The sequence below is a fragment of the Brachypodium distachyon genome, chromosome 3, assembly GCF_000005505.3.
Source record: "Brachypodium distachyon strain Bd21 chromosome 3, Brachypodium_distachyon_v3.0, whole genome shotgun sequence".
Lineage (NCBI taxonomy): Eukaryota > Viridiplantae > Streptophyta > Magnoliopsida > Poales > Poaceae > Brachypodium > Brachypodium distachyon.
Genome location: NC_016133.3, coordinates 9,917,670 through 9,973,119, shown reverse-complemented (window position 1 = coordinate 9,973,119; position 55,450 = coordinate 9,917,670). Strand labels below are relative to the sequence as shown.

General features: G+C 45.0%; 8 protein-coding genes across 10 annotated transcripts; 3 read left to right on the top strand and 5 right to left on the bottom strand.

Moving 5' to 3' along the window:
• The first annotated feature begins 3,670 nt into the window (after positions 1-3,670).
• Positions 3,671-7,822, top strand: LOC100843881. Its single transcript, XM_003571206.4, has 5 exons — positions 3,671-4,909; positions 5,346-5,615; positions 6,248-6,433; positions 6,969-7,064; positions 7,258-7,822. The coding sequence occupies exons 1-5, from the start codon at positions 4,346-4,348 to the stop codon at positions 7,558-7,560; spliced, it is 1,419 nt and encodes a 472-aa protein (XP_003571254.1). The 5' UTR covers positions 3,671-4,345; the 3' UTR covers positions 7,561-7,822.
• Positions 7,823-9,459: 1,637 nt separating this feature from the next.
• LOC100843269 (putative F-box protein At2g33200) lies at positions 9,460-11,393 on the bottom strand. Its single transcript, XM_003571204.4, has one exon. It carries the CDS (start codon positions 10,986-10,988, stop codon positions 9,585-9,587), a length of 1,404 nt encoding a protein of 467 aa, XP_003571252.1. The 5' UTR covers positions 10,989-11,393; the 3' UTR covers positions 9,460-9,584.
• Positions 11,394-16,610: 5,217 nt separating this feature from the next.
• On the bottom strand, positions 16,611-17,009 carry LOC104584000 (axoneme-associated protein mst101(1)-like). The gene has a single exon (XM_010238074.1). It carries the CDS (start codon positions 17,007-17,009, stop codon positions 16,611-16,613), a length of 399 nt encoding a protein of 132 aa, XP_010236376.1.
• Positions 17,010-17,485: 476 nt separating this feature from the next.
• LOC104583999 (clumping factor A-like) lies at positions 17,486-18,153 on the bottom strand. Its single transcript, XM_010238073.1, has 2 exons — positions 17,962-18,153; positions 17,486-17,839 (listed from the first exon to the last, which is right to left on the bottom strand). Exons 1-2 carry the CDS (start codon positions 18,151-18,153, stop codon positions 17,486-17,488), a joined length of 546 nt encoding a protein of 181 aa, XP_010236375.1.
• A 1,249-nt stretch (positions 18,154-19,402) lies between these two features.
• LOC100832874 (optic atrophy 3 protein homolog) lies at positions 19,403-26,555 on the top strand. 2 transcript variants are annotated; one of them, XM_003573152.4, is made up of 4 exons: positions 19,403-19,802; positions 21,169-21,303; positions 21,965-22,051; positions 26,104-26,555. In XM_003573152.4, exons 1-4 carry the CDS (start codon positions 19,674-19,676, stop codon positions 26,263-26,265), a joined length of 513 nt encoding a protein of 170 aa, XP_003573200.1. In that variant the 5' UTR covers positions 19,403-19,673; the 3' UTR covers positions 26,266-26,555. The 2 variants fall into 2 exon arrangements, 1 of the variants encoding a protein (XP_003573200.1); XR_731311.3 differs by having other exon boundaries at positions 19,659-20,628.
• Positions 26,556-26,738: 183 nt separating this feature from the next.
• LOC100832255 (rac-like GTP-binding protein 7) lies at positions 26,739-29,500 on the bottom strand. 2 transcript variants are annotated; one of them, XM_010235886.3, is made up of 7 exons: positions 29,292-29,500; positions 29,088-29,175; positions 28,891-29,000; positions 28,731-28,794; positions 28,570-28,637; positions 28,256-28,321; positions 26,739-27,160 (listed from the first exon to the last, which is right to left on the bottom strand). In XM_010235886.3, the coding sequence occupies exons 1-7, from the start codon at positions 29,388-29,390 to the stop codon at positions 27,056-27,058; spliced, it is 600 nt and encodes a 199-aa protein (XP_010234188.1). In that variant the 5' UTR covers positions 29,391-29,500; the 3' UTR covers positions 26,739-27,055. The 2 variants fall into 2 exon arrangements, with proteins under 2 accessions (XP_010234188.1, XP_003573198.1); XM_003573150.4 differs by having other exon boundaries at positions 28,570-28,634.
• Positions 29,501-30,337: 837 nt separating this feature from the next.
• LOC100832565 lies at positions 30,338-36,248 on the bottom strand. The gene is made up of 4 exons (XM_003573151.4): positions 35,887-36,248; positions 31,966-32,045; positions 31,831-31,889; positions 30,338-30,904 (listed from the first exon to the last, which is right to left on the bottom strand). Exons 1-4 carry the CDS (start codon positions 36,163-36,165, stop codon positions 30,600-30,602), a joined length of 723 nt encoding a protein of 240 aa, XP_003573199.1. The 5' UTR covers positions 36,166-36,248; the 3' UTR covers positions 30,338-30,599.
• Positions 36,249-43,298: 7,050 nt separating this feature from the next.
• On the top strand, positions 43,299-44,419 carry LOC106866356 (proline-rich proteoglycan 2-like). The gene is made up of 2 exons (XM_014900446.1): positions 43,299-43,646; positions 44,249-44,419. Exons 1-2 carry the CDS (start codon positions 43,299-43,301, stop codon positions 44,417-44,419), a joined length of 519 nt encoding a protein of 172 aa, XP_014755932.1.
• The last annotated feature ends 11,031 nt before the right edge of the window (positions 44,420-55,450 follow it).

Genomic DNA, 55,450 nt, shown 5'->3' with positions numbered 1-55,450 from the left:
GAGGTCTACATGCGGCAACCACCTGGATTTGTTGATCACACTCAGCCCCATCACCTGTGTCGTTTGACGAAGGCTCTTTATGGTCTAAAGCAAGCGCCTCGTGCCTGGCACGCTCGCTTGGCTTCAGCTCTTCGTGCTCATTGCTTCGTCCCCTCCACGACAGACACTTCCCTGTTCTTGTTTCAGTGGCAGCATGTGACCATGTACCTGCTTGTGTATGTGGACGACATCATCCCGGTCAGCTCTTCCTCGCCGGCTGCCGGTGCTCTTATTTCTGCCCTTGGAGCTGATTTTGCAGTCAAGGATCTGGGCCAGCTTCACTTCTTCCTGGGTATTGAGGGTTCTCATGAGTCTCGTGGCTTGGCTCTCACACAGAAGAAGTACTCCCTTGATCTCTTGCGCCGTGCTGGTATGCTCAAGTGCAAGACGTCGCCCACGCCCATGTCCTCCACTGACAAGCTCTCGGCCGCTGATGGTGCTCCTTTGTCTCCTGAGGATGCGATCGAGTACCGCAGTATTGTTGGTGGCTTGCAGTATTTGACGATCACACGTCCGGATCTATCCTTTGCAGTCAACAGGGTGTGCCAGTATCTTCATGCTCCAACCGATGTGCACTGATCCACTGTGAAATGCATCCTGCGTTATGTGCGTTTCACGGTGTCCTTTGGTCTACACCTGCGTGCCAGTTCATCTGGAGTTCTTTCTGCCTTCTCTGATGCTAGCTGGGCTGGTTGTCCAGATGACAGGCGCTCTACGGGGGGATATGGCCACTATCTCCTACAGCAGTATAGAAGCCGAGAATAAGGCTGTTGCTAATGTAACCGCCGAGCTTATATGGATTGAGTCCCTCCTTCAAGAATTGGGAGTGTCTCAACCTCATCCTTCGGTCCTTTGGTGCGACAACATTGGTGCTACGTTTCTATCGGCAAACCCGGTGTTCCATGCACGGACCAAACACATTGAGATTGACTATCACTTTGTAAGGGAACGCGTTGCACAAAAGGTACTACAAATCAAGTTCATCTCGTCGAAGGATCAACTTGCAAGACATCTTCACCAAGCCTCTATCTTTGCCCATATTTGAGGTCTGTAGGTGCAATCTCAATCTTCTTGATGCTTCAGGCGTGAGTTGAGATTGAGAGAGGGTGTTAGATTTGTATAGCATGGTATTGTGTATTTGTATAGACAGTATGCGGTTGTTGTCATGTATTGATACTTTGTGTACCCCCACTATATATATGAGAGATATGCCACCCCTAGAGGGTCGAGCAAGTTCCCCAAAATCTAAGTTTAATAAGGAACTGCTCAAGATATGTACATGGGTGAGCCCTCAGGTGCCCCTCAGGGAGTCCCCGCGTTGTGACCTTGCTGTACTCGGGCATTCACGATGATGACATCCTCTAACCCGCACCATCCATCTGAAGAGAGGTTACCCTCCTGATGTTCAAGAGATTCTGCTGGGTTGAAGTCGAATTCGACTGCTGTGTATGAATGTGAGCTTTGCCGATTATGTTGGAAATCAGAAATATACTAATGAAATAGCTACCCATGCATTATATCTTCCGTTGGAACAAACTGCTGGTGCCACTGGATGATCAGTAGCTGATCCCTTGTATGAAGTGTGACATGGAGCAAAAACTCGCCTTGCATTATTCTTGGATTTGTTGGCTGGCATATAATCATTCTGTGATTGGTTCATATTTGCTGAACTTCTGTATGTCCTTTGCGTCGAAATTTTCTGTGATTTTCCATGTTTTCTCGTTATTTGATTGTGCCTATACCTGAATGTTAATATTTCTATTTAATTATTCTAGAGCGAAACTTTTCATTTTAGGACAAGAATGAATTCATATGCAGATTTCAAGAAACTAGAAAAGGGGTTGTGCGCTGTGCAAAAAATCGTAGAGGGCATACTTGTGTGGTCAATATTTTTTTACGAAGCAAAGTACCTCTTTGTTCATTCGATATAAGGTTACATCATGCAAGAGAAGAGGTACCACGCTCAGGAAGATTTTCTAGACAAACCTGAGGAGGAGAGTATCTAGCTAATTGCGCTAATTCATGAGCCACCTCGTTAGTATCGCGGGGGCAGTGGACAAAGGAGATTCTAGGACAATCAGAAGCTAGATAAAAATAATCATAAATCGCAGCATCAAGACCCGCAGATCTACCTCCTTGATTCATGGCCTTAATCACTTCCATACCGTCTGAGTTGACGAGAAGACGATTGCATCCCGCCGTATGCGCCAGTTTCAAGCCTAGCCGGAGAGCCATAGCTTCGGCCACCGAAACTGTGGGACAACAAGTGATCCGCTGATTAACAGCTGCCACAAACTCACCCTTATGGTTTCGAAGAATAGCACCAATAGCACCATTTAGAGTTTCCGGGTCCAGCGATGCATCAACGTTTAACTTTATAATATCCAAGGGAGGTTTCACTTGTGTGGTCAATTGGTTTTACAGGTGTTCCCCAAGCATCCTATTCTCCGGTATGGGCTGATCTTCCTTCTGTTAAGTCCGTTTTCATGCAAAAGGCTATTTATACTGACAAACAGGTAATCGGAGGAATAAGCGGCTTGGTGTAATTATTTTTGTTAAATCTGAAAAACAAGAAGCAATGATAATCCTGCCAGGAAATGACAAAAGGATTTCAGGGAGAAAACACACATTTTTTTTTTGCTGGAATTCTGTGAAACATCTCTCGTGTGGCCTTAAGCCCTTTAGGCCCCGTTCGGAACCAAGGATTTCTATAGGATTTTGTAGGAAAGGAATTTCATAGGAAGAAATTCCTTTGGACTGTTTGGAACACAGGATAGGAAAGTATGCATTCCTATGAAACACTTTTACTGCAACTTGATTTTACAGGAAAAGAAACATCCGACTGGACCTCATTTTCTTGCATGCCCGAAGCAAAGCCTCTTTGGTTGCTCCAGCGCTGGCGTGCACGAGAAGTACCAAGTCCCTAGTTTGGATTTGGATCGGGATTTTTTTTTTGGCTCGATGTATTTTGTGGGTGTGGCCAGCCCATGCTATGGTGACTCAACTAATCAGATCAAAAAATCAATCCTAATTAAAAACTAGTCATGTCATCTTTCTTTGCAAAACGGGGTGTTCCAACAATTTGCCGCCCACCACGGGCCACCATGATGTCTTCAGCGACGAACCAAGTATACACACGGTTACTAAAACAAGAGAAGAAAGTCTTCATGTTATATTGGTCGTGGTCGATTAATCCCTAGATCTATAATCCATCTAGCGTCTATTGCTAGTTTTTGCTCTATACCATGTTGTCAAGTCCTATAATTTATATTTCCTGCGTTCCAAACGGCTCCTCTACTTCGAACCTATGTTTTTTCACATGCAAATGCCAATTCTATACTTTTCATATTCTTGTATTTTTCTTATCCTGCGTTCCAGACGGCTATGTTTTTTCACATGCAAATGCCAATTCTATACTTTTCATATTCTTGTATTTTTCTTATCCTGCGTTCCAGACGGCTATGTTTTTTCACATACAAATGCCAATTCTATACTTTTCATATTCTTGTATTTTTCTTATCCTGCGTTCCAGACGACTATGTCTTTTCACATGCAAATGCCAATTTTATACTTTTCATATTCTTGTATTTTTCTTATCTGCGTTCCAGACGGCGCCTTAAACCCCCCTCTCGCTCTGAAGTCTGAAGCCCATCTCTTTCCCCTTGACTCTCTCACTCGCACCTGCTGTCCTCAAATCCACCTCTTCCTCCATGGCATGGCAGACGACCACCCTCCCCTCCCCTGTCCTCACATCCTCCTCCTCCATGGCGGCCGACCACCCTCCCCTGTCCTCAAATCGTCCTCCTCCATGGTGGCCGACCACCTAACACCGTCACGGCGGCCGCAGCCGCAGCTCAGCGCAGCTCCCTCTCCGATTCGGGTGTCCTCCAGCTCCGAGGCCATCGGAGATAGCCCTGTCCTCCTCCGCCGACCAACTGGATCATTCCTCCGCCTGGCCGCCTCCTTCTCCCACTCCCGGGTCCTCGACGGACGGCTGCTGCCTCCGGCGACGCCTGACACCTCCTAATGGGCTTTTCTGTTAGACCCAAACCCACATGCCCGGCCCGGCCCAGGCTCGTGCTTCCTCCCGCAGCATTCCCTTTCATATTTTGGCTACCCGCTTCTTCTTCATCCCTCGCCCCTCTCCGTCTTCCTCCCTCGCTCCCAACCCCGTCCTCCTCGCGCGCAGGAGCTCTCAACCTTCCTCCCCACCCGCATTGCCCCTTAAAGTTCTCCTCCATCGCCTTCCTTTCCCCGATCACCTCCACCGCCCTGTGCAACCACCTATCAATCAAGAAAATCCCCAATGTCTAAAAATTCCAAGAAGCACGCGAAGAAGCGGCTCAAGAAAGCAAATGCCCAAGAACCCACCGTGGTTCTGAGGCAGGTGGTGGAACCTTCTCCGGCGCCGCCGATGAGATGGCTCGTGTGGCTTCGGCGGTGGGCGATACGCCCCTTGCTGATGCTTTTGGCGAGGCGGATGCAGCAGGCGGGCAGTGCGCTCGCGTCCGCCCTGATGCCCTGGGCCTCCTCCCTGGCGCCTCTCCATGGCGGTTCCGTGGCCCTTCCCTCCCCGACGGGGGCTCTTCATGGCGGCTGTGACGGGTCCCGGACGGTGCCTCTCCATGGCGAGGATGGCGGGTCCGTGGCCCTCTCCTCCCAAACTGCGCCTCTACATGGAGAGGATGACGGCTCCGTCTCCCTCTCCTCCCCAGCGCCTACCCATCTCCGGGCGGAGCCTTCTGCAGTTCAAGAAGGCTCGAGCGCCGAACTCCCTGGTGATGCGCCCCAAGAAGGAGCAAGCCAAGATTGGTTGCAAGACGAGAAAGACGCACGGCAAGAAGCGCAGGACGGTGCCGTCGCTCCCGAGGTACGTTACGCTGTGTTGGAGTGATATCTCTGTTGGAGTGTTGGGTGCAAATAGTTCTCAACTGGCATGTACAGGATACGCTTGAACCATGTCACTATTTCCTGGCATTGCCAGTCATGCTTAAAGACATGTAATTCTCTGTCATGCTATGTAGAGACTAAACCCCTTGTCCTCCAATTTTCCCCATCTTGTTAGTAAACTTGTGTGTGAGTTTTTCACTTTACTAGAAGAAGCATGTAATTCACAATAAATGCAGAATCTTGTGTAAGTTGTCCGTCGAGCAACAACTCGAGGCTTATGAGAGAAATCGTGCTTTTCTGGTTCTTTTAAAGCACCAATTCGAACCCATAGTTCTTTTTCAAGATGTTGATGAAAATGTACATGTGGATGTTTTGCCTTCATTTTGTATATAATCATGTGAGCGTTCCTGCTTCAGGTTGCTGGCAGCCCGGCAGAACTTGGCATAGCAGAATCAATGCTCAATGAAGATGGGGTTGACATTCCTGAAGCAAAAAATGTGATACTCCAACAGCTAGAAGGCTCAGGTGATGCGCCTACCCATCTCCAGGCGGAGCATTCTGCAGTTCAAGAAGGCTCAAGCGCCGAACTCCCTGGTGATGCGCCCCAAGAAGGAGCAAGCCAAGATTGGCTGCAAGACGAGAAGGAAGCAGGGCAAGAAGCACAGGACGCTGCTGTCGCTCCCGAGGTACGTTACGCTGTGTTGGAGTGATATCTCTGTTGGAGTGTTGGATGCAAATAATTCTTAACTGGCATGTATAGGATTGGGTGGAAGCACAAACCTGCTTTACAGACTAAGGCAGCATACATTCAGGTCATTAGTGCTCTTAGTGCAGCTGTATTGAAGGCACTAATGGCCTTATTACATGCTGCACTAAGAGCATTGATGCTCTGAATATATGATTTACTTAATGCACTAACTATAGGGAGGAAAACAGCTATGTGCATTCTGCATCTGATTGCCTAACATCAATATTTCCTGGCATTGCCAGTTATCTGTAAAGACATGTAATTCTCTGTCATGCTATGCTGAGACCAAACCCCTTATCCTCCATATTTTCCCCATCTTGTTAGTAAATTTGTCTGTTTGTCGCTTTACTATAAGAAGCATGTAATTCAGGCTGAATGTAAAATCTTGTGTAAGTTGTTCGTCGAGCAACAACGCGAGGCTTATGACTTTATGAGAGAAATCTTGCCTTTCTGGTTCTTTGAAAGCACCAATTCGAACCCATAGTTCTTTTTCAAGATGTTGATATAAAATGTACATGTGGATGTTTTGCCTTCATTTTGTATATAATCATGTGAGTGTTCCTGCTTCAGGTTGCTGGCAGCCCGACAGAACTTGGCATAGCAGAATCAATTCTCAATGAAGATGGGGTTGACATTCCTGAAGCAAAAAATGTGATACTCCAACAAGTAGTGCTCGGTGATATAAATGAAGAATATGAGGATAAGAAGGAGGAGAAGAAGGGAGATGAGAAGGAGAACGGCGAGAATGAGTCAGAGGTACACATATTGTCTTCCGTGTTTATGTTTGCGAACCATTTTGTATGTGCAACTTTTTTGTTGAAACCATGTGTAACTTTGCTGTTCATTACTTGTATTCCTCCTCAAGGTTGAACTATAGTAATCTCAGTATGTTTTCTCTTGTTTCTAGTCACTGTCATAACAGATGATTCTTTTTTGCACAATAGGACAAGGTTTTGTGCAATCAAAGGAGCAAATTTGCTAGTTGATGCTAATGGTTTGATTAATCCTTCCATATACACTGTCCTCCATATTTGTCCCATCTTGTTAGTAAATTTGCTTTTTGACATATAATTCTCGGTCATGCTATGCAGAGACCAAACCCTTTGTCCTCCATACTTGTCCCATTTTGTTAGTAAACTTGTGCGTGTTTGTCGCTTTACTAGAAGAATTGTGAAATTCAGGCCGAATACAAAATTTTGTGTAAATTATCCCTCGAGCAACAGATTAAGGCTTATGCGAGAAATCTGGTAGGAAGAATCCAACTGAAATTCAAACTTTGTTCTTGCTTCAGGTTGAACAAGTGGTGCTCAGTGACATAGATGAAGAATATGAGGATAAGGAGGAGGAGAAGGGAGATGAGAAGGAGGACAGCAAGGATGAGTCAGAGGTACACATATCATCTTCCTTGTTTATGTTTGGCGAACCATTTTGTATGTGTAACTTATTTGTTGAAACCATGTGTAACTTATGTGTTCATTTCTCGTATTCCTCCTTAAGGTTGAACTTTAGTAATCTCAGTTTCTTTTCTCTAGTTTCAAGGTCACTGTGATAACAATAGATTTTTGTTTTTTGCACAATAGGACCACGAGGCTGCCTCAACCGTCTGTTTGGACCATGATGACCATGAAAAGCTATTGCATGAAGGTTTCAGAGTTTTGATGGATGAAAGAAAAAAGATCCCATGCTTGGACTGTTATATGCGAAGCGATGGCGGAAAGAACTCAAGAGTTCCTTATTTTAAGGTCTGGAAGATCGAGCAACATCATTCTACATTCCATTCAAAAGATAGCATCCAGTGTAAAAGAAAAGGCTGCCATGTAAGGGCGAGTACTAAGGGTGACATTGGTAAGCATCGGTTGTATTGTCATCCAGAGAGCAACTAGATGTTTGGATGTTTGGTCCTGGTTTATTTTCATGAGGGTGGAGAGTGATATTTGAGGTTTGAAGTTGGCCCATTCTAGATACTAGTTTGCTATGTACAATTTCACAATGACTGCCTTGGCTGAGTGATTGCTTGTATGAGGTATTTTTGCTGTGTAGGTTGTACTTTGACTGTATGCAACGTTTCCTTATTGGATATCAATCAAACTGTGTATGTACACTTTTAGCCGAGCTGCTCGGCAAACTTATATTTCCTCCGTTCTATATCAAGTGACTCAAATTTGTTCAAAATGGATGTGTCTATGTTTAACACGCGTCTAGATACATGGGACGGAGGGAGTAGTTGCTATAGTTGTCTATTTCAATTCTTTTTTCAACGGAAAATGACAGCATACGCTCCGTGTTACTCTCATGGGCGAGTAGATTCAAATTACATACGTACATGTAATATATTTTTTTTGTGAAGTACGTACATGCAATTAGCAGTGGAAAAAAAACTACGTTTATAATAATAAAAATGAGAACATCACTGCTGAGATTTATTCGAAAGCACTCCGGGAGTATAAAACACATCTTTTGATAGGGGAACTTGAGGAAACGTCACCGGACCAGTTGCATTCTCCTTGTTGACGGCCAGTACCATGAACCCTAAACGTAGTCACGTGCCACTTACCGGAATTACTTTGGCCGCCAGCCCTTCAAAACTTTCAGCACTGATCAAGCACCCATTACGATCATTAAAATAGGAGGCATTGTATTTATGAATCCACAGAAATATTCTAAAATCTGGCAGCACTTCCTACAGCGGTACTGGTGCACAACATATTAAGCTGTTTAACTAAGAATCCGACGAAGGTGTATATGGCAAATAGAACTCATAGTAAAGAGAGTAATTAGTTTGCCAAGAAATATTGTCGTTCAGTGCAACATGAAAATTATCCTCCAATTGGATGTCATAAGAAGGGCGCCCTTGTAGGATGTACAGCAGCCAACACTGTCGCAACACAAGCTACAAAAGAATTAGGCAAGGCACATAAACACGGGGTGATAGGATCATGAGAGCACGTAAATTTTAAAATTAACAATGATGTATTTAAGCTATAATGTAACTGACGGGAGCGAAACATTAAGGAAAAAAAAACATTTTGCAACATATGACCCTTTGGAGCACTAGCGGTACATGCTCTTACTGATGACAACTGCAATTAGCACACTTGAGCCTTGGTTGTACTTCACTTTTGTTGACTCACAAAGGCACGCCAGATAACTTCTTGGACAATTCTTTTTATTTTTTTAGCCTCAGCAACGCCAAAGGAAAGAACCAACAGTTAGGAATGACCATTACATGCATTACATTGCAACAAAATTCACCTTGCCGCAAGGAGCAACTTCAGTAGATTTCAGGGATTGAGAGGTTAAGGTTTAACTCAGATTTTTTCTTTAAGATCAGGGTTTCAAATAGATTTTCATCAAAGATACAAGTGGGAAACTAAGAACTGTCAAAAAGCCTTCCGTCAGTATGCCCAAAGTGCTGCTTCCCATCAAAACTAAACAATACACCAGTGTCATCTTTTATGTTTGGAAACTGAGAACTGTTGGGAGTTTTATGTTTGGAAGTAAACAAAATAGAAAATTTTAAAAACATAGTTCAGATGTACTTGTGGATCAAGTGACATGTTTTGTATTATGTTACAAAATCAGACATCATTAGTTCTGCAAGTAATCAGCTCTTTCAAAACGGAAGTATAGAACCCTATAACCCTGTGTAGCCGGGAATGAGTTCAAACTTCAGAATTCCAACACAACAGCAGTAACTACATAAAGGTAATTAGTAATAAATGAAAAATTAGTAAATAAAATCAAAATTAGTAATAAATTAAAAAGATGGTCCAGTGGCAGCCTGTAGCAAATAAATCCAATCATTTTGTTATTACATGCTAACATTTAATTGGCAAGATATCTTTTTAGTCAACACTAGAATAATGGGAAAAATTACAAGAAGTAGGCCATCCTACTTTTAATATTTTCATGCCAGATTCATCTTTCTGGGATTTGGTATTACCCAAACAGGGGCTGGCCAGTTGGCCCAAAGCTGAGGGGACACAATTTCCTCACTGCAGCTATTTTCTAAATTGTGAATTCTAATATAGCGGTGCTGGCTCTGTCCAGAAGGCAAGTAGTCACAATCATCAGTGAAGTAGACATGATTTGCCTTCAACCGGGGATATTCGCCAGCACGTAGACAAAGCGATGGATTATGCCCAAGAAACAACACATTCTCACCTAAGCTATTTTTCTCCACAAGCTTTTTTGCTGCCAAGTCAACTTTATGTACTTTGCACGTGGTGGAACAGCGTGCATAAAACTCCGCATCAATTTGAAGCTCTGAAACATCGTCGTTGTAGTCTGGATCCTCAGTATACTTCCAAATTTGCAAAAGATCGCCAGATGGAGCTTGAGCAATGTATATCTTGTCAGAAATGTAATCCTTGATCTCATCCAGAATAACCCTTTGTGTTACTGCAGGGCCACTGATATCAAACGCATGGATTGCACCATCTTGACTTGCCACATAGAACAGATCCTCCTCAATGATGCAGTCAGAACAATAAGTATGTGGTGGTAGCCAAGTCCACTTATCATCACCGGCTCTTGCAAATGAAAGTTGCATGTAAGGGTAATGGATGAGCACAACATAATAGTTTCCAGTGGACGGATCAGATGACAGAAATGCCTTTAGGTAAACGTACTCCCGCAGCTCGCCAAGATCAAAGACTCTGGGTGCCTCATAAACCTTCAGTGCAGTGTACCGGGAGAGCTCATACTTATGAAGGGCACCATAGTCATCAAAAACAGGCTTCACCTGCTCGATGGTTGTGACCGAAGGCAGGGCGATCTGGTCACCTGTAATGGGATTGAGAAGGTGCAGCTCAGATCTATTATCGGCGCTAACGATCCAGCCATGATTAGAGCCGATAACATACCTACTGCGAATAGGTGGGTCTGGAAGAGTCAATTTGTAAGACCTCTTCTCAGCGAGGCTGTAGAGTCCAGCAGCACTCTCACCAGCAGATTCAGAGGTGTATAGCAGGCATGGTGTCTGTGACCGCCTGCAGAGCCCAAGGTTGCAAAGGCTGGTGGAGGCGGAATACCATGATGAGCAGACAGAGCCTGCACGGACAAGATCAGGGGTGTCGAGCAGAACAAATATATCGATGAGGATGTCCTTTGGCAGTTCTGGCAACATGCCCACCGTAGTCCTCATCAGTCTTGGATGCACATGTTCATCTTTGCAGACTTTCTTCAGTAAAAAGGGTGGGAGGCCTAGCAGCTCTGGCAATAGTCTAAAGATTAGAGAGCACAAATCTCTCGGGTGCATCGCTAGACTTTGTAGTCTCATCATCATCCGGGCTAAGCTACAGGTCTCCATGGAAGATGAATTGCTTCAGCACTGGAAAGTTGCAATCTTGAATGCCAGACGGCAGCACGAAGCAGGGCTCTTTACGGCTGCCCTCTCGTTTATAATTGACGACCGCCTATCTCTGTGATGCAGGAATACGTTGGAAGAAGGCAGCACCTGGGCTATATTTATAGATAACCAATCGAGGATTCCCACTCCTAAAGGTAATACGGACCCAAGTACGCTACGGGTTTCACCGCAATTTTGATCTCCTCGGATTTCTGATATTAGAACATGGATGCAGTCAGGCAATGATTCGGATTTTCTGTTTGCTTTGTTGAAGCAACCGTCTTATTGCTGCAACAATACCGAGCTCCCCTCTGATTGCTTCTCCGAACTCTCTACCAACAAAGGCTAGAAGGCAGATCACTAACCGGGGAAGAAGGGACGACCACGAACTGTGAGCGAGGCCGGCGCATCCGGCGAGGGGAGCGGCTTGGTCCGGCCCGGGTCGAGGAAGTCGAGAGGCAGCCGGTGTTCGGCGGCATCAGCGGGAGACTAGTACTCCACGAGCGGTGGGGTGGACCGATGGAGCGGCTGGGTTACTACTCGCAGTTGCAGCTACGGCGGCGAGAGGATAAAAATCATTTGTCCGTAGTCGGATCTTGTCCGTCAGCATCAAATCGGACGTTCCCCTACCGACAGCCCATCTCCCCATTGGCACCTCGAATTGGTTGGGATTTCCTGAAATACCGTCCAAAAAGGTTTGAATGCTCTTCTCTTAAATTCAAACCTATAGTGTTAGTCCTCTGTTTGTACTCTGTAGTAAAGATGTACGTGCCTTCTCAAGAATTTGAGAATTGAGATACTTTTAGCTTTTCCCTTGATATATTGTACTAGCTGGAACATGCAGCGCTTCTTTGCTTGATTTTGTTAATGTTGATGGTCAGATGTATGCATCTCTAGTCAGGTTCCTGCATCCCTTCACTTCACTTGATCATCCGATTGAAATCGTGCGACTCATGTCCAAAACGACAGAAATTTACAATCAGTCCCCAAAACTCTAATCCTCCTATCATAGCTCGTCCCTCCTGTCCTGCTGCATGTGCCGTTGCTAAACATGCCTCTAGTGTAAATCCGGATTGTGACTGGCTTTCTCAAGTGCATGTGTTCTTCACTCCATGTATCCAACATGACCTTTGCAATGTTGTCTAAGTAATGAAAGCTCTTGTTTCGCAAAATAATAAACATATGCGAACGCAGGGGAGAAGAACCGGTGTCAAATCAAGAATAAGCGTTAAATGGGAACAGATTAGTAGGAAGGATAAGCAATAAATTAGAAAAGATTGGTAGAAGCAATCTTGAGTTAAGGGAAAAAGCAAAGGTACAGACTGCTCCACGGATTGCAACATAGTTATTTCGTATGTTTTGTGGACCCCGAGAGAGAAGTCACACACTCCATCCCAAGAAAACGATACTTCAGCACCTGCATAGACAAAACAGAGGACCAAGTAATAAGCTAGCAGATTCGCAATCAAACCTGCAAGTACATTTCAGTATAGATCCCATACAATTCACTGATCAACGATAGCCGATACAAAGATAAGCCAACACTAGATGGAGTGTTTGGGTTGGTTCTAAAACCACTCTAGTGATGTTCCCATCAAGGCGAGGGGAAAGATGTTGCACACCACCTGCTATCTGATGGTGGTGTTGTGAAGCTCAATGAAGTTCAATGGTCCAGCGTTTCCGTTGTACGGCTTGAGCGTTGGCAGCTTGAAATTGGGCGGGTAGGGTTTGGATAGAATGCTTTGAGAGAGAGGATTACAAGTCTCCAGTTTCCCCCCTTTCCGGTGGTGACGACGGTCTTCACCATAACTCGAACTGTTACTGATCTCGCCTGATGCTACTTCGTCCATCAGAAAATATAGGGATTATCAGAAGATGGGGGTGGAACTCTGTTGCTGAACCCGGATGTCCTTGATGTTGCTTTGGTCCATCGGAAAAGATGGATGTGGCGCGTACGACATGGCGGATGCGCAGAGTAGTGCTGGTATCGGAATGGTTGGCGGGGCTAGAGTATGGCACTACCAAAATGGAAACTTGGGCAGGTGCTGACGGGATAGCTGAAGTTGGTCCGTGCGTCCTGAGCAAATATTGAATCGCTTCAATGTCGGGGACAGAGGAATTTCAATAATGCTCGGTTTCGTTGCTCTTGGCAAGAGGTGGTTGGACAGTCCCCCGGCCTCGATGGTTGCTATTCCCGGAGGAACTCCATTGGGACTGGTGGTGGGAGGAGGATCCTCCAGCGGTGTTCCATATCATCAACGTGAAGTACTCCGATGTCTTCTCGGACAACCTCGAGGCTGGATGTTTTTTATCCGACTACGAAATTTGTAGCGGACATTCTTGTTGTGGCCATGGATTTTTTTTTCAGGACCCCACGGATGGCATCAATGTTGTCATCATAGAACAACACAATGATATGGGGGTACACGTCACCCTCGGGTTGCGACAATAGACCTTGGGTAATCGTCGAAGGGGTATACGATAACCTTGGGTAAGGGCAGCGTATATATCGGAAAGAAGTGGCACACGACGTTTCTTGATTCCGGGTTGGGCTACCACACATGGGTGCGCTTAATCCTGGACGGAGTGCCCTGATACGGATGTCGAAACAACTTCCCAAGATGTCGACGACCAAGACTCTAGTTCTGAGAAAATAGTCGAGCTAGTCTCCACTTTTCTCGGCCTGAAGTTGCTGACATCTTATCTAATCAAGCTCTCAGAAATAAGGAGAGGGACAAATGAGTCTTTCGTCTCCTCTCCGTAACTTAGTAGATTTTTCTATAAACTATGTGAAATTTTAAGGGGATTGACTTATGAAAAGTTAGGATCGACTTCTTATATTTAGAAACGGAGGGAGTATTTCGTTGCTTCTACATTGGTTTATAATTGCACGACGTGTGTTGTCCAACGTAATAAGTAAAAATCGGTCATGGCTTGAGCGTTGGCAGCTTGAACTTGGGAGAGTAGGGTGTGGAACGAATGCTTTGAGAGAGAGGATTACAAGTCTCTCATTTCCTCCCTTTTCAGCAGTGACGACGGTCTTCGCCGGAACTCGAACTGTCACTACTCTCGCTCCTCAGAGAGGAGCTTGGTGAGTGATGTATTCATCGATGTTGTCTTAAACGAGACTGACGTGGCAGAAACTCTCGCATTTGTGAACCATCCTGGAGTTATTGGCCACATGACCTAATGGTGTTTCCTTAGCTCACGGCTGCTCCATGGATGTGTCGCCAAACGACCAACTTTCGTCATAGATAAGCTTTTATTATTATTTTTACATCCTACTAAGCCAATTACCAAACATATTAGTGACTAAACTCGGAGGTGGAAGATTGAAAGTAATAAAAATGATGCACTAAATAATATGGGCGAGAGGGCAAGAGAGAAAAAATATGATAATGCTCTCGTGGGCATCAAAAAATAACATTTTAAGTTCTCTACCCAATTTGGTTTCGCAAGATTATCTTTAGTTAAGATGACTTGGCGATTGAGGAACCACGTAAAAATCTTGACTTCGGATGGGACTTTTAACTTCCAAACGTATTTCCAATGAAAAATCGTTTGCCCCTCCATAAAATCAGCATACATAGAACATGCATCCGCCAAAGACAATGGAAGAACCACACGTCCCATTGGAAAAGCACGCACGTGGTGAGGAGGGTGACTGAAGCAAAGAGGCTGCCTGCACAAGCCAGTCACCTCCGAGCCAAACTGGGAGTCCCTCCTCTTCTAGTTTGCGACTCTCCTCCGGGGCGTCCGTCCTTGCCATCAAGGAACACCACCAGCCAAGCATGCAGCAGGGCAACTCCAGATTCAGGAGTAAACCTCTTCAAGACAACCAAACTAAGGGACATGGCGGCTGGATCTGGCAGAGGAAGGAAGAGTCAGTAAGGAGATGACGGGGAAGGAGGAAGAAGCTATTCTCACAGGATAGACGTCAATGTAGTGGCTCACATCGCGGAGTAGGCGCTTGGTCAGGAGCAGACCGCGCGGCTGGGCGAGCGTCGGAGATGGAAGGTATTAAAGCTCTTCTATTTTCTGGAACCAATCGAACCAGAAAGTGAGTAGGAGTGAATTCGAAGGAATATAGTGTGGGGATTAGAATTGTAGAAGGGCGCGAGCAGTGTGTGGGAAAGGTACCTGAAATTCATGACCATTTTCTGCAGATGAATTATAGTACCATCCTAACATGTGATTCAAGGTTAGAAATATCAATTTCGAGTTCCAAAGCTGAATACCTACGTCTAAATGCAGGGTAAAAGTAACGAGAACCACGACAAAGATTCGCTATTGTTAGGGAAAAACAAGAGTAAAATGCACGCCGAGTCCTTTTAACTTAGGCAGCATGTGCATATTGGTCCTCGAACTTGGATTTCGAGTGAAATCAGGAACTGAAGTACATTAAGTGACTAATATACAGTCCTAATCGCGATTTCCATATTAATCGAACCGTTTTCTGCTTGCGTGGCGCGTATAGAAGCCAGCGTGGACTCGTACTGTTATACAATAGCCGCCTGGCCGCCCGAAATTCCCCTCTCCTCCTCTGGAATCCCTAGCACCAAGCAAAATTCCCCTCTCCTCGGCTACAATCCCAGCCGTCCGCGACCAATTTTGAGGGAGGCGGCGGCGGCGAGGCCCTCTCCACCGAAGCTTCCCACGACCTCTGTGTCTTGCACCGGAGCCAGCTCGTCTGCGAGCAAGCGTCGCCATGGCTCCCTCCCGTTGATCTCCTGCCTGGACTATAAGAGAAGGACGGTGAAGACCTACATCTCGAAGACGGCAGAGAACTACCTCAAGCCATTCTACAAGTGTCCGCATCATCGCGGAAGTGTTAATTTGTCCCCAATTTTGGATTTTTGTCGATGGCAAATGGTTTTTGATTTGCAATTTGCAATTGTTTTCCATGGGCAGCCGCATGAAGGTGGCTGCGATTTCTGGAAATGGGAGGATGCCTACATGTCATACCTGCGGGACAATGGACATTTGGGTTGTGATGTTGTTGATACCAGTAGTAGTGGAGAACTAGAGCATATGGGTTGGAAAGATCAATTTAGCACCGATGATGTGGTCAGGAAGAAGATGGTAGGGGTAGGGAAAGATGGTGTGAAGGAAGTAGTTAGTCTTCTTCACATTTTGATATGCCTGAATGTTTTCATTGCGATTCTGTTGTGTGTGGTTCTGCTCAAGATGTGAGCTGTTATGTGAAGATGTGAGCTGTGTTCTGAAATTTGTAACTTGAATCTGAAATGTGATGTACCCTCAATGTTGAATTGGAGATGACAATGTCCTGCTACTTGACAAATGTTGACAGAATTTCCTTTGTAATTTTTGACAGAATTTCCCCTGAATTTCCGACAAATGTTGGCAGTTTATATGAGCAAGACAACATATATCACATGTAGCTAATATGCACAAGACAGAAAGCCAGAAATATAAAACATTATCAAGTCTTTATGAACTAACATAAACTTGGAGTCACCACCATGTTCTCAGAACACCACAAAATATCACATGTCTCACCACCATTACAGTTTTAAACAAACTATAAGGAATAGCCAACAATATTACACCCCACTGATATAATCATGCAAGATTGAGCTTTTCTTTGATTGCTGGAGGAGCAAATGGTCCAGCTGCAGCTGATCTTCTTGCAAAAGCAGCAACCTGAGCAGCTTCTTTTCTTTCTGCAGCTTCCTTTTTCTTCTTTGCAACTTCTTTTCTCTTCTGAGAAGCAACTTCCTTCTTCATTCTAGCAAGCTTTTTCTTCTCTTCAGCTGCTACCCTTCTAGTTTCAGCTGCCTTCTTCTTTGCTTCTTTTGCAGCAAGCTTCTTTTCTTCTGCAGCTACTTTCCTTGCTTCTGCAGCTGCTGCTTTCTTCTCCAATTCTTCCTTCTTCTTGTGTTCTACTTCCTCTAGCTCTCTCATGACAACATCAATTTTTGCCTGATCAGCCACTTCTCTGATCCCCTCTGCAGCTTTCATCTTAGCCTGTCTGAGGACATGAATTTTTCTCTCTAGGTTAGAAACTTTGATATTAGTATTGGATGGTATGGATGGCAAGTTGTCAACATGTGCTTCAACAAATTCCACTCAAACCGGACTACTCTTGCAAAGTTCTTCAGTGACATCTTGTCATCTGCACTAAATGACTCAATGTACTTTTCTGCTAGATACTTATAAGTGAAAGCCTTCACTTTCCACTGTTTGCTGCACCTATGTTTGGCATTGTGTGTCTTCACTAATATAGCCTTGCTCCTGCTGTCATATGAAGCCCATATGTACCATGAGCAACCTTCCTCACACTTTGCACCTATCATTTTTCTGTCATTCTTATAGAAAGTAATGTTCGCTCTATTTCTGCAGCTATACTCCTTGATTGCTTTCCTTAACACATCCACATCTGGGAATAGCTGCCCAATGTGGAACTTGAGATCTATCATATCCTCATTTTCAAATATCTAAAAATTGAACTTCACATCTTCCTCATCTTCAGATTCCCATGAAACCACATCATCATCTGAGTGTAAAGCAACCATCTCATCTTCATCATCCACTAGTTTGGCCTTTCCTTTCTTATCAGAATTTTGGTCTTCATCATTCTCAGCTTTCTTATCCTTCTTCTCCTTCTTACTACTCACTGATACTTCATCTTCATCTTCATCTATGTTATCATCATATAGATCATCATCCCCATCTCTGATGTCTAAGTCAGAGTCTTCCAAATGTGCACCATAATCAGAATCTGAATCACCCTCAGAATCTGATTTCTCAAGAGATAACTTCTTCTTTGCAATACCACTAGTTCTTGTTGTCTGCCCAGTGACATTGGAATAAAACTGTTGTGTCAACTTCTCAGGTGTTGTCTCCAAATAAATCATTTTTCTAGGGCACAGAACATCAGGTAGGGTTGCCTCTTCTCATGGTCAAGATAGACCTGCAGATACCTACTTCCACATTGAACACTGTCCCACATCTCCAAGGAATGCTCAGGCTTATTTATCAACATAAGTGCATTGTCTGATAGATGCTTACCAGGAAGAAGCCAATAAAGCATAACTCTACCGGCCACTTCATACCCAATCATCTCCACTAGATTTTCAAGGAGAAAATGTGCAAACACCTCCATGTCACAGTAATCAAACCGTATGCTTTTTCCATCAATATATGCTCGATTGACTCCAGTCCCAACAAAAAGACCTCCATGGTTAATCTCCACACTAAAATTGTCACTGTTTTTGCCTGCAACATTGCATAGGAAATGGAAAAATCACTGCTTGAACTGAAAAGCAAAACCCCAGGAACCCCTACAGAATCGTACCCAAACCTAACTAGACCCTAACAAACTTGAAACAATGCCTTCACCTCATCACAAAATATAGCATGGACTAGGAAATCGACTAGAAATTGTCAACACAAACATCATCTAACAACCCGAATCGTCTCTATTTGAACCCGCGGCGCCAAGGGGCGGTGAGACTAACTGTATATGGGCTCTGGATCTCCTTCTGGTCGACGAATAGGCGCCATATCCTAGCTGACGACGATCGCCGGAGCCGCAACAACCGCAACGCATGAAATCGCCGCTGATCAAAACCCTCGCCGCCACGATCGCCTCCCTCTGTATGTTCTGTCTCGACCTCGAGGATGGAGGAGGTGTTTGTGAGGTCTCTGTTGATTCGGGGACCAAATCGCAAAAATACAAGACACCGAACCGTCGCGCCTCGCTCGCCCGAGTCCACGCTGGCATCTCGTTTTCTCCAGTGAGTCCACGCTGGCTTCTATATGCGCCACGCAAGCAGAAAATGGTTCGATTAATACGGAAATCGCAATTAGGAAAGTATATTAGTCACTTAATGTACTTCAGTTCCTGATTTTGCTCGAAATCCGAGTTCGAGGACCAATATGCACATGCTCTCCAAGTTAAGAGACTGGACGTGCATTTTACTCGACAAACAATGACGCTTGTTGAAACTAAAATAACGACGAGAATTTAAGATTTGAGAGAGTATGTCTATTCTCTGCTTTTCGTTAGCAACGCGGATTTACATGAAATTTCTTTGAATGTGGGGTCGTTTACTGAAGAAGCGATTCCTCTTCGGAAATCGTATTAGGAATCGACCTAAGTGACTTCCGATCTCAACGCGGGGCATCTGGCGGTCAAGTCCCCTGCCGCCGCCCGCCTGTCAGGCATCTCTACTGTCTATTCTTCAGTTAAGTTCAGTTAACCTGGGCGGTGAAGCGGTATCTCATCCAACGGTGGAGAAGCATCCGGGCAAAAGCTCCTTTAACTAATTACCATCACTCCACTGTAACTTTACCACTCTGTTGCTTTTACCCGTTCCTTGCCTATAAAGTTGGCCAGCAGCTGTGCTGTGTAATTCATTCAGTCAATTGCTATTGCTAAAACAATATACAATATAAAACAGATATTCAATGGGGGAACCACGCTAGGGTTCCTCCCGCATCGGCAATTCCCAAATTCCATACTGTCCTTGCATAGTTAGGTTCTGTGATTGATCCCGCATTAGATCCAGGGCCTGACACCGCCCCCCTCACTCTACCAGATTTCTGTGACTGCAAGCGAGTGGGGGAGGAGGATTTTGGTTGAAGAAAGGAGTAGCGGAGCCATCGTCAGAGGAGGAGAAGATGATCCTTCCGTTTGCGAAGCTCGGGACGCTGGCGCTGAAGACGATGGCTAAGCCAATCGCGATCAGACTCAAGACGGAGGCCAGCCGCCACCCACAGTTCCGCCAATTCATCATCAACCTCGCCCAGGTGCCCTGCTCGCTATTTCCCTCCCTTCCTGCCACCATTTAATCTCCCCGTTCACCTCGGCGCACAATTTTTAGAGAAAACTCTCGTCGCACACTTCAAAATCATCTGATGTATGTAGGTTGTGCCTGTGCGGGGTAAAGAGATGATATTTGTCCCCTCTAGGGTTTGTGGCTGGGCTGTGCAGTCGCCTGTCTTTCCTTGAAGTTAGTTCTGTGGCGTCAATTCAGTTCATTTTAGCTGGCTTCTTTTTGGTTCGTTTTCATGTCTTGGGTTGCAGGAATGGTGGTTAGGATATGCCATTATGCAAAATGCGGGCAACAGTTACTGATGAAGAACACGGCCATTTACTCTTTTGGGTGTTTATAGCTCAAAATACTTTATTGGCCAAAATATATGTTTCGTGAAAAGAAAAGAACATAGACATTATACAACATTTCCTTTCTGTAAAGAAATTTGGAAGCTCAAACTTCACCGATAGTTAATGATCTGACTACCATACATTAGCTTCTGATGATTAATTTCCTATTCACGGTAACCACAAGAACACAGAAGTTTCTCTAACAGTAGGCCAGTAAGCTACATTTCGTGCTGATGTACATGATAGTGGATATCTTCAGACTCAAAACATCATTTATTGATGAGGTTTGAGTGGTAGTTCACTCAAGTTTCAAGAAACTCGGTTGGGATTTAATGTTTCTTGCCATATAAACTAATCCGGAATTTTTTATTCTTGAACTTTTTGCATGGCAACCGACCAATTACTGCCTTGTTAGTGGAAACCAGTCGGCAGCAAGGAAACAGTACCAATGTGGAACTTTGATTATTGGTGGGTGCATCTCATTTCCCCTCCCCACTTAACAAATTGATAAGTTACTGATCTGATGGATTAGTAGTTGAGAACTTGATACATTTGATATCATGTGCTGCTATTAAACAACCAGGAACTTGAGTTCGACATTTAACCATGGAACTATATAGTTGGGATGAATAAAAAGGTCTTGTTGTGTTCTATTTTGCTATGTTCCCATGACTGACTGAGAGGAAACTGCATGGTGAAGAGTTAATGGTACTATCTTCTCTATTTCTTGATTAAGTGAGTTGTGTTTCCAGTTTCCAGTATGAAAATTCCATGCAAACAAACCAACATAATGCAAGGTTTTCATATAAAAATGCACTAGTGCTATGATTGTTTTGAAATGGTTTGTATGTAAATACCATAAATAGAATCAGTGTTGTTATTGAACAAAGAGTATACTACAAATGCATTGTATCTGATCTAGAGAATGGTTCATGCATGAACAAAATTTCTTTATCTCTCCTTCTTTCAGTGTCTCAAATAACCTTTTTGGTCCTACTGCTTTTGTAGACAAATCACCGCATTTCCACGAATATCCAAAGAAGAATATATGGGCATTCAACCAATGTTGAGATTCGGCCTTTGAATGAGGAGAAAGCTGTTCAAGCAGCTGCCGATCTTATAGGGGAGCTCTTTGTTTTCTCGGTATTCACTAATTCATACTCTTTCGACTTCTGAATTTTGTTATAACCCTTCCTCAATTTTGAGGTATTCTCTTGGTGCAAAGTTCCTATATGTACATAAAACTGCTATGTACATATTATCTCCGATAAAACGTAGGTTCAATGAATTTTGTACCGAGGATTATTCGTTTTTTGTAAAATACATTAACTCATTTTGGATAAATAGTTGAATGCATATGATTTGCTATGGATAAAAGGATCATATATGCAAGCATGTCGGGCAACCTAGCTTTACCATGCTCAACTTACACCGAGTCGTTACTTTCATCAATGTCGCGCCTGGTAGAACTTTGTTGTGACCCATATCATGATTTGTGTTAAGCTAGCTTGTTTGTTGGGAGTTGATTTTTTTTCTTCTTTTTTTAGAGAGTTTGCAATTTAGCTTGTTTTTTGGTAGTCAGTTTTCTTTCTGCTTTCTTAGAGAATTTGTAGAGGTAGGGTTGGGTTGAATGAACCACTGCTACGACCAACTCCAATATTTATAGAAGTAGTACTAGTAGTAATTATTACAAACTATTCATCTCATTCTATCATTACATTATCTTGCCATATGTATTCTTAAATGATACAGGTGATTTTATTTGTTGGATCATTCACTATAGTTTATCAAATGTTGTATATAGGTTGCTGGGGCTGCTGTAATCTTTGAGGTGCAAAGAAGTGCAAGGTCAGAGGCCCGAAAAGAGGAGGCTCGTAAAAAGGAAGTTGAGGTAACAACTCTTGTCTGTCACTATTTTTGTATCTTGTACTGTTTTGTGTTTTCAAAGGATTTTGAATCTCTGTGACATTAACATATTTCAGCAAATTCAGTCTATTATGTATACATGAGTAATTTGGAAATGATGTCCCCAAGAAATCAGTTTGCCGTTTGTCAAAACAGGGATTGGTTAAGAGAACTATAAATATATCTGATGCAGTAATCTAGAAGAGTCAACCAACCAAACAAAATTCAAGCAATCAGTCAGTCCAGAGGTCCAAAGCTTCTTGTGCCATGTTTGTTGTGCAGTGTAGAGTAACATATTGGTAAAAATGAGCCATTTTCACCACATGCACAAGATTAACAGCATGATAAAAGGACCATTGCAGCAATGAAAATGGTTGTGAACAACCTTCTTAGCTCCTTTCTCTTTTCAACAGATTATCTAAATAATGTCCACCCTAGGTGAAAAATCATATCTAATGTTTTATGAAATATGTCAGTTTCTCAAACACCACATACAAGCTAAATTTTTTGTTAGTGTCACTTGGGATATTTGGCAGGCTGGCAGCTGCACCAATCATATAGTGAGGATGTTCCCCCTGTTAAATCTAGGGACCTACGGAGACTAGATCATTATATGAAAACGTAGCAAATGATCTGGTTCTGCCCAGTGCCCACACTTGTGATACCAAGACACATCGAGTGTGAAGTTCTTAGCTGAACTATCAAGCTGACCTTTGCTTACCATACCTATCTGTTGATTTTATTGATTCAACCTAGAAGCTCAAGGTTCAACAATAGTAGCTTAGTATAGTCCTATGTCAAATAAACTGAAGTTAAAGAAATTAAGCTTGACCTTTGATTGAGAACTGTTATGCAATCATGTGCCCATGCGATGATTTAGAGCCGGTACATCATTACTCTCTGAGCACAACGAACATTCTGATCTTCCATGCTTTCAGTTGATTTGAACCAACAGAAGCATTTTTCTATGTCCTCCTAGCCTATGTGTAGAATTTTAACATGCTTATAATGTACTACTTCACAATGCATAAACCAGTAATCTAGGAAGTACTCGATGTAACCCTGTCACAAGTATTGGGTCCAGTGGGGCTCAGCCTTTCAGCGTCATGGGGAAGGGTGCTTACATGTTGACATCATATTTACTCTGGTGAGCTGTGATATATCATGTGACTGACGCTAACATGGTCTGTGATCTGTATGAGTGATCCTCTAAAAGCTTGTGATGTTGGATGTTGTAGCACATCTGGTTTTACATAAACACTTGTCGATATGTTTCTTGATTGAGTTTCTAACTCCATTCAGCTTTAAGAAAAATTTGTTTCAATGATCTTATTCTTGCTGTTAGTTATTTACGACATCATGGATTTGTATAAGAATCTATACAAATTCATGTCACTTATTTTGGGACGGAGGGAGTAGATAATTCACAGTGGCTAGTTTGTATGAATAACTAGGTGATTCCCCGCGCGTTGCCGCGAAAAAATTTATATGCATGTCTGGATATGATGTTAGGAACAAATGATAATAATATGATTTAGTGCAAAAGAAATATGAATATTTTAGGACAAAATGACTTTATCATTCATAACACATATGCAACAAAACAATAGAAGTAATTTTGATGTACATGAACATACAACTTCAGAGAAACCGAAAAGTGAAACTTCATCAACCTGAGTATTTGCATATCTTAGAAAATTGACATATATATCATGAAAATATGTGTACTTGGTGAACTATTTAATGTGAAAGTGAAAAATCATAGGTGTCAAAATATTAAATCGTCGAAGGAACCACCAAAATGAATTTCTAGTGGTCTACAACAAATGATGTGGACGGTGATATGGACAATTTGCATGCTCATGATGCTCATGATGTGGATGGTGACGTGGACACCATGTGAAGTTTGCAAACATTAATTGCAATTGCTGGGAATCGACTTTATAGATTATATAGATGACCAATATAACGATGAAACAAAAATCTACAATTCTACAAAACATTACTCCATACAATAGCATTAAACATACATGTAAATATTCCATACAATGAGTGATGTGACTAAACAGTCCTTTCATTTAGATAATTGAGTATATCACTTATATGTTTCAGAAATTAACATCAGCAAACAAAGCCTATGGTTTTGCTTCAATAGTTTCACCAGCTCTTGGTGTCACCAATAAAAATTTAGTACAACTATCTTAGGAAGGTGACCTAATCAGTGAAGAAAGACACCTTAGTATGTTATTTCATCAAAGGAATGGATGACACAAATTGGGCATGCAATGTGATTCTGAAACAATTAACAGGAAAGTTCATCTTCGTCCATATAAATTGTATAACTGAAATGATGTGCTAGCTCCTTAGATCTACTACAAATGCGGTAAACAACAACTGGAGCAAGGGTGATGAATAGTACATGAGAACAAAATACTACATGCAGATCTTTGACATAAAAAAAAACAATTTTACGAAAGCTTTCCTCTCCTGCAAAATAAACCAATTAGCAAGTGCAGGTAGGCAGTGTGGTAAATTACAGAGGAAGAACACCTTGCTATGCACGTCGATGCTCACGTATCCAAGATGAGATTAGGTCGATCATGAGATAATGTAGAACATCTCCAGGATGAAAGGATGGAGTGAAATAAGAAATAGGCAATACTGCGGCATCGTTCAGCTTAATTGATAGCCCCATACCTGGCAGTTTCTGCAGTACTGTGAGAAACAAATCATGATTCACTTTTTCTGTTCCCTGCGACAACAAACACACTGATGGAACAAAAGGAGTACATAACTGGAAGTAAATTTTCTACTTAACTAACATGTGCCCATCTTGGTGTTCACCACTGTTTCTGAATATAATCTGACTCCAAAGGAAACTGGATAGATTAGACTCCCTTAAAAAAAATTTGTGTGTGACCCAGCTGCATGTACCATGAAGAAAAACTAAGTAGATTTTTTTCTTAGTTCACACCCAACATGAACAGGGAGCAAAAAAGTTTCTGAGCTGGCTCTTACCTTTTGTATTCACCAGAAAAATCTCATATCTGAATTTTGCATTCTGCCACAATTATCTACCAAAATGAGCACATACAAAAACTGATTAACATTTAGCCAAATATAAAATAACAGAGGGGACACAAAACACATGAAATCTTGAATATACTGAGGGATGGGATAACCTGGGGGCTATATGTTGTCTAATTGCAAAGGGAAATCTTGAATACACCACTTCGTACCTACCTGCACAGGGAAATCAGATTCAGCTATATGTTCTTCAAAGCCAACAAATCTTTGGAAGAGGCAAATCATCAAACACCTCCTATGCAGAGAGACGGGATAACCTGGGGCATGGGACAAATAATCTCACAAGAGAGAGACTGGGGAACAGCGTGGGTGGAACAATTACAACGAAGATTCAGTGCAATGAAGGGACAACGCCGAGGAATGAGACGTCGACGTGTAAGACAAAGCCTACGTGGTGACGCCCACAACGATTTCGGCTCGTTGGGGGCTTCGGCGAGGTTGCCGCCGTTGCCAGGAACGCCGGGAGGGGCTCGCCAGACGCGTGGAAGGCGAGGACACGGAAACGCTCACAGCGCGGCGGCGAAGACCACGTACACCCGGCGGAGGAGTAGGACCTGAGGCGATGAAGAAGACGAAGCACAGGGGACAGGGGAGCACGGTCAGGAGGGCAGGCCAAGCAGTGCGGTAGCCACATCGATCGGGTTTTCACCCCTGCCGCACATGTGCGCAGTCTTTTTCTGGTGGGCTGAGAACCTGGCACAGGCGAAGCCCATATCGGTACGCAACGGGCGCTGCTGCTGGAACGGGTCGTGCTCGCGGTACAAACTGAAGACGCCTACAGCGTGAATCTGAACCGTACAAATTTTCATCTAACGGACTGAACATTTCTGATGACGTGGATAGGCTGCATGTGCAGCTTGCTAAATTAACTGTACTTAGTGGGTTTCAACTTTATAGAGTTTATAGATTTCTACGTCCACACGAGGATGTAAAATTGCATTTAACTTGCAGGAATTGAGGAAAAAGGAGGATCAACTGGCTCTAGAAATAGAGACTTTGAAGCTAAAGCTTAGTGAGTTAGAGCACCTCGCCAACTCACGAGGCCTCTCTGGAGTTGTTTTCAGGAGCAGCAGTATGACAGACCAAAAGGTGTCATCACCAGTTTTATTTTAGTTGAAGCAATTATCTCACATCGTTGGCAGAATTCTAACCAAGCACACCGAGTATCATCGAATGTTGTCTGTAATATTTTGCATGCGCCTGCGCTGAAACTTTAGAAGTGCCCATCCTGCTGCCTATCTTGTTCCAGCTGGTCAAACGGGCGTGTTGTATCTGAGGCTATGTTTACTAATTTCAGAAAAAGCCTTGTGTATCTGTCTTATGTTGTATGATAAGAGTTCCATGAAGAAAAGATTGATGATTGGAAAGCTAAATTATGCAAAGTTATCTGGCATAGTTTATTACGGTTGCACGTGTGGATGATAAGACAGGTACACAAGGAGCATTTACATGGGAAAAGTTTTCATTCATTTTCCATGACTCCAAAGGGTTTTTGTTTGTTTCACGTGAATTCTCATTTCTTCCGAGTTTTTAGCATGGGTGTGACCATATATTTACCTGATGCAAAAAAGGGGAGCTCATACCAGTACAAGTCACAGCCGGTTTTCTTTCTTTTACTTAAACAGTGATCACGACAGAACGCAACACGGTGGAAAGAGCCAACAGAAAGTGGCAACAGAAACAGGCCAAGTCATTGCAGTCTGAGGTCTGAACCAACCAAGGATACTACTACACCTCGTAATGCTCGTCACAATACATACATAGGAAGCACTAAGATGCTCCTCGTAATACATAGTTGGATTGCTCGTCACAACACATCAAATTTACCCAAACGGCATCTAACAGCTGCAACACAGCCACGACAATATATAAAGAAAAACGCTTTCAGTTGTCCACTCGATGGTCATAGGATCCAACAACTCCTCTGCTTCCTGGTGCTGTTCCTCCTCTTCACCTTCGGCGGGCAGAGCACCACTTTTATCGCGGAGTCAAACACGGACTTGACATTCTAATAATCCACCAAAGAAATCAACCTTAGAGACATCAGACAAAAAATTAACTAATTTTGTGCAACTCTGTCAAGTTTAATGTATTACACTCCGATCCTAAATATAACACGTTCTAACTTTGTACGAATTCCAACCTTTCAAAGTTTGATCAAATTTATAGCAAAAATTACTAACATCTGTAATATGGAACAAGTATGCGACGAAGATATATCATGTCGGATTTATTAAAACTAATTTAGAGTTGTTGATGTTGGTAGAATTTTCTATAAATTTGGTCAAATTTTTATAAGTTTGAGTTAGAACAAAGCTAAAACATATTATATTTAGGAACGAGCTAAATGCACCCTCCGACCTAGAAGCATCAGGGGTGTCAAGTAGGTCCTAATTCTATGAAGTGCACATACTCAGATCCTAAAAACACATTAAGTGAGTCACCGATAATCTTAAGCATGTCGGAGAAGGTCTAACCTGCCTACGTGTCCCTTTCACTACCTTTGACCGGGCATTTTGCCACGTATGCCTAACCAAAAGGATAAGTATATTGCAATTTGCCCCTTGGATTACCATAACTTCATTTTGCGACCCCTAACTTATCTTCCTTGCGCCCGCGACTAGGTGACGGCTAACCAGTGATTAAGGGGCGCATCGGCGAGGAAGATGAGGACGGTGAGGATTCCGATCGGCCGGACACTTGATGAACAAACCGCCCGAATTCCATCCATGGATACTTGGAGGCGAGCCGCAACAGCGTCCTCCACAGGCACATCATTTGATGAGAGGTAGTGTGATCGTCCCCTGGCCTGGCCGATTAGATACGTCCTAATATAATTTCTGACCGGCACGACCGGGTTTTGTGAACCTTTTTGCAGGACATGTGAGCACAAGTGGTGTGTACTTGGTTCCCGTTGCTTCCCTCTTCTCTAATCTCCTTTACAGCAACTACTAGCACTAACTACCTACTCTTTCGTGTAAGGATCAATGAATTCAATGAAGTAGCTAGCCATCTAATCTAACAAATTAAGGGGTTCATAAATAAATGTTGCAGCATTAGTGCTGGTATTACCAACTAGTCCATGTTGTGTGTGTGTGTGTACCTGTTGCGTCTTGGAGCTGCATTCTATGTACGCCGCGGCACCTATCATCTTCTTCAGCTCCTCCCCCTGTTCAGTTCAGTGTTCACCACCATGCATGTACAGCAGAAACAAGCTGATCAGTCGCTGTTACACCAAACTACATACTATGCACTTAATGTGCAACATTGCAAGTTCGGATCGAAGGGAAAATATGTACGAAACACGTACTGTATCAGTTCACCCGTCAATTTTTGCATCATGAAATGCTAGCTAGTATATTTAACATTTCTTGTTTAAAGAAGAAAAAAAATATGTATGTGTACCGCTAAACTGACCTGTGCAGTGGAGATAGGTGCTAAACCGGGGTGTTCGAGGAAAAATTGCTTGTCCTCACGCAAGTCTGCTGGTACTCAGTCGGTATCAGATTCTTTTGGTAGGGTTCATAACATGATGAGAACTTGAAGGGTATAAACCTATATATGAGCAATCTGCTTACCAAGCTTTGTTCCAACTAGGACGATAGGCACATTGGGAGCATAATGCCTCAGCTCTGGTATCCACTGCTCAGTGTATATGAAGGAAAAAAGGATTGATTTGTGAAAAATAGGAGAAAATCTACAAGTGGTATGTTGTTGGGTAAAAAAAGAAACGTGAACCTTCTTGTGAATATTCTCATAGCTTGCTTTGCTGATGAGGGAAAATGCCAAGAGGAAGACATCTGCCCCTCTGTAGCTGAGAGGCCTCAGCCTGTTGTAGTCCTCCTGTCCTGCAAATTAATCGAAGGCATTTAGGTTCCAAGAGATGAACAAGTGGCAATAAGACCCGAAATGATTCTTCATATATAAGTACATACCAGCGGTATCCCAGAGGCCGAGGTTGACGGTGTTGCCGTCGACGACAACGTTGGCGCTGAAGTTGTCGAACACCGTGGGCACGTAGTCCTGTGAAGTACATACATGCCATGATATCCAATCCAGGCAAGAAAGGAAAGTAAGAGCTACCTGAATCGCAACCCGCGCAAAGTACTAAGAAGCAAGTGCAGGTGCAGGTAGCTGACCGTGGGGAAAGTGTTGCTGGTGTAGGAGATGAGCATGCAGGTCTTGCCGACGGCGCCGTCGCCCACCGTCACGCACTTGATGAACCTCGACGTGCTCATCTCCTCGACCCTCGATGAGCCGCTCACCTGCTGCCGTTTGATGTTGTGCTGTGGGTTGGTTTGGTTGGTGAGCTAGCTATGCCATGGCCGGCAGAGGCAGCAGGTCAGCAGGTTTATATATATAGACACGTATACGTACAGTTAGTTGCCTTCAACGGTACTACTTGGCAATTACTACCAGTACTACTCAAAGTAATAATTCAAGCAAATTTAGAGGACAGATTGGATTGCCCTGCTGCCCTTAGTGGGCATTTTGTTGGCTAAGTGGTGCTGACGCCTGCCTGTGGGTGGGGTCGCTCTCAGCATCAGCCGATGATCGAACACGTTCACGGACTGGTCAGGGCTGAAAACATGTATCTCATCTCATGTCATACTTAGTGCTAATATAAAACTCAGTGGAGAGGTTAGTACTTGCGGGAGCATGATTGCAGGAGCACCAATAGACCGCCGCATGCCTTTTGTGTGTGTGGGTGCTCTGCCTCTGCTGTGGTGGCCGGCCGGTTCTCGCAATGTGCTTGCTGTTGCTGCCGTTGCTTTGAGTGCACGCACGTCAACCGCCAGCCTGAGCCTGCTCTACGGGATCATCAACCCTCGCCGAGCTTTATGCTTAAGTGCCGGTTGGTTAATTGCGGCACCCATTAGTTATGATCATGACGATTGGGTTGTGGCCACGGATCTTCATGTACTTGCCGACCTGTGGTTTCAATCCGGTATGTGCCTGCCTTCTTTATAACAGTGACAATTACAGTGATCCACATATAATTAAAAGGATCATGAGCCGTAAAAGTGGCGCTTCCTCACGCAACGGCAGCTCAGATATGCACTAGAGGCACCATATTGCGCCCAACAAACGTCAGATCAAGTCATGAATACATCTCAAAAAAATTGAACAAATATCAAGACACTCCTATTTGCACATCAGCATTTGCAACAATATTTCCACATTATTAGGGAAAAAATTATGAATCGCTTTAATAAGAGAGCATAATGAAATACAAATAAATCCATCGAATAGACTAAGAGAAACAACAGCAAATAGTTATGGAATGCCTCAAAACTTTTCCAACAAGATGAACTAACGCTCAGTCAGAGCGATATCCAGTGTCGTTTGCAAGAAAAGGAGGGAAAAGAACGGTAACTTCAATGTTAGCAGTAATTTCAGGCTGACAAGAAACTTTTGCTGTTGCACGAGGACTTGAGTTTTTTTTCTCACATGGTAGGCATATCAAGCACTTGAAGGACATCTTTGAACTCGAAATCATGTGTTTCTTTATTGAAGCGCTCTACAAGCTTGTACCGCACATCATTCAGGTAGAATGAGTGAGCAGTCTCTAAAAGACACTTCGCCTCCGAATCAGTCAGTTTACTGGTGAAGACAACATCTCCTCGCACAAGCACTGTATCCTTGGTTTCTGCAAACTCTGTATAATGAGTGACTGTGTAGTATGGGCTTGCTTGAGTTCCTCTTGCTTTATAGTCTTCAAGTCCTGTGAAGATTATGTGTGGCATCTGCACTGCAATGTTCAATGACAAAGGATAGAACAATAAGCTCAAAATATAACCAAAGAAATGGTAATATCTGCAGCTGGGTTTGAACAAATAAATGGCCATCTGGAAACAGCATATCTTTCAGACACTATAACCCCTTTATAATAAAATTTGAAGGCCCTTTTTGGAATCGGTGTAATTTCTGTATGTCTGTGTTGGTGGTGGTCCTTTACTGATAATAAACAAAAAAAGGCAATCAGGGACAACAAGCGACCTGCTCGACACAATCTGTGGGCGTGGGCAGCTTGAGTAGCTTCTCTGGCAGGACCTAGCGCTTAGATGTGTAGTGTTGTAGCACAGGGTGCTCGTCATTCTTTGGGCTTGCACATATCTTTGTTCTAATATATGCATCGGAACCTATGTTGCAGGGATACGGCTCATACATGCCGTATCCGTGCAGGATACTGCCCGATACAGGAATACGACTGGGATACTTGTGTCCCTAATTAGCCCACTTTTCTGAATTAAAAAGAAAAGAAAAGAAAAACTGATCGTGTTGTCTTGTGCTGCCATGCAAACTATTGAAGTATCAAGTCATGAATGAAATGGATCAAGTAACTTAAGACCTCAATTTTGTGACTATGTATAATGTTGTATATTTGGTTGAACTTTGTATAATGTTGTCTTTTTTTTAAATGCCGTTTTCCCGTGTCCCCGTATCGTGTAACATAGATCGAAACGCAAGCTTTGCATTTGCTTGAAACAACAAGCACGAGGTATTAAGAATTGCAGATTGACTAAAGCCTACTATATTATGTTGACTTGACAAAAATATATTATATATGTCAAGTAAAGATCATAGGTGTGATCAAAATTGCAGGAAAAATGTGAAAATGGAATAGTCAACAAGTCTTATGAAAGTCCAATATCTCAAATATAATTGAGTAATAACCTTGCATAAACATGGTAGTATATCCACTTCCTCTCCACAAAGGAATAACAAAATATCGACTACAAACAAAATGAAATTAGTCAGCGATAAATAATCATGGTGATGCAACCAAAACTAAGTTTAACAAATAAATACCATGTGGACGATCTTTGTTCCAAGAGATGGTAAAGCTTTGCTTTCATGGATGTTCCTATATGACCTCTTCCCAAATGGTACTGATGTTCCAGCAAAACAATAGCAACACAAACAAATTGCACAAACAAAAAGTCAGGATGGATATGAGTAAACAATACAAATGCAGTTATCAGCATGTTGCAAAGACAAAATAAATGCTTTAATGTCACAGGCATAAAACATAAAACATAAAACACTAACTTGATGGAAATCCGGTAAAGTAAAACTTAATTTTGCTGCCTTTCCAGGTTAACGGGACAACATGTGGGAGTCTTCAAAATTTCAAATACAGAAGTTCCTAAAGAACAATTACTTCATCCCCACCCTTGAAGCAAATCATGCATGGTCCTAAAGAAGAATAACTACATCCCCACCTATGCAAATCATTCATAGTTTTGTTATCATACGTAACAAAGGAGGTCTAAGAACATCCTACTTGTTTCTGCCATCTTAAAATATTTTCCAACGAACGGGAACAACTCATTTTCCAAACAAAATCATCTTTATCTTTCTTTACTGTTGAAGGGGAGTGGGCGATGGTGGTGTCACACCCCCTCCACCGCTCCAACCTCTATAAAGATTTACCCCTGGAAATTTGGTCATGGGCGCCTTCTCATGATAAGATCGATTTTTTTTATGGTAAGATAAGTTCGAAAATTGTTGTGCTTGTTATCTCAACAAATTTCTTGTTAATCCGTTTAAACAAATCCATCACACAATCTCTCCAAAATCTGCGGCTCCCTATTCTTATAGTATCTATCTCACAAAGCATTGCATATTTGCATATCACTTACTCCAGCCCTATCGCTCATTGCAGCTGGTCATCGTCACCCTGGCCGCCGACCGGCCATAACGGTGCCTACCTAATCCTCGTGTACCCTTCCAAGGTCACCTGCATGACTGGAGACTTCCACGGGCAATGGACGTTGTAGTCGATGTAGCGACCTCATGACCAACGGGTACTACTTGAATATAGACGAATCTAGACGTCACCTGGCCGACAATTCCTGCAGCTCCTTGTCTCTGTCAGCTAACATTCCGGCAACAGCTGAATCTTTTGGTTGATAACTGTGTTCACCTCCTGTTCTCCCCTTGTTGCAATTGGTCGCCATGAAATGATACAAGATGACACTCAGCTAGGTAGTGGCTCAACCTGGCGATAAGTCTGGTATGAAGAAAACTAGAAACCATGTCTCACTGAGCGAGGACTCCGTCAAGAAGGCAAGTTTTGTTTTCCAATGTTGGAAGTTTAAAACTTGCTACTCTTTTTAGATGAAACTTGTTTACTTTTGATCCAAATACTAGAAGTGTTTTAGACAGTTAGGTGATTCCTGTCTTGCTAATGATCTAGGCGCCAATCATTTAAATCCTGACATGCATCCTTTACTTATTCACATCAGGCGCCTATTATTAATTAATCCCAATTATTTTACTTCCTCTGGTGCACTCTTGTTCACATCGGGTGCTTATTAATTAGTATAGATTTCTTGGTGTCATATTGACCAAAAGTTACAGTTTTCATGTAAGCTGATGATAAATTTGCTTATTTTTAATAAGAAATCCATTTTTACAAAAATTCTAATATTTTGATATGTGTGGTGCATATTTTGCTAAACTATGTATGTTGCAAATCGTTTCTACTGAAATATACTCAAGTGAAGTATGTTCATGTCTAGAAATATGTAGTCAGTATAAGTATCCTTTTATTTCAAGTACTTCAGAGCAAGCTGTCAATTCCAGCTTGTTCTCTCATCTTTTAACAGTTTTAGTTCAGTCAATCTATTTGCAGAATGCAGTATGTGCTGGCATAATAAGGTTAGAGGAAGTTGAGACGCTGAGTGAAGCAATGATGATAGATACATTGAACTTTACAACGGCGGAGAAGCTCGTGAACAAGCCTGCTACCTTAAGATTTTGTAGTGTTATGTGCTAAGCTAGATAAACCACTTGATATCTGATATCAGCATATTTTGAAATTGTACTTCAAGGTATAATTTGTAACAACCGACATCGTTTAGCTTCAAAGAGACAAGAGCAACCCATGACACAGGAGCGTCAGCTAAGTGTGGAGCCAAGGGTGAGCAAAGAGAGATGGCGGATACAGAGACAACATCTTGTCTTCTCCCGAGTTGGTGGCAGAGAAGGAGATGCTCGACTAGGACGAAGGAAACCAGAAGAGTATACAATGGTGTGAGCAGACTATGGAAGCAAAAAGAAGGCAATAGTGCTTGTTGCGGCAGAATATGCATGTGTTCTTAAGATACATAGACTGTCCTAACTACTACAATTAGTACATAGTCTGGTTTCATAGAAACACACGCATGTCTTGCTAGCAAAGATAAATTTAAGACAGGATAAATATCGTTCTATATACCAGCTAGTGAAGCACACGACTGCTTTCAGCCCGTTAATGTCCATCTCCCTTCCCTTCCTTTTCCTCCCTACGTATCACCACACATGACCCACTTTACCATGGCACAATTGTATCTCTTCACACAATTCACCCTTCTACAGACCAACTGAGCATGGACCTAAGAAGTCCTATTTCAGATCAAATAGTAAATGCAACATTGTAAAGAAAGTTTGTATACAGTGCAACCAAGAGCACCAGTTTTAAAATAAGATCCAATGTTAAACGATTTCCATCTTAAAAACTTAAACGATCTGTACCTTGAAACTTCAATTGAGATACAACTATAAAATTAATGTGTCAATCAGAACTAATATATCAAGAATTGAGTACTAATCATGGTTCCAGCACTTTGAGAGTGTCAGGCACTGAGCTACATCCTATGGCTCTAAATTCACAAACAACTATGAAAGATGCGGCAAAGTGTGATGCTATTATGTACTGAAACTTCTGTTATTTCTTTCTTCTGTTTCATATCGACTATAGTATGGTGTCGAAGTGCCTATACGGCTCCCATTGTTGCACCAGGGCTCATTTCTATACCCTTGGACCATTGACCCTGAATTCTGCCTGTTTTTCCTCAATTCTCAATTGATGTTTATGTTCCTTAATTCCTTTAAGCCCTTACATTTATTTGTGTGTTTACTTTTGCATGATGGATCGTTCTTTGCAAACTTGGTGTTTTCCAAACTATTTTTCGTCTGTCTTACCAGATTCCTCACAGTATTAATGACAAATTGATAACGTCAAGCTATTGCTTCTGGATGTGAATAATATTATAACAATAAAATTGTAGGAGTATGTTGTCATGTAATATTATAATCAGAGCTCATGCTGCTAGCATGCTATGATGCCATGCCAAATGTGATGAAATAGTGATATGCTTGAAAGTTTAAACTAACTGCTTAGATCATGTATAAGTTGAATAAGCACCTTTTTAAGTTGTTTTGCCTGTCCAAAGGGAACTGAGGAAAATTTATACAAAAACTGATTCGGTGGGGCTTGGACTACTTTTGCATTCTCTTCATGCCACCTTCGAGATCCATACATGGAAGCTATATGTCCGTTTTTATTCTCCATTCCCAAGCACACACTCTTATATTTGGCCACTATATGAGACTGAAGATGAGATACTTGCAGAAACTCTTGAATATATGTTATTTCTTAGCAGGATTCTGAACATGCACATTAGCAAATATCCAAGAACGTTCAACACATTTTGATGGGCGGTTGGTTTTATTTTCAGCCTTAGTCTTATAAGAGATCATTCAGATACCTCATAGAAACAGATACTTGAACTAACGGTCTGTCAGTGCTAGCAAAATCACCCAACACGAAACATCAATGCACCTTTGGATTTCCCAAAAAAAAGTTAATGTACGCAGCCCATCAGATGCATCTCCCCAATGCTAGTACAAGAAAAAAAATGTATTACTAAATGGGAGGAAATGAGGAACGGGGAGGGCACTGACGTCATCCCAGGCGGCGACGAGGTGTTCGGGGGACAGGCCCTTGGCGCGCTCGATGTCGAGGATGGATCCCAGAGTCTTTGGCTGTAGGGGGGTGAAACCGCTCGCGAACTGGGAGTACCCTCTCCGCGGTAGCCAGCGGGCGAGGTTGGCCGGCGCGATGGCTGTCTCCGCCGGCGGTTGCGTCGTGGGAGGGACAGGACAGCCGACACGGGAGGGGACAGGCCTCCGGACTGATGCGACCGCCGCTGAGCGCAAGAGTCGCAAGGGTAGCCGCCGCATCGCCGGAGCAGGGAGGCTGGTCGTGGCGAGGGGTTCTGGGGGGAGGCGGGGCCCACTAAGACGCTAGCCAACCTAGGATTCTAGGTTAAACTAATTCGAAAACTTAGCTGGTGTCAAAAAAAAAAAACTTAGCAAAAAATTTAGAGCGGTTTCACCCGGAAGACCGTCCCAGAAACCGAAAAAAAGCTGACAACTCTTTTCTGTTTGTTTCGTGGTCATTGCAAAACAGTACACTATGTTCTTTCTTCGCTGATAAAAATCTCAAATTTCCATCACTACTAGGCTAGCAAAGGTTGAGATGTGTCACCATCTAGAAACTAAGATGATTATAATTGCATCCTTCGATGTAAAAATTGAAGATAACGAGATTAATATAGTGGTAATCTTTAGTCTGTTTTTTCTTTGAGAAATTAGGAGTGCTTTATTGATCAAAAGAAATTGAATTACAATCTAATGCGTGTAGCTCGGCAATGCAAGGTGGCGACGAGTGATTTATTTTATCGTTCCTTATTGTAAGGTCAGGTTGTCTATTGCTCAAGATGCCGCACTTGCACGTAGACATAGGCAAAAACATTAATTTTTCCGATCACATGTAAGCATTACTCCTAAATTAATTAATGCAACACTCTTTAAAGACAACAATTAAGAGACCATGCATTCACTATTACAGAAAATCCCATCCGTGATCCCCTCCAATGGAGGTTAAAACGGACCAAAAAACACACCGCCACTAGAGGCTTCTCGAGGCATCCACGGGCGTGATGATCACCGCCATTGTTGCCTCACCACCAGTGGTGGTGAATATTATCCCGAAACAAGTCACCGCCATGGTGGTCCATCACCAGTGACGGTGCTTGTCACCGCCACTGGAAAAGCCCATGAAAACCCTAACAACCACCAGTAGCGGTCGGAAAAAAGAACCGTCACTGGTAGACCACCCGATACATGATGGTACTACTCAGTTTCAGTGACCTTCGCTGAACCCCTTAAGCACCGTCCGATCATTAGTTTAGTACTCAACCGGAACGGGAAACGCACTGAGCACTGAGTAGTAACCACTGGTAAGTGCGGTGGCGGAATCCTTTTTATGCTGGTCGGAACTCGTGTAAACTAGTGAGGTGGGACTAAAGCGGGGAAACAGGTGGGCGATCTCCAGTGGCGGGTCTCAAGTTACTCGCCACTACTGAGGCCTCCAGTGGCGGTTTATTTTTCCGCACACTGCTGGAGGTCACCAGTGGCAGTTTATCCGTACACCCGTCACTGCTGACCTTCCTATATATAACTATTGTGCGAGCCCGAAGCTGTTCGAGCTCGCGCGTCTGTCTTGGACTAGCTGCGGCTCTGCTCCTCACCGGCGGCGAAGCCCTGCCAAAATTGATGGCAGCGGCTCCAAGGTAGCTCTCCCCCCTTCTCCTTTTTCTTTCTCTCCCTTCTTCCTCCGCTTCTTCTTCTTCTTCTTCTTCAATTTGGCCAAAAAGCCATTAATGACGCGGTGGCCGGTGGTGGCAAATCCGGCCCCGATCTCTCTCCGGCGGCTCTCCCGGGCTGCTTTTGCTGTCTCTAGAGCTCCCCCTCACCCTAGTGAGGGCTCTCCCTCCCGGATCCCTTTCTCTCTCACTTTAATTTTGCTCCGATGAGCTCCTCTCTCTCTAGCTCTCTCTCTAGAGTCCATGGCCGCTGCTGCTTATGGGGGAGCTTAGCCCCTGGGGGTTAGCCCTAGGGTTAAGCTTAACCTCGGGACCGGTGTACGTACATGTTCAAGCATATTAAATGTGTGTTGACACCGGCCTTCGTGTCGTGTATTTCTTATGTGATATGATACCGGCCGTCGTGCCGATGTGGGTGGGGGTAATTCGTTTTTGATGCAGGCATCGAATTTCATAGTGCAAAATGCTATTTTTTTTAGCAAAGGTCATGCTGAAATTTTTAATTTTTATCGATCAAGCTGATTCGTTTATTTTTTAAAAAATTGTGTTGTAGCTCGATAGGCCGTGCTTGGATGTACGAGGACAGGTTACGTGTTGAGTGGATAGAGCGGCTGAAGACTTTTGTCGATGCCGGCGTGGAATATATGCATAGGAAAGGGGGTGATAAGATGTGTTGTCCCTATGTGAGATGTCGGAACAGCAAACTGTACGAGCCAGAGGATGTCGAGATGCACTTGCTCATGCGGGTATTTGTGTCTGCTATTCAAGGTGGACTTCTCACGGGGAGGATGGCATTGAAGTCGATGACGGTATTGAGATGGAAAACATGAAGTCTGACGACCAGCCTGGTGAAGAAGCATACCGTGGTGAGGATCCAGTACAGGACGTTCCAACCGGTAGGATAGTTGAAATGCTGGACAATCAGCATCTGCAGAATCAGTTGGATGACACCGAGGATGAGAGAGTGTCCCGTAAGTTTGAGAAGCTGAGGGAGGATGCCGAGACACCGTTATATGAAAATGTCGGCGTGGATAACAGTGTGCTAGAAGTAACGCTCGAGCTTTTGCGTATAAAGGCAAAATACAACATCGTGAACTCGGGATTCATGGAGATTCTGAGTTACCTACGTACGGTACCTCCTCCGGGCAACAAGTTGCCTAAGAGCACGTACGAGGCGAAGAAAGTTACATGCCCCCTCGGGTTAGAGGTCATCAGATACCATGCTTGTCCGCTGGATTGCATCATATATAAGGGCGACTACAAAGACATGCACAGTTGTCCAGTATGCAAAACATTCCGATACAGGAACAAAGACCCCAATCCTAACGGCGGCGAGGAGGAAGAAGTGAAGCGTGGTCCGGCGGCAAAGACGGTCTGGTATCTCCCGTGTGGCACCAGGCTGGAGCGTTGGTTCCAGAAGGAGAAGGAGGCCAGGTCGTTCGTCTACCACGACGCGACTCAGGCGGATATCGATCTCGAGGGCGTGTACCGCAACGATGATGGAGTCCTCAGACACCCCGCAGATGCGGCTCAATGGAGGACTCTAGACGACGAATTCCCCGAATTCGGCGCAGAGCCCAGGAACATCAAGTTCGGGGTAAGTACGGACGGGATCAATCCGTTCGGAAACTTGAGCAGCAAACACAACACATGAAGAGGAAGTACATCCACCTATCAATGCTCATACAAGGACCTAAGCAGCCTGGAGCTGATCTGAACGTGTATCTGGAGCTGCTGAAGGATGGGCACAAGGAGCTTTGGGAGAAGGGTCGAAAGGTTTGGGATGCTCATAAGAAGGAGGAGTTCACCCTTCGAGCAGCTCTCCTGACATGTGTGCATGACTACCCGGCGAACGGGAACTCATCGTGCCAGTCAACACATGGGTACAAAGCATGTACAAAGTGCGGGGACGAGACAGAAGAGTTGTTCCTGCCAGAATCAAAAAAGATTGTGTACATGGGACACTGTAAGTGGCTGGAGATGAAGGACCCGTGGAGGGATGATAAGAAAAACTTCAACGGGAGGGCAGAGAGGCGGCACAAACCGAGGGAACTGACTGGACTCGAAGTATACGAAATTGGCAGGGACCTCGAAGTCGTGGCCGAGAAAGCACAGCCGGCTGCTGGTCTAGATGGCGGCCTTACGTACAAGAGGAGGTCCGTGTTCTAGGACTTGCCTTACTGGACGTTCTTACAGAGCCGTCACGCCATAGACGTCATGCATGTCGAGAAGAACGTGTGCGACAGCCTGTTGGGCTTGATGATGCACCACGCGGGCAAGTCAAAAGATGGACCAAAGGCATGGAAGGACCTGCAGTGGATGGGGATAAGGGAGAAGCTGTGGCCAACAAAGGAAGAGGCGCCGCAGGAAAACAAGAATGGTGAACGCACGATACATGGCATCAAAGTTCCATCGAACTACTCATCCAGCATCAAGAAACTCGTTGACACGAAGAGCCACAAGCTGGTTGGCATGAAGTCTCATGATTGCCACGTGATTCTCACGCAGCTACTTTTGGTTGTAATAAGAGGCTGCATGGAGCCATGGGTGAGAGAAACGGTCATGAAGCTCTGTGACTTCTTCTACACGATCAACTAGAAGTCGATCACGGTGGACCGTTGCCTACAACTGAGGGACGCAATGATACATATATTGTGCGAATGTGAGATGTTCTTTCCCCCAACGTTCTTTGACATTATGGTCCATCTGATGCTCCACGTTGCTGATGAGATCTTGTTGTTAGGGCCATCGTTGCTGCACAACATGTTTGGGCCCGAACGATACAACGGGGTGCTGAAGCGATATGTTCATAACAAAGGGCATCCCGAAGAAAGCATCATGGAAGGCTATCATGCAGAAGAGTGCGTTGTGTTCTGCACTGATTGGTTGGCGGACCGCAAAACCATAGGGGTCCCCGAATCACGACATAAGGGGAAGCTAGAAGGTGAAGGTAGGCTTGGCTGGAAGGATCTTGATGTGCATGCCCGCCAAAGAATGGACGACTGTATAAGAGCACACACAATGGTGCTGCAACTCACGCCAGAGGTCGAGCCGTTTATCGACATGCACATCAAAGAACTTTGAAACCTCAATCCTAACAGGAATGATGATTGGATCCAGGGAAAACACAATTCTACATTCGCCATGTGGCTCAAGGATCTTTGGTATCCGAGGGCTGCGGCGAATGAAGATGAGAAGATTGTCCAAAAGTTGTCACGGCTTCCCGACCGCAACGTCGTGACCTACTAGTCGTACGCAATGAATGGGTATACGTACTACACCAAGGCTCAAGACCGTAAGAGTACGTACCAAAACAGTGGTATAGTGCTCGTTGCTGAGACGGCGACCAACAGCGAAGGCCAGACTGAAGCGTACTATGGCGTGGTCGAAGAGATCTGGGAGCTTGACTACACCTTCACCACCATCGCCATGTTTCGCATTAGATGGGCACGCGATGTCAGGCATGAAGATCATAGGTTCACAACAATGATTCTGCCAAAAGATGTTCCCCGTCATCAGGTGAACGTCAAAAGAATCTCGGCACTGCTTGAACCATGGCAGTTTGATTCCAAATGCAAACAAGTCTTCTTCATAGAAGACCCGATAGCGAAAAACCGCGTAGTCATGAGGAGAGGCAGAAGGAGCATTGTTGGGGTCAACGGAGTAACTTCACAACAAGACTATGAAGGTTTCCCCGATCCCACGACCAGGCAAGAAGGAGAGGTGGCAAGACGGGCGATCCAGATAAGAAAGAAGTCAAAATTACCCACACAAGACGGGGCCTACGCCAGAAGCAGCCACGATGAGGTCCAAACGTATAAGAGGAAAGAGAAGACAACAAAGAAAAAAGACAAGATTGTCCAATAGTTCACTATTTGTGTAATTTTGATAAATTATGCTCGTTGATGATTTTCAATGTAATTTGAATTTTAACGAGGTTCGAATTTTAACTTGTTCAAATTTGAAAACAAATGCCGTAAATTTGTTTGAAATATTTTTCTAGCCATAATGCATATTTTATTTGCTTGTTTCGATTTCGGAAACAATTAAGAGATATGGATTTTTTTTTTTAAAACTTATTACATGTTATTTTCATTATAAAGGAGAAAAAAAAGTTTCTAAGCCCGCGGGTCAACTGAGCGTTTTAGGTTCGGGCCCAGCCAGGCGAACTCAGGAGCAGCCTACTACCTACTAGGCCAGCGCAGACCCGGGCCAACGAGGCTGTATTCCGAGCCCACAAAGAACAGTACAGGTACCGGGCCCACGGATCAGGCGAGGACCACAGGAGACAGGTGAGTGGAATATTCAGAAGCTGATGGGAGAAGGGAAGAATGCCTTTTATGCTGGTCGAAATGCTTGTAAACTAGCGAGGAGGGACTAAACTCCCACCTCGCCTCGCGCGGCATCCCGCAGAAGGCCACCAGTGGCGGTGGCGTCACAGTAACCCGCCACTGGAAGTCGTACCAGTGGCGGTGAATACAGGGAAACCCGCCACCAGAAGGGGGCACCAGTGGCGGTGATTTTCGAGAAACCCGCCACTGGTGAGTGCTACAAGACTTAGGGATTTCCCAAATCTTGCCCCACTCACCAGTGGCCGTGATTTGTGTGAAACCCGCCACTGGTAATGATTTCAGAATGCACTATTATATTCTCCGCATTCCCAAAAAATATAGCAGTTGTACTTTTAGGTGTATAATAATATTGTTTATTCCCAATACAAATTTTAGACATTAATTCATAGTATTTCATACAAATTTCTATGATTATGTGTGGCTTTTTTGCTAATTTAATTCCATAAAATTCAATTTTCATCGAAATGAGCTGAAACTTTGCATGGGAACACCTCTCAGTCTAATGAAGCCACATGGAAAAAATCAAGCTCGAAGTTGTTTTAATGTTACAATTTGGATGTTGGCTTAGAAGGTATCAGAGATATCTACCTAGATGATCCCAATATTGTATTCTTATGAGCTTCATTTGAAATTTTTACACCAAACTTCATATGCAGGCATATTATTGTGTGAGAAGCTTCCATGCCAATATCGGGCCATTCTGAGCAATTTTGTAATTTATAACAATTTTTAACCACAGTAAACACTAAAAAAGCATAAATATTTCATTTTCAGCAATGTATTTAGCATTGAAAACTTTAGTGAGACAAGAAATAATTATTATACACTTGAAAGTACAGGTGCTATAATTTTCAGATAGACACATAATATAATAAGAATATAATACTAGAGCCAAAATATTAACCAGTGACGGGTATATATAATAGCACCGCAACTGGTGCGTGGAACAGGAATGTGGTGAACCCTCACTCCTGTTCCAATTACCAGTGGCGGAGTTTTCATATATCCGCCGCTGGTGGATCACCAATGGCGGGTATCCGGAAATCCCCACCACCAGTGGTCTCCTGTACCAGTAACCCTAGGAGGGGTCACCAGTGGCGGGTATCCACTAAATACCCGCCATTGGTGATGTTCCCTATATATATTACAGAGCAGGACTTGGCGAAAATTTCGTATCCGAAGCGCGCGTCTATTTTGGAGCAGCAGCGCTTACTCTCTCTACCCGACGATGAAGCCCTGCCAAAATCTCGCGCCGCCGCCGCCCTTCTCCCTCGCCTCCCCTCCCCTCCCTCGCGCCTCCCTCGCCGTCGCCCTTCTCCTCGGCTCCCAAACCCAAACCCTAGCCGCCGCCGCCATGTCGTCGCAGGACCCGAGCTCCGGCGGGAGGTGGCAACGGACGACGAGGAGCGGGAAGCCCCTCGCCCCGCAGGCCCCGCCGCCGGCCACCGGATCCAGATCCAGCGGCCCCGCCTTGCCGCTGCCCGGCCTGCATCGCCAGGGGCGCGACCGGGCCTCCTCGACGCCGCCGCCTCCACCGGTCGCCCCGACCCCCGCCGCCCCCAGCCGCGGCTGCTGCCCCGACCCCCGCTGCCGCCCCGACCCCGGCCACCCCGACCCCGACCACCGTCGCTGCGGCCCCCACCGCCGACCCTGCCTCCCCCACCGCGCCCGCCGTGGCCCACATGCCACCGCCACCGTCAAGGTAAGTTTTTTGTTTAGGTTTAATTTTCTGTTTAGGGTTGTTGTTTGTTTAGGTTTAATTTTCTGTTTAGGGTTGTTGTTTAGGTTTAATTTGATGTTTAGAGTTGCTGTTTGTTTAGGTTTAATTTTCAGTTTAGGGTTGTTGTTTAGTATATAACGTATGAGGGTTAATTTGATTAATCTTAGGCAAAACCTAAATTTCTTGTTGTTTAGGGTTGCTGTTAGTTTAGTTAAATGATTAATTTATTATATAACTTATAAGTGCTTAGTTCTGTTCACTTATTAGTATATTTTGCTGCTAGTTAGGTTAACTTGCTGGTGCTTAAGATAATTTGATGTTTATTTGATAAATATGTTGTTGGTGGTGCTGTTATTGGTGCATGTGATCCCGACCATCGTGTCGGTTGATATGAGCAATGTGGGCCCGGCCATCGTGCCGGGTCGTTGAGAAGGGTCCGGCCATTGTGCCGAGGGGGTATATATATGTGGGTGGGAATTTTTTTATGCAGGTATAAAATTCGGGTAGACTCATTTGTTGTTTTACAGCAATGGTCATGCCGAATTTTTCCGTTTTTTTAAATTACTTTTATAAGTGTTGGATAGGAACCTCAGACTCGCGTTGAAGAGGTGCCTGAGAAGCCACCGGTTGTGGAGGGAGAAGTCCAAGAAGAAGCGGGAGCATCTTCCTCGGGCTCGGAAATTGCCATGAGCGATGGCTTCGAGCATGGTGAAGGAGCCGAGGAGCAGTTGTTCCTTGAAGCAGCTGCTCCTTGAAGGAGCAGCTAATGAGGAAGAAGCCCAGGGTGCGACGTCTCAGGCTACGGCGTCGACTACTCAGTCGAAGTCCAAGCGGGGGACGAACAAGGTGCCGTCGGAGACATGGGTCGTCACCAAGCTCAATAAAGAAAGGTACTCGGAGAAACCGGTGGAGGCTGCAGAAAAATTCGCCAACACATGCAACGCCATCGTACGAGGACACGCTCGGATCTATCAAAGATGGAGCGACGTCCCTAAAGCTGTGAAGCAGGAGTGTTACGAGGCGTCATGGAAGCGGTTCGTGCCTGCCAATGATGAGATCCGCTCACGGTTGGAGTGGTGGATGCACCAAGTCATGAGGATGGGCCAGAGCACGTGGCAATATAACTGCAGAAAGCTCATCGGCAAAGACTGGAAGACTGTGGTTAACAAGCACTGGAAGGAGATCTCGGAGGAGGACTAGGAGAGGTTCAAGGTGTGGGTCAGGCCCCCTGAATTCAAGGCCAGCCAAAAATGGTACAAGAAGCTTCATGAGAAAAAGCCCTTCGACCACCGCCTCGGCAGTGGTGCATGCTCCGGAAAGGAGAAGGTGTGGGTGAAGGAGGACGCCACATTGGACCAAGCCAGGATACAACCGAGGGTCCCAACTTTGCTTCGCGGTGAGCGCTCCAGCAAATGGCTGCGGTCTTCAATGACCGCAAATCAGTGGGCGGGCATGGAGCCTATGTCATAGAAGCAAGAGGCTGCACTCGTAAGGCCTCATCCTAACATCTTCTTTTATCGGTTGGGCTTCTTATACTCACATATAAGATTAACACCGAGCATGTTGTTTTTTGTATACAGGGTGTAATGGCAGAGTGGGAGTCGGATGCCTCCCACTCGTCTATCAACAAACAGTGCGATGATGCCATCAGCAACGTTCTGCAATGAAATGAGCACGAGGGCCATATGCGAGGTGTCTGTTCCGGGCCCTTTCGCAGGCAGATGGCGAAAGAGCAAGGTTTCCGGAAACACAGAAGGGCGTCCAGCAAAGAACAGAGCTCAAAGAAATTATATGAGATGTTCCGGGTGTTGGCGAGGGAGGAGCTCAGGAAGCTCATGCGGCATGCAAGGGACCAACGTGACGTCGACAACTTCATTGATCACAGTGTTTTCTCGCCGGCGCCCATCCAACCAACCCCACCCACACCGGATCCGTCCCCGCTGGGGAATAAGAGCACCTCATGCTCCGGCACCGAGTGGCAGCTTGGCCCGCTTAGGCCACCCGACGAGAACCTCACGGTAAGCGTCTTCGCGCGCTATGAAAAATAGTGAAATACCACTATCATGCTCCAATCTATTAATGATGTTGCCATGTTTGTCATGCGCAGAAGGGCATCAAATGCCGGTGAAGCGACCGCCCCCGTAAAAGGGTTCGATCTCTGTGCTTTAGTGCTAGTCCCTGGATCGACTCACTAGCACACACATTTTCAAGATGTAATATCATAGAACAAAGGCCTCAATATTACAACGTATCATCCAGAATATAAAAGGGTACTTACAACTCGCATAACCTCACGGGTTAGCTAGAAATTAAACAATTGTTTAGCAGCGGAAAAACGGAAGATACAAGGGCACATCAACACCACGGTGAGAGCGTGTTGGAATGTAGGCCCGCAACCCAAACATGCAGAACGTACAACTTACTCGTCGTCGGAGCTTCCTGCATCATCAAACGATGCAGCCACTAGGGTCAATACATTGATTGTATTGGCAAGATTCACTAGGAGCTATACCAGAGCCTACCAAATATATGCATAATGTGGTAAAGTGGGGTTCAAGCTATTTGCATAAAAGCTTAGTTATTGAATCCTATCTTTTAATCAAATAGAATTTTATCACTATTGGACACGGGGTAGACACGCCCATGCTCCTATTATCCTAGAGCACATTGATGTTGATTCATCAAGAGCCCCTACCCTGTTCAACCATTCATTTTATTTAAGAAGTTAGAATGAGTGAGACTTTCCTTACAGCTCCACATCTAGTCGCTCAAATTGTCCGTTGCCGGGGACACGGCTAAGTACTTAGTTTTGACGCTCTCGAGAGTTTGTACACATTCCCCACAAGAAACCGACGTGTTAATCCCTTGCTGTCCTCAAGGTAGAGTAGCAACGGCATCGATTACGAGATTTTCAGAGGTAATTCCCTAAACCACGAGAGAATCACGCTCCCCCTACACGGCTACCTCAGTACAATTCCTCGGGTCTAGGTTCATACAACTTACTCTTGTCTCGCCAGAGCCCATATAGCATTGTGGTTGTACTAGAAGCTTCTAAATAGGAAACTAGTCCAGTCTCGGTTACCCCAGGTGGCATTCCACATTTGCAACGTAGGCGCTCCCCGAATCCACGGGAGAGACGTCCATGGACGATCCATTCCTGAATCCACAAGAACTCGACTTAGAGGGACCCATAGAAATGGACCTGACGCCGCTAATCCTCAAAATCTTCAAAGCTGCCCACCCAGGACGGTTCATTTAATTAATTGTTTTGCCTTACATCTAATAAAATCATTTCATATCGCCAAAGGCATAACAATAAATAATGTAGTTATTTCCCCCACGATACTACCATAGCCAAGCATTCAACTACAATCGAAGGCAATTTTGGTAGCAAGGTAATGGCGAGGGTAAACTATACTACCTGGGATTTATAGCTAGCATAGAAGTACGAATAATATTCCTGATGCATCTAATAAAACATCTAGTGCATAGTAAAAATATTTAGGAGAATGATCAAAGTGAACTTGCCTTGTCCAAGGTTGTGGTAGTTCTCGCACTCTTCGCAACAACAATGCTTACACTCCACACAATCTAAAATAAAAGGAACACACACAATAAACACAACATTCAATACAAAAACCATGCCATGATGCACATGCTATGCTGATGCACACAAAGGTTACCTCTAAGGTAAGAAGCTTCGTTTCTGTTTTGAAAAGTTTTTCAAATTGTTTGGACAGATTATACAACATCAAAGTGGTAATTAATATGCAAGAAACATGGATAGGTTTAAAACAAAAGATTGTGCGGCTTTTGTAACATAGAGCAATATTTAACTTGCATCCCATGATTATACACAAAATAATTTCTTTTCTGGTCCTAATGGATAGAGAACGAGTTTAAATAATTTTATAGCAAGCTAACATGCTCAAAACTATTTTGAAACAATTCATTTGAAATTTAAACCATAAACCACCATTTTGTAAATAGCTACTGTCTAAGTTATTCAAAACTGAAAATAAACAGTGCCAAAATATTCTACACGTTACGACGATTCCAGAAAGGTGTGGATCGTAAATTTTGGACAAACGGTTTAAAAGATATAAAGGTTTGAAGTTATAGGGTCTTTTCTGCAAAAGTGTATTATCCACTTCGGCCGAATAAAAAAATAAAATAAAATAAAACAAAACTTGCCACGTGGCGAAACCTGACTGGCCGGTTTCTAGGGTTCCGGCCGGCGGACGAGCTCGCCGGCGGCGGCGCGGGCAGGCGGCGCGGAGGCGGGCGCGGGCGGGCGGCGGGGGCGGCGCGCGCGGGGCGGCTGCGGGCGGCACAGGGAAGCGCGGCGCGGCAGGCGGCGGGAGCGCGCGGAGGGCGGCCGGCGGCGGCGGCGCACGGGCGCGGGGCGGAGCACGGGCGCGCGGGGCGGTGCGGGGCGGCTCGGGGCGCAGCCGAGCGGCACGGGCGCGGGCGGCGCGCGGGTGCGGGCAGAGCACGGGCGGGGGGCGCGCAGGCGGCCGGAGGCGGGGAAGACGGGCGGCGAACGGCGGTGCGCGGACGGCGTCCAACCTCGAAACCGAGCGCGTCACCGGATGTGCTAGGGAGAGGGGAGAACGGGAAGGTGGCCGGGGATGGGAGAAGCTCACCGGAGCGGCGAAAAAACGCGAAGAACGGCGGCGTCCGTGAAGAACTTCGGCGAGAAATTAAATCCTAACCGATGCGAAATTGGGCGAGCGGTTTGGGGGAATTGGTAGAGGAGTTCGGGGGCTTCGATATGACGCGCGGGGTTTCGGATTTGGTGGTTCGTGCGCGATGAAATCGGAACGGATTCGTGGGCAGTTCGCGGGCGTGCGTGGCCGGATTTTTCGGACGGAGGTTGAAGATGACGCGTGGGTCCCACCGGTCAGTGAGAGCGACGGCTCGGGCGGGCTGAGCCGGTCCGGTTCGGTCCGGTCCGGTTCGGTCCGGTCCGGTTCGGTCCGGTCCGGTCCGGTTTGACCGGGTCGGTCCGGTTTTCCTCGGTTTTTCCTTTTCTTTTATCTATTTTCTGTTTTCGAACCTCAAAATTGATTCGGAGCTCCAAATCACTCCAAATAAAATGCAAAAAAATTTGTAAAATCATATTTTCATATGATCTAACTTTTGGAGCAAGAATTTTCTCAAAATAAAATATTTAAAAATACATTTGCCTATAAAATGGCTTTTAGGGCCCTTAGGTTATCAAAACAAATTATTTTTCAAAATACTTTCAAAAGCCAATTATGGGATAGCTCTATATATATGCATTAAATCCCTTTTTACCACAATACCCTCATGGGTTAATAATGCAAATACCCAAGAGCAAGATCAAAGCCCAAAATCAAATAACAGCATTTTTGAAAAAGGGTTTTCTGGGCAAACTTTAGGGTTTTGAAAGTGATCAAATGCAAGGGTGACATGATGCTTATGATATGCAATGCATATGAAGGGTTTTGAAAATTGGGATGTTACAGCCGGCTACACATGCCGACGGTGGGGAATCCTCTGGGCGCGCGCAGGTTGCTGATGCCACGTACGGCCGTGGTGCACCACGTGACCCTTCGAGACAACATGGTCAGGGTGCTGGTGGACTACGTGCTCAAGGGCTTCGAGGATGAACCGGTCCCTTATCCTCCGCACAAAGAGGCGACGACCCTAAGGGATTGCGTCAACTCCTACGTCATCTGGCCTAGGAGGTTGGTGGTCCTCGCTACGGAGCCTTCTCCTTCTCCATCTCCGTCGCCCCGCCTCGGTCCGTCTCCACCCGCCCGGCGCCTGACGTCTCCGTCGCCGCTTGGCACCTTACCCGCTCCTTTGGACTACGAGCCCGTGGAACGAGACTTCTCACCTGCGGCGGAGTGCAGCGACGACAATGCAGGCCAAAATCCTCCGTCGCCGCCCAAATCCGAAGCCCCGAAGCCATCCGTACCAAGACCCGTCCCTCGGAGAGTCGCAGCAGCATCGGCCCCATTAGAGCCCCGTCCAAGTGCCCCATCTGGGATGCAAGTCCCACATAAACCGGACAATTCCGATTTCCTGAGACGCAGGAAATACAAGAGGGGGACAGGCGGCAAGGCAAGCAAGGGCTCCTCCAAGGAGGGGAAAGAGTCGTCTTCTACGGGAAGACAACCAAAAACTGCCGCCGCGGATAGAAGGGATTTGGGAAGAGCGACCAGACATTCGGAAGATGCCCACCCACCCCCGTGTTGGAGATAGATTGCCTGATGGATCTTATTTCGTGGACAGGCGATCCTCCCAATTTTTGTTGTTCCACCCCAGACAACCGTTGGTGTCCCTGGATGACCTGTATCGCCTGCCACGGGAGATGCAAGAGCTCCATGAAAAATACATGAATGTGGCATCATCAGGCGCAAACCTAACAAATCTGGAAATTAGGGTTCGAGTGCCAAAGCATTATGGCTTCTTCGACTCCAATACGGGGGAAATCCAGAGGGAAAACGACGTTACCTTCGGCATTGACTTCCTCGACTTGTTTCACCTCTTCAACCGCAAGTGCCTCGACAACGCCATATTAAGACTGTGAGGGAGGCCTATAGGGTGAAGCAATATGGGATGGCCGTCGCCAGCCCCCTCCTCTTCAATGCCATTTTGCTTGGTCCAGACCCATTGTTGGCCGAAAGTAGAAGGTTGGCGATTGAATACCTCACTCAGGTTGTGTTTGTTTGGGCCGGAGCTCCACAGCTTCAGATTCTACAGCTGCAGATTCCAGAATCAGCTGTAGCTGCCAGCTGCAGCTGGAAGATTGGAGCCTATTTGTTTGGGCGGCTGGTCCGCTGCAGCTGCAACTGAAATATGCTGAAATGACCTGAATGACCCTGTAGTTCTGTAGATTTGGTATTAGTGCTAACTGTAGTGTTTTACATGTAAATTAATCGTTTTTTGCTGTGGAGTCTGCTTCTTCTACTCCATCAGACAATATGTACGCATTATAATAATTTTTTAGAACACATTATACCATAGTATAATAATAATATATTGTCCACGCATCGTTTGCAAAATATAAGATCATCATGATAGTAAATTAGTCTAACCTATTACAATCCTACTCTCTTGCGGCCATCAGAGCATCAGCAATTCCATCACGAGTTGCGTCCATTGTGGTGTTGCTACTTCCCACATAGCTCCCACCACTTGTGTTGACGACATGGCCGGGAGGCATGTGGTCCTCGTCAGCATCGCATCTAGCAAAGTGGTAATCATACAAATTACTATCTCGTATGAAGTTGTGCAACGCCATACAAGCAATGATAATCCTTGCTTGCTTTCTCGGTGGGTAGCTAGGGACAGCTTTCAACATGCGCCATCTTTGCTTCAAGACGGCAAAGCATCGTTCTATGACATTTCTAAGTGATGAATGTAGATAGTTGAAGACTTCCTTCCTACCACTTGCAGCGGCGCCATGTTGATACTCAGGTAGATGGTACCTCGTGCCTCTAAACGGTGCTAGATAACCAATCTGATTGGGGTATCCAGAATCAACAAGATAAAATTTACCTGTACACATGCAAGTGTGAGTCAAAAGAACTGACTATAAAATGTTTACTCGAGAGAGGCAAACATATGAGAAAATTATACCTCTTGGAGGATGAGGAAACTTTTCTTTATATTTGTCCAAGGTATCCTTGAATATCCTTGTGTCATGTGCCGAACCTGGCCATCCAGCCACGACCGAGATGAATCTCATGTCAAAGTCACATACGCCCATAACATGCTATGTTGCATAACTAGCTCGACCAACATGGTTAACCGTGTCTTTGGCAGGCACGATAACAGGTACGTGCGTACCATCAATAGCACCAATGCAATTGTTGAAGTGAGGATAAAACTGTGAGCCCTGCAATCTCTCATGCACATTTCTGAATTGGGGATCAACTGGTCTAATGATGTCTGCAGCTAGGGGTGCACATAAAAACCGAGAAACCGAAACCGATCACCGAAGAACCGGAAACCGAAGCCGATTGGACCAAAACCGAAGAACCGTTTAAAACTTCGGTCAGCAAACTCAAAGAACCAAAGTTTGTTCGGTTAATTCGGTCTCTTGCCTCGGTTAACCGAAAAAACCGAAGAACCGAAGTTCATTGCTGCATCTTTAAAATTTAATGTTTTCATTGCATGTTAGATGATATTTACTCATTACGTGTGTCTGTGTCACATAAGATTATGTGTTTATTTTTGCGTGTAAGTTAAATCTATTTTCTGTTGTAAGTAGAAGATTGAACTAAATTTGTTTTTATTATTTTTTTTGCCGTAAACACAATGTTCGTTTAGTTCGGTTCCGAACCAAAAACCGAACCGAATTTTCGGTGAACCGAACTTTCGGTTCTCAAAAGTTTTAAGATAACTTCGGTCCTCATATTTGAAGAACCGAATTTCATGAAAACCCGAAGAACCGAACCGAAATTTCGGGTATAACCAAACGCCCACCCCGATCTGCAGCTAATAAATTCAAACACTTCAACACATGGTTGAATTTCCGATTGATAGTTTCAGTGGACCTCTGGAAACGATTCTGAACTTGACTCATAGACTGTGGGCTACCAACGGTCCACAAGAACATCCCAAGGGCCTCTTCAGAACACATGTTTCTTGTTTCTTGCAACCCATAGTCACGTACCAAAGTCTCGTGCAATACATCAAAATAAGACCTATGCATTCTGAACATCTTATAGCAATCATTGGAAGACCCCAAACTATCATAAACCCACTGTTGTCCAGTACACCTTGCCTCTCTCCTTTTCTTTTTCATTAGATATTTCTGGAAGTGAGTGGCAGCAACAAAAGCAACATACATGTATTGTTTGATATATCTTCTCTTTCAACTTTTTCCTCCTCATGGCAGATTCATCCTCACTTCCACTTTCATTTGAAATGTTAGTGCCGCTGCTATTAGTCGCATTGTTAGTTGTTGTGCTCATCTATAAACACATCAATTACAAGAGGTTAGTACCACATAAGACCAATTAATCCATACTTAGCTCAAATAAATAGTTGACAACCGAATCAAACAAGCATATGGTTCAAATTCATTGTAGCACACAGGAATGCATACTTGAAATAAATTGTAGCACACAGGAACTAATCATCGAAATACATGGAAAGCAAACACACAAGGATACACTAGTTTCTCTTCCTGTCCTCATATTGTCTCTTGAGCCAATTGAGCTTCCCTTCTTTTGTCTTCATAGATAGAAAGAAACAACGATTTGTAGACTTAGCAAACAATTTTGTAGCAATGTAGTGCTCATCACTAAGCTCGGATGCTCCACACTTGGCAACCTCTTCCATGATGGCTGCAATGTTCTTAGCTTCAGTAGTAGTACTGTTACTACTACTTTCAGTAACAACATGGTCAACAAATCTCTGGAACTCATTAGACATATTCGCCTTCTTCGGGTTAGATGAACTACAAGGTATTGCACTTGATGGACGTTTGGGCCTTTTCTTGAGCCATGGGCTAACAGTAGGAGTCTCGGTCTCTTCTTCATCCACATCAACCACATCTTCTTGAACCTGAATGTGTCACACCAGTGGCACCCGGGGTACCACCGCTGCGCGACGCGTGGGCCCCGTCCCTGAGTTCTCGAGGAAGTTCCATCCCGGGCAGCGGCTACGAGCAGCCCGGCAAGCTACCAGCCCGGAAGGGCTAGCGGGGTTTCGGGGAATATTCCTGCCTGGGCACCTCCCGGGAAGCCTCTTCCCGGGGAGAGGTTCCCGGGTGCGTTGGGCCCGGGCGCTTCCCGGGGAGCGACTTGCCGGGACAGGGGGTTCCCGGGCGCAGGCCCCCGCCTCAAGGGTGGGGTCTAGTCAGCAGATCAACAGCGCCGTGCGGGCGTGTGGCGGGCGTGGGGTGCGTGGCCCCACCGGGGCAAGGAGTAAGGCGCACGGCTCATTAAATGAGCCGACAGGAGGGGCGTTACCCGTCAGGATCATGCAAACAGTGGCTGTCCAATCCTACTCTAGGGTTTTAGACCCCTAGCGGCGAAGGTGGCGTCACTGCGCGCCACCAGCTCAACGGGGGGGAGTTGTATGCCTCCCCGCTCAACACTTGTAGCCCATGCACCGTGGCACCTGTGGCATCCCCTTGAGTATAAAAGGAGGACCCCCGCCAACGGTCAAAGGGTTGGAATCCCAGTTGGTTCCAGTAGGCTGTTCTTTGGGTTCGGTTCGATCAGCCCGCAGTTAGCCTCTAGCGTTAGCAGAGAATAGTAAGGAGTACTTAGCCAAAGGGAGAGAGTACCCAGGAACTCACCCGGCAACCTGTAACACTTGATCTGTAGTCAATATCAGCTCAGACAGGTGGCCCGAACCTGGGTAAAAACGTGCGTGCATGTGTTCTCTAATTAGCGCGCACCTGTAGTGCATCATTTCGCCGGCCCCGCAGGGCCCATCGGCCGTGCCGGTGATCGCCGGGGCGATCCCCGACGCCCTTGCCGAACCTAAAAGGGGGCCGTGGCCGCACGCCCCCGGTGTTGGAGCACCGTGCGAAGACATCTGGCGCGCCAGGTAGGGGGCGCGGGAGTAGAGCTCGTCGGAGATCGCCGGCAGCAGCGTTTGCATCGACGTCGGCCTCGCCTTCTTCGCCGACGAGACCAGTCACCATGCCCCCCAAGCGGGCTGGTGATCCTCGGTGTAACAACCCAATTTTCAAAACTCTTCATATGCATTGCATATCATAACCATCATGTCACCCTTGCATTTGATCACTTTCAAAACCCTAAAGTTTGCCCAGAAAACCCTTTTGCAAAAATGCTTTTATTTGATTTTGGGCTTTGATCTTGCTCTTGAGTATTTGCATTTTAACCCAATAGGGTATCGTGGTAAAAAGGGATTTAATGCATGTATAGAGCTATCCCATAAATTGACTTTTGAAAGTATTTTGAAAAATAATTTGTTTCGATAGCCTAAGGGCCCTTAAAGCCATTTTATAGGCAAATGTATTTTCAAATATTTTATTTTGAGAAAATTATTGTTCCAAAAGTTAGATCATATGAAAATATGATTTTACAATTTTTTTTTGCAATTTATTTGGAGTGATTTGGAGCTTCGAATCAATTTTGAGGTTCAAAAACAGAAAATAGACAAAAGAAAAGGAAAAACCGGAGAAAACCGGTCAAATCGGACCAGACCGGACCGAACCGGACCGGCCCAGCCCTAACCGGCCGGCCCGCTCTCACTGACCGGTGGGACCCGCGCTCATCTTCTTCTCCAACCGTCTGCCCGAGAAGCCCGGCCACGAACGACTCCGAGTCACCCACGATTCCGTTCCGATTTCTTCGCGCACGAACCACCAAATCCGAAACCCCGCACGTCATATCGAAGCCCCCGAACTCCTCTACCACTTCCCCCAAACCGTTCGCCCAATTTCGCTTCGGTTTGAGATTAATTTCTCGCCGGAGTTACTCTCTGTCGCCGCCGTTTTCCGCGTCTCGCTGCCGTTCCGGTGAGTCTTAGCCCGCGCCGACCCCCTAATCTTCTTCCCCTCTTCATTGCGCTCGAAGTGACGCGGTCCAATTTGCTTTTGGAGCGCCGCCTGCGCCGCCCCGAGCCGCCGGTGCGCGCCCCGCGCCCCCTCCGGCCCCCCGCGCGCTCCCACGCCCCGCGCCGCCCGCAGCCGCCGCCATCCGGCGAGCTTGCCCGGCCGGCCGGAAACCCTAGGCTCCGGCCACTCTTGTTCTGCCACGTGTCAGTGCGTTTTGTTTTAATTTAATTCGGCCGAATTAGAAAATGCACTTTTGCAGAAAAGACCA

Coding starts and splice junctions, on each gene's coding strand:
- LOC100843881 (XM_003571206.4), top strand. CDS start 4,346: ATGTCTAAAAATTCCAAGAAGCACGCGAAGAAGCGGCTCAAGAAAGCA. Junction 6,434..6,968: donor ACGGCGAGAATGAGTCAGAG/GTACACATATTG, acceptor TTCTTGCTTCAG/GTTGAACAAGTGGTGCTCAG. Junction 7,065..7,257: donor ACAGCAAGGATGAGTCAGAG/GTACACATATCA, acceptor TTTGCACAATAG/GACCACGAGGCTGCCTCAAC.
- LOC100843269 (XM_003571204.4), bottom strand. CDS start 10,988: ATGGAGACCTGTAGCTTAGCCCGGATGATGATGAGACTACAAAGTCTA.
- LOC104584000 (XM_010238074.1), bottom strand. CDS start 17,009: ATGAAAGCTGCAGAGGGGATCAGAGAAGTGGCTGATCAGGCAAAAATT.
- LOC104583999 (XM_010238073.1), bottom strand. CDS start 18,153: ATGGAGGTGTTTGCACATTTTCTCCTTGAAAATCTAGTGGAGATGATT. Junction 17,840..17,961: donor GTGGAAGTAGGTATCTGCAG/GTCTATCTTGAC, acceptor GTCACTGGGCAG/ACAACAAGAACTAGTGGTAT.
- LOC100832874 (XM_003573152.4), top strand. CDS start 19,674: ATGATCCTTCCGTTTGCGAAGCTCGGGACGCTGGCGCTGAAGACGATG. Junction 19,803..21,168: donor TCATCATCAACCTCGCCCAG/GTGCCCTGCTCG, acceptor CTGCTTTTGTAG/ACAAATCACCGCATTTCCAC. Junction 22,052..26,103: donor CTCGTAAAAAGGAAGTTGAG/GTAACAACTCTT, acceptor TTTAACTTGCAG/GAATTGAGGAAAAAGGAGGA.
- LOC100832255 (XM_010235886.3), bottom strand. CDS start 29,390: ATGAGCACGTCGAGGTTCATCAAGTGCGTGACGGTGGGCGACGGCGCC. Junction 28,322..28,569: donor CACCTATCTCCACTGCACAG/GTCAGTTTAGCG, acceptor TGAACTGAACAG/GGGGAGGAGCTGAAGAAGAT. Junction 27,161..28,255: donor GCAGCTCCAAGACGCAACAG/GTACACACACAC, acceptor GTGGATTATTAG/AATGTCAAGTCCGTGTTTGA.
- LOC100832565 (XM_003573151.4), bottom strand. CDS start 36,165: ATGCGGCGGCTACCCTTGCGACTCTTGCGCTCAGCGGCGGTCGCATCA. Junction 32,046..35,886: donor TCGTCGCCGCCTGGGATGAC/GTCAGTGCCCTC, acceptor CTGGAACATCAG/TACCATTTGGGAAGAGGTCA. Junction 30,905..31,830: donor TACTACCATGTTTATGCAAG/GTTATTACTCAA, acceptor TGAACATTGCAG/TGCAGATGCCACACATAATC.
- LOC106866356 (XM_014900446.1), top strand. CDS start 43,299: ATGTCGTCGCAGGACCCGAGCTCCGGCGGGAGGTGGCAACGGACGACG. Junction 43,647..44,248: donor ATGCCACCGCCACCGTCAAG/GTAAGTTTTTTG, acceptor AGTGTTGGATAG/GAACCTCAGACTCGCGTTGA.